The sequence below is a fragment of the Equus przewalskii genome, chromosome 20, assembly GCF_037783145.1.
Source record: "Equus przewalskii isolate Varuska chromosome 20, EquPr2, whole genome shotgun sequence".
Lineage (NCBI taxonomy): Eukaryota > Metazoa > Chordata > Mammalia > Perissodactyla > Equidae > Equus > Equus przewalskii.
Window position 1 is genome coordinate 54664764 of NC_091850.1, and position 70639 is coordinate 54735402.

The 70639-nt window shown below is 51.0% G+C and overlaps 1 protein-coding gene and 3 long non-coding RNA genes across 4 annotated transcripts; 3 read left to right on the plus strand and 1 right to left on the minus strand.

Moving 5' to 3' along the window:
- Positions 1–14690: 14690 nt before the first annotated feature.
- Positions 14691–15614, plus strand: LOC139077881 (uncharacterized). Its single transcript, XR_011530485.1, has 2 exons — positions 14691–14867; positions 15458–15614. It is a non-coding gene; the product is annotated as an uncharacterized lncRNA (long non-coding RNA).
- A 4534-nt stretch (positions 15615–20148) lies between these two features.
- Positions 20149–25481, minus strand: IRX1 (iroquois homeobox 1). The gene is made up of 4 exons (XM_070587241.1): positions 25139–25481; positions 21299–22337; positions 20866–20938; positions 20149–20588 (listed from the first exon to the last, which is right to left on the minus strand). The coding sequence occupies exons 1-4, from the start codon at positions 25415–25417 to the stop codon at positions 20531–20533; spliced, it is 1449 nt and encodes a 482-aa protein (XP_070443342.1). The 5' UTR covers positions 25418–25481; the 3' UTR covers positions 20149–20530.
- Positions 25482–27603: 2122 nt separating this feature from the next.
- Positions 27604–30301, plus strand: LOC139077882 (uncharacterized). Its single transcript, XR_011530486.1, has 2 exons — positions 27604–27843; positions 29346–30301. It is a non-coding gene; the product is annotated as an uncharacterized lncRNA (long non-coding RNA).
- Positions 30302–50630: 20329 nt separating this feature from the next.
- On the plus strand, positions 50631–54207 carry LOC139077883 (uncharacterized). The gene is made up of 2 exons (XR_011530487.1): positions 50631–52322; positions 52619–54207. It is a non-coding gene; the product is annotated as an uncharacterized lncRNA (long non-coding RNA).
- The last annotated feature ends 16432 nt before the right edge of the window (positions 54208–70639 follow it).

Below are 70639 nucleotides of genomic sequence, written 5' to 3' on the forward strand. Positions count from 1 at the left end.
GGATTCCTGGTGTTTGTGCATAAAGGAAGACACCTGTTATATACATACATGGGCAAGAAGACTTTCCCCAAGCTGCCTTTTTGCTGGAACTTATTCTTAACCCTTATTCTTTTGCTAGACCTCTTTTTAAAAATTCATTTCATAGCCAAAACTTCAATGTCTTAAGTTTATTTTTAGAAACTGAGCAATGCCATTGGGGCTTTTATCTGAGACATAAGCCTGTTTACTGGCGTTTTGGGGTTGGGGACAGTAAGGACCTGGCCATCATTACTAGAAAGATCTCACTGCAGATGGACAAGAGCATGAAGGTGCTCATGTGGTTCACCTACAGGACATGCCTCTGGTGGGGTCCATGTATACTGGTCCCCAGAATGCACATATTGAGGTCCAAGTGTGTCTATACAAGATGGATTTTCATCTCCAAGCAGCACTTGGAATGTGAAGTTCTTCATTTTCACTTTCCCACAAGCTATTCTTGATGCACACCAGCACACGGTGTGCGAGCGGATCTATACGTGATCGCCTTGCATTCATTCTGCACCTGCCTTCATGGGCTGGGACACACACACAAGGATCACAAGTGATTTTAAAAGACATTCTAGTACAAGCCCCTATCTCATAAAGAGAGAACTTAATTAATGTTATAACTTGAAGTGGAATTTATTCCAAAAATATTTGCATTATTACATTTTTTTCTGACTACAAAACTTTTCTTTCTCATTAAAAAATGTCAGAGGGGCTGGCCCAGTGGCACAGTGGTTATGTTCGTGTGCTTTGCTTTGGCAGCCCCAGGTTCACAGGTTCAGATCCAGGGCATGGACCTACATACCACTCATCAAGCCATGCTGTGGCAGTATCCCACTTACAAAATAGAGGAAGACTGGCACAGATGATAGCTCAGAGCCAATCTTAAACACACACACAAGTCAGAAATTCACATGAGTAAAGAAGAAATATAAATTAACAATATCCCACTATTTAGCAGGGAAAGCACAGTTAATATTTTTTGCAAATTTCTCTATAGGCTCTTTTCAGTGATACATTAAGAAACAAATGGCTACACGTGTATTTATTCAGGATTGGGGTCAAATCACAAATAAGCTCGGTAGCCATCTTTTGTCATTTAGCATTAAGACATAAATATGTTCATACCATTAAATTCTTTTGAAACTTGCTTTTTAGTGCCTACACATGCTTCCACTGGGTGGATTAAAACCGATTTAAGGCATCTTTTCCTTTGAGACCTTTCAGTTGCTCCCACGTCTCACTCTCATGAACAGTGTGGGGAGCACAGATCATTCCCTGAAACTCTCCAGAATTCCCTTGTCCTATTCTCATCACTCCTCACACTTCCATACACTCTTCTTCCTTATACTTCTTACTCTTTTCTCATTTTCTTTTTCTTTTTGAAAAAAATATAAAGAGGAAAAATGCCCCTGGATTGCTCTGGGGTTAAAAGTCAAAATTGCCTTGGAGAAAGGCCACTTCTGCAGAATTAAGAACAGAGGCCACACGCAGAGCCTGGGGCAAGGGGCTGGGTCAAACATGGAGATACCTTGGTGGACACCTGGGAGGCCACCAGGATTTAGAAAGGCCTGTTACTTGGAGACAATGGAGCTGCCTCTTCAGACTCCGCTCGCTTCCCAGGTCTCAGTGGGGATGAAACGCAGGATCCACTGTGCAGAACCTGTCCCGGGGACACCCATGGCCTCAGCTACCACACAGGGTTCGGTGCTTCCCTTCTCTGAGGGCGAGTGAGCATTTCAGCTCCATCCTGTTAACTCCACGGTTATGATCACCAATCTACTGGATTAGGCATCTATAAATTAGGCATTTTGCTTTTAAAACAACCCAACAAATTTAGTATTTTTTTTCCTGAAATGCAAAAAGCAAAAATGACCCTATGTTCCCGGGAGCCTGTCATTTGGGCTATTATGAAAAACATCCCCACCAAGTAATGTGCATTCTGTCAATCCACCACATAAGACTAATATCCAGAGCGTGCACAATCCATCGACCTATGGGGCTGAGCACAAACGGATGGTGGAGATTAGGTCTTTTACATGACCCCATCCTGGGCTTGCTTTACCTGCATAGATGGAAACCAATAAGTGATGCTGTTCTGTTTCAGAAGTGCTGGCTGTGCCTCTCTGAAGCCGTGCTTCCATGGGCTCATGTCCCTGAATGGTGGGGCGCCAGGTTGCTCCTATAAGTGGGGTCATCCAATTCTCCAGGTTCCCTGAGGTTCAGGGTCTCATGACACAGGACTCCACGTATTCTGGCGCCCCATTTCAAACAAATAGGTCCCAGTGAGCTCCCCAAGATGCACGTGGCTCAGGCAGCTTGCCAATGACCCCAGACACCCTGAGGCTGGTCCAGGTCAATGTACCAATCCCACATCACTTCCCTAAGAGATGAACTTCCTTGCTCTCTGAATGTTTTAGACTTTCATTTGTTGCCACTTGCTTCCTCTCTTGATGGGTTGCTCATTGTAGACATTTTTTTACCTTCCTGTGATTGCAATGTAGCAGTTTGCATTTAGTGAAGCTGGGGCAGGTGGTAGGCCCACCAGCCCAGCTGGGAAATCGGATTTTCTCCCTGTATTTTACACGGCTTGGGGACCAAAGCCTTCTCAACGGGCCTCCTAGGGAGGGAAACGCAAGCCACCCACCTCTGCCGTCTTAGACACGCAGATGATTTTGTGAGAAGTCTCTGACCTTGATGATAACTGAACCACAGTGCTCAGCGGCCCCTTGGCCTGACCGTGCTCTCGGCTCTGAGTGCGGACCCTTGCTCCGCGTGCTGGGAGGGGCTGGCGCTACCCCCTGCTCTCTGACTCCTGTCACGCACACTCTCAGCTTGCTGATTTTCTTCTCCCTAAATTTTTCCTCCAAAGATATGAAAACCCAGTTCTACCTGTAACAACATCAGAGTTGGTTCTAATTCACATTAAAATAAATATGGCAGCCAACATCCTCCCAGTGGAGGGAGGGGGTGCTGAGAGCTGGCTCTCTACAGAGGGGCTCCTAGGACCCCTGCGACGCACACACTGAAGGCACTGAGTGTGCCGTTGATCAGAAGACTCAGTCTACTAAACTTTAATTTAGGAGGTCTTCTGCTTTTTGACTGCTAACATCTGGGTGTCATCCTGTATTCAGATCTCACACTTTACTTAGGATTAACGTCTTTCTCTTTCAAACGACAACAACAGTGGTGTCTGGCTCAGTCTCTCTCACCAGAGCCACAAAGCACACAACAGTCACCAACACTTTCGTAAATGCAAACACCACCTCGGCTGAGCCAGGAAGAGAGTAGTGGCTCCTCTCCAGGTAAACTGAGGCCCAGATGTGATGTAACCAAGGGCACACACTGAGTCTGTAGAGGGCTAGGTATTGTGTCTGGGATACAAAGAAATTCATGTTTAATATCAACGAGACAGGTGCACCTCAAGTTCAAACTATTCCTTGCTGAGGTTTCTCCAGAAATGCACCTTAAGATACAAGTTGTGCTATTCAGACACAACATAAATTGACGTCAGGTTGACTTCCTGACTTTCCTCTGTCACCTGGAGGGCATGCGTCCCTCTTGGGAGCCCTTACCACGCTTTATTCTCAGGGCGTCTGTGCGCCCCGCCGGTTCCTCTCGTGCCACAGTGGACAGCGGCCCACTTAGTACCTCTTTATGGCCCCAGGGTAAAGGCTATACCAGCCCTGACTTGATTCACCACATTGACCCCATATTTTCTTGCAGCTGATTCAAAAGACACCAGCTACAGCCAGCTCCTCAGTGGCAAATTAGGCAAAAATTTGTTTGAGAAGAAAACGTGAGGGAAAGAATTATGCCAAGAGAGACCTGAAAAGGAAAGCAGACCCCAAAAGGCAGCTTTTTTTAAGCAAAATCAACAGTCCTTTTGATTCTTTGCTTCACAGTGCCTGACATGTCACCCGCTTAAGTGACGTCCGTGGGTTGACACAAGGCCAGTGAGAGGCCTCAGTGTTGGTGTGCCCTGCTCACAATGTGTCTGCTGGCCTGTGGCACATCACGAGTGGGGGGGGTGGTTGTGGCTTCCTTGTCCCCTCCTCACCTGGGCCGACCACGCAGCCCCTTGCCACAGAGCAGTGGCCACCGTGGTCTACGTCCCTGCCTCTGCCGGTGCCTCAGGCTTTCAAAAAACCTACGGTGGGTGGAGTCGCTCTCTCCCATCCTGGGCGGTGATCAGACACACACACATGATTTATGCATGAGCTTTGTTATCTGCTTTCCTTCTCCTGCTCAGAGATTGTTGAACATGACAAAACTTCATCAAGTGTTATTACAGTGTGAGGCAGGAGCTGCTCTCTGAACAGCCAGGTCCCCACAAGAGCCCGAGAGGGTTCCAGAAGCTACCTCTCACCCTGGTCCCCTTCTCCTGAACTGCCCCATTTCACTCCTTGCAGGCCCTGTCCAGAAAACACGACGTCAGGATAAATTCACGTTAATTTGGTTACGTTTCTGTCTGACCGACATCCCAGTTGTAAGGGAATTCGGATCACCACCTCTTTATGATGACTGGATTTGGCAACAGTAATAGGAAGGGGACAGAGTAATAAGGGACCAAGTGGAAGTCAGGGGCATCGGATGCCCTGTGAGCTGAACATCATCACCGGAGATGATCCCAGGGGTAATGTTCAGATACCACCTCACTCCTGCCACTAAGTGAAGCCAACGCAGACGGCTGCAGGCACTGCACTGCCATCGATGGGCACTGCTAGTGCCAAGAGGGCCTGTTCCTTCTATCTTTGTTATACCTCAAAATGCCCACCAGCCGTCACCAAAGGGGTTGGTCCTCAGAATCAAAAGGACAGTAGCCTAGGGGACACGAATCTGGCTTATCATGGAGCACACATTCTCCAATAATGACATTTCAAAGCTCTGTAGTGAACTGATATCTAGACTACAGACAGTGATGAAGAAAGGAAATTCAGAGACTGGGAAGCCATCAAACCTGGACACCCACATGGAGTCTGGGGAATGACTAGCTGTGTGCAGTTAAAGGCTGGTGCGGACCAAGCTTGTAGAGTTAGGGACCATAGGAAAAACTAGCTTGCAGGGCACAGAAGATAACAGCAAGATGCATTCTTGAAAGGCCCAGATGGAACTTTGGAGGAAATATCATGGTTTACTTTGTGGTTTGATGTTATTTGTCACCGACAAGAGCTGACACTGGAATCAGGTAACCCTTAGCCACCCAAGGCTTAGGGCCTTTGGGGAATCCTCCTGTGGCAGAAGGTTGGTGACTGACATGCTCCCCATGGTAATAAGTTGCATTTTTGATCACTAGATTATATATTCTTAGGCATCACCCCTATGGTCAAAGACACATAGTCATGATAGATAGGCGCTGGACTGCCCCCAAATAAAATTACATAAGCAGCATCATATGATTGACAACTCACTCTCATTTATGGGAAGGATAAACTATCCAAACTGGGGAATGGCTGATTTTCCATTTGCTTATGGTGTATTATTAAAAATACACTCATAAAACTTTAATATTTATTTCATGTTCTGCTGTTAGGACACACATCTTGGACATATCATGAAAGACAAGAAAGAAATAAAGAGTTGCACTTATTTTGTAGTGACCTGAATTTAGCATCAGATATGAAAATCAGGACACGAAATTTTGGTGGAGAGATAAAAGTCGGACCACATGCCGAATGAGATTAGTGGCAGATGTGAGCTTCAGAGGGCGACGACATTTCCTCTGGATGGTGCATGTGCTCCTCCAACTTGGATGTTGACATGATGAGCAATGAAAGTATGCTTTGTTCCCTGGCCTTCACATGGTCTCAATATTGGCAGTTATCGTTAACTTGTATTTTTTAAATCAAGAGTCATCTGCCCGTGTACAGATGCTGCCTCAGTGCCTCTTAGAGCTCGGCCATACAGGCAGCCGTTCATAAATATCCAGACCCAGGTGCTAAAAATAAGTGCGGGGGGTAGGTGCTTTTCCTTTTTCCTTAATCCCACTATATACATATACATCCATACATTCCTGCATATGCATAAGTTACTGATTTTCTCTGTTGGGTCCCATGCTTTTCAGCCCTAGGATGATTTTTCTTAGCGCCAATGCCCCCTGTGCATAGCTGTCAGCCCCCAGACACCCATTAATTGACTGCTAACACAACTTTATTGCAAAACAACTGCAGCTTTATTAAGTGACTGAATTTACAGGCAATAACATAATCAATATAACATTAATATAGCACACAATTAAGTAAGATCCCTACAAGGTCCTGCCTGTATCCTGAAATATACAGAAGCTAATTGTTCCACCAATGGCATTAACCAGAGGGATCTGAAACCAAACTTGGAAGAACAGAATCCCCAGTTGTTCCTATTTTTAAAGTTTCTCATCTGATACAAGGAGGGACCAAGCCAACAACCAACAGGAATGCTGTGTCACCGTGGGCTCCCCCGAGACCCCTTGTCCCAGGCCCTGGGGGTCGCAGGCACTCAGCCAGCTAATGCTCTCATGATGGACAGAGTAAGGGCCAAGGGCTGGTAACAAATCATATTTCAGGGGTTTCCCCACAGGTGGAAGAAGGACTGGCCACCACAGGCTCTTGGAAAGTTATCATAGAATGTGCCCCATCTGTTGAAAACTGGGAGGACTCGGCCCTGCTGGAAGGAAACCAGGCTGCCTTGTCTCCAGAGTCATGTGTTTGTAGTTAAAATTAGGAGAAAACCCCTTAGAGTGCCTTTGCAATGGGCCCAGAAAGCAAAGCACTGCGATAAGGAAGCACGCGAAGTGGGAGCCCCACGCACGCGCATGGTCCACGGGATGTTTGAAAGATAAACACTGCAGATGGGGAAACGTCCTGAGGAAGGAGGTCCTTACCCCGCCGGCTCCACAGGCTCCTCCTTCGGCTCTGCCTCTCAGTCACGCTGGGCACCCATGGGAGTGACTTGCCGGCTATAATTTCAGTAATGGGGAACCAGCTGCTTTAACATTCCATTGGCCGTCATGACCGCCTACCCTTGCCACCAGAATTAAGTGTTTAAGTAAAATAGCTAAAGTCGTTGTAGCTCTTGAACACAGGAGTATACAAAACCATCTCTGAGTCACTCAGTGTAACGTACACTGTGTGATGAGGAAGATACAGGTGTCATCACCAGCTACTCTTCACTCAGGATCCGCCTTTTAAAGGACACTGACTGCCTGATTTGCAAAAGGGCCCCACCCTTGAGAAGGTCTCAGTCTCAGAGGGAAAGCAGAGCAGCTGAGGGCCAGGGCACAGGACTTCTCTTGCAGAAGGGAGCACTTTAAATCTATTTAGATATTTGGCCCAGTATTGATCCAGAAATGAATTGCTAGTAGCTGAATGAATTTCAGCAGGTCCTAGTAAAGTCTTTCTGAGTGACAGTCCTTGAGTCTCAGTATTTCAGGAAAGTGGAGCTGTTCATATGCAGAGGGCACAGAGATCCCGTTGCCTGGATCGGGACCGCGGCGATGGTGGAGTCAGCATCGTAACAACAAACATCATGGCCAGGCCAGGAGGTGCCGGGAGGCTAGGGGATGAGGATGACACACGTGGCAGCTGCTCTGGCCCAATTCTAACTACAATGAAGACCACCTGCCGGGTCATGCCAGAGTCACGGGGGATGAAGGCCGACCCCAGGAAAGGAGGAGTAGACGGGTCCCTTTGGGGCAGAAGTTGCACCTGGCCTGAGTGTGCGAAGCCCAGTCAACCCAAAGGCACTGTACCCAGTTCACTGACTGTCTGTCCCTGCTCCCTGCCTCTCTGTATCCATGCAGGTTTCTTCACCCTCTTAAAGTCCCACGAGGTGTGCTAACACAGGGCCTCACACTTCCTCACACCTGCTCATCGTGTGCTCACACTGGCCACTGTAGTTCCATGATGGGATTTTGGTCCTCCTCCCCATCTGTGGACAGAGACTGGCGGGTCCTTAGAAAGCTCACTTTACCACATGGGATTCTTTCTTCTACCTGTACACTGAGGCTTTGCATGCCTCACAGAGATCATGAGTCTATGAAAATGAGATAAAGAAAGTTTGGGAAATGAAACCTTCTCCAGGTAAATACAGCTCCACCCAGGATGAAGGAGGGAAAAGGAGGGCCCATGGTCTGGAAGCTACACTGCCCACACTAGCAACACTGACCTGTCTCTCCTAATCTGCACCTTCCCACACCACCCCTCAACGCATGCACACACACACCCCCACACACAAACACTGCACACACACTTCATTTACTGAACTGGAAGCACCTGATATTGAGGTACCATTTAGAGAGTTCACTAGACCCCTCATATCTTAGACCAACATTACAGTCACAAGAGTGGATGACGTCCCAGGATGGGCAGACCATCACCTCCTCCCAGCAAAAGGCGGCTCTCACTCCTCCAGCCTTTCTCTACCTCCCTGGCTCCCAGAAAGCCCTGTAACTGATCAGTGGCACTTTCAGGGACATCCTCAGTGGTGTGTGAGGAGCCACAGGAAGTTTGAGGGGACAGGTGAAGCCGCAAGGAGTGAGGAGCCCGGAGGAGAAGAGGATCTTTGCCTTGGTGGAAGGCAGACCTGGAGAACTGGGAAGATAGAACAGACTGCAAGTTTTAGAACTGTGGACACCCTGGTTTAGGACAAATGATTGTGTCCATGGAAAACAAATGGATTCTTCCCACAGAATGTGGGAAATGACATGCCAGCTTATCCTAGTTGGGCATAAAAAGACATCAAGAAAAAAGAATAGCATTGCCTACTGATGACATAAAAATTACAACCAGAATTTTAAGACATTGCCTTTGGGATGGGCCAGCTCTGTCCCCAGGGGTTAGTGGAGGGTCTGAGGCTGACAGAGGTCCATCATGGAACTGGGAAGTTTTACTGGAGGGTGGAGCACATCATGTGACAGTTTCCAAAGCAAAGGAGCTCCCACAACCCTAAAACCTCTGAAAGACAATTTGTGCAAGGGGAACATGCAGCAGGAGCGCCTCCCCTTCTCCCATTCTCCCTGAGGGGTGGTATCCAGGCAGCACAGAGGAGCCATTAGAGCTCTGGGCTTCCAAGGGGATTCCGCATCCCAGCCCCTCCACCCCTAAAATTAAGCAAATACTAGCCCCAACCTCACCACCTGGTTGGAGGATGGAATCCAGCCACACATAAAATACAAATAGTGCCAGGCACTCAGCAACTGCTCATCAAATGTCAGGAACTATGATGATCATAATTAAGGTCCAAGATAATAATGTTTCTATTCCTTATTCTAATATCAAATTCACCACGTTCTCCTTGGTCTGCCTACATAGGTGCATACGTGTGGTTAACATGCTCCCGCAGGAAGGCAATTTGAAGGCATCTCCTCAAGGCTTCATAATGGTAGGATAGGTTTTAACTACCCATAAAATGAATTGCTTTTACCATAACACATGGCCCCAGCACTGATCTCTGGCTCACCAAAATGAAAATTACATTAGCGAAATTCCATCCCCCCACGGAATTTTCAGAGTGTTTTCGCCTAGCTGAGCGATGGATGCTCGTCACCTGCTACACAGAGGTCAGCAGGGATGACCATCTGCCCGATGTTTTCTCGCCTCTCCTTCCAAGATTAGCAAGTTATTAACACAGAAAAGGCATTTTTACAAGTTTGGTTCTCCCTGAAACGCACAAGTTAAAGCCTTGAAGCCATATGCCGCGTTGGGGAAGGAGGTTGTGGGACACTGGGAAACAAACCCCCCTTCTGCTGCCAGAGAGAAAAGAGGCTGCAGAATGACTTTTAAAGCCTCAGAGGGATTCTTGCACATCAAAAGCTGTTCAAAATGAACAGTTGACTCTGATAATTGTAAATATATCAGAAACATGTGCATTGAGTTCATCCCCTTAAAATTATGGCTGGGTGTACCCAACTGTGCAGCGTTTAAACACCTCAAACTTTCTAAAAATATTTGGGGTTCAAAGTAAGCCTTCTAGGGAACATCAAAGCCATATGTTTCTGATTCATTTATACTTAGCTTATCAAAATGTTGTTTGTTTTTAACAGACATTTCATGTCCAAGAAGGCTTGGGGTCTTTCTTATAGTTAAAAAAACAAAAAAAACAAAAAAAAAAACCTTCCTTCTTGGAAACAATAAGACATATTTCCCAAGAGAAAATGAACTTCAGTCCCTAAAGATTAGCCTGGTTTCAAACTTGGCTAAGAAATTCTTTTCCATCTTTATTTTTAAATTCAAGTGCAGTGGGGAGAGAAAGTGAAGAGGAAAGTGGGTGCAGGCGCTTTAATGCTCTTCTGCGTCTCTGCTCTCCCTGGAAGGCTGTCCTTCAGTGAGCTTCCCCCATCCCTCTCGTGGAGACCAGCTGTGGTCAGCGACCCAGCTCTCCTGTTGGACTCAGATGATGCTGCCGACAGGAGTTTATCACCCCTGTAACCGGAGGTGCCCCACACAACATCTTTCCATCAGACATCCTCGACTTGGTTGTTCACAGGATAAAAAACTGTCACTCATGCACTCATTTAGCTATGTCTTGGGTAATTGCCATCTACCTTTTGAATTCTCAACAGCATGAATAGTAAAAAAGGAAAATGTTATGCATGAGTAAAGATTAACTATATGAGCAAACAGTCAGCTACCCTCAGATGGAGGGGAGATCCTCGGGGTGGACCATCTGGAGACCCGAGAGGCCAGAAGTCTTGCTGCTGCGTGACAAATGTAGGAACCGCCGCACACTTAAGTTCCTGCCATTCGTGGGGGGCAGGTCACATTGTAGTATTTCCTTTTTCACTGCCAGGAGTTGATAAATGGGCCTGCTGGCCACGGACACAGTTGGATGCCACTGAAGATGTGCTGTCCTCGTGCAGCTCCACATGGCTGTGGACATGTTTGCAGTGACCAGTGTGGCCCCAGAGGGCCTGGGTGGAGGCTGTGCAGTGCAGGGTGCCCCAGAGGGTCTCTTCCCTCTGGTGAGCACGAATAATTGTCATCATTAAAGATGAATTTGTCTGGTTCTGCAGTGCTTTAGAACCTTCCAGTTCTGGGCCCAGCTGAGGGTTAATGAACCAGGAAGCGGGACGCCAGAGCATTTTAACAGCTGATTCTTCAGCGGGAAGTTGTCTAATGCATCTTTGGAGCCACGTGGTGTTTCTCCAAGTGAGGGTCCACCATCAACTTCAGAATTAGCCTGATTGAAAATGCAGATTACTGGGCCCCACCCCACACCTGCTGAAACAGGAATTGGGGAGGGGGTTCTGGGGAATATGCATTTCCCACAGGATTCCCTACGGGTCCCGCTGTACCTTCTCATAGTGAGCGGGGGAAGAGGTGTCTGGGAGGGAGGACAGAGGGAGAGTAGAGCACCGCACAGGAGACACACAGCTCTGGGCCTCGTTCTCTCCCTCTCCCTTTCTCTCTTTCTCATGTAAGCACACACACACGTGTGTGCACACGCACCAACTTGGGCAGCTCCCTGAGCTCATCCATCAGAGCAGGAAGGTCACCTGAGGCTTTCTGTGTGGACACAGGGAGGGGGTGCCCACCCCACCTCGCCCTCTGTGTTCTCAGCAGAACAAGCAAGGGACCCACGTGCCTCTCCTCCTGGGAGCCCACGCCCACCTGTAAGCTCGGGTACCGGCATTCACTGGCCATGAGACCTTTGTAATGTGGTGCGTTATGGGGTTCCGAGAGGGACGACTAGAATTCCCCCATACTGCACCCAATAGGTCCCAGCCTCTGATTATTCTCACTGCTGCTGCAAAAACACCTATAGGAGCACTTAAAGTCAGAGCGACACTCCTCTGTGTAGGAAATGCATTTATTTTCTTGCACCATTCTAAATGCTTCACTGTGCTTATCATGACATTGCATTTAGCATTTGCTGTTGTTGCTGTTTGGATAAATGAGGTGTTGTCCGCTGAGGCATCTGAGGATAAACTCACAGTCTCCATCCCAGCACACTGCTGAGCCAGGAAACCAGGCTGCTGACCTCAGATGGCCTCACAAAGAAGGATCAGGAGAGCGAAGCTCATGAAACCCCTCTAGGAAAACAAACGACAAGGGGACTTGGGGCCCAGAGGTAAACTGTGGATGGTGAGCCCTATAGAAGCGCCAGCAGTGGGCTGTCCATGCCAGGATAGAACATACAAGTGACAGTTCTAATTCAGGGACTACTCAGTCTGAAAACATCCTTAAAATATTCTATGTTGAAGGAGTAATCACAACCTAATCAGAATTTCTTAGGGATCAAATGGTCTGATGAAGGAGGGAAGAGAAGGAAGGGCACCTCCTGCACTCATCTACATCTGAACCCGGGGAGCAACACAGACAGCATATGACAAAGATCTGTCACACGGCTTAGTTACACGTGAAACACACACACGTGCAGACACAGAGCACACACAAGGCCTACCCACCCAGCGCCGCCTGAGGCACCTTTGGGGTGGAGCCTGGATAAGCCACTGAGATTCGCCCTCCTCTTGGTGAACTTGCGTGGTTGTGAGTCTCAAACCACTGAACTCAACCAGGGGCCTGGCGTCAGGCTGGGGTGCGGGGGGGCAGGGGGATCAGCCACCCCCTTAGGGTGCGTGTTATTACAAGGGGATCCTTCAGCCAGAAACCAACTGAAATTCCAGCCACGTGCCTGCCATGAGATGGTTCCACTTTGAAGCAATAAATAAATACATACATACATAAACAAATAAATAAGAACTGCATGAAAGAGGACAGGAAGGAAAACGTCTTACCAGAAACTTGAACTTTCCCTGCCCATCCTCCTCTGAACCCCGTGTTTTCAATTATGCCATACTGAATCTATAGTGATGCTAATATGTTTGCATTGCTGGCTTTCATTCTATTTTTTTACAACTCACCGCAGGATAGCAAAGTCAAAAATATACCATTCTGATCAACAGGACACATCTGCGGTGAATCCACACAGAAGCAATTAATTTCCTGGTGGTATTTTTACACTGGGGGCCTGATGCAGGTCCCCATTATACAAACAACAACTCCAGCCAGCTTCTGCTGCCTGATAAAAAATAAATCAGATTGCGGGGGACGGTTTGGCCTAGGACTGCTACAGGCTATGACTTGTAATGAGGCCTCCCAACACTAATTATGAAGCTTATTAAAGAGAATTGTCCAACTTGTACTAAAGCGCGCGCTGTAATCACGTTAAAGACGGCAGGCCTCCAGAACACGCAGCCGGCAGTCGCCTCGCTCGGCAGAGGGGACCACGCAGGCTCAGCCAGGGCGTGGATCAAATCACAGAAAGAGTGACTGCGTTTGGCAAATTGGTCAGGATAAATTTATGGTGGGGCAGGTGAGAATCGCAACCCCGTGGTGATAATTCACACACCAGAGCCTTCCCTCCTCACCAGCATCTGCCAGGATGGGGTCCATGAGACCCTCCCAAAGCAAACATCGCCAGCACACGGTATTTTATTGTGACCCTCCTCCGGAATCTTCTCTAAGGTTTCAAAAGCAATATTTCAATGTACTCTTTCAGGAGGGTAGGGGGAAAAAAAAGATTAATAAAGATGTTAGGAGACTGCACTGCTGTGAGATTTGTGTAATTATCCCCCACAGGACTGCCCCAGCAATCTGCTGACATTTAGCCCCGACCTTGCAAATCCTCAGTAAATATTAATATATCAACTCAAACAGGGACCGTTGTCTTATTGGCTCACGGAGCTCAGAGAAATTCGCCACAGCGGTGAAAACTAATGTGTAGAACTGAGGAAGGGCACTCCTTTGATTTCACCTTCTGCTGCACACATGAGCTGGGAGCATCACAAAATGGCAACGCTGTTCCTTTGCCACAGCCGTAGAATGACACTTCAGATGCCTTCGCTTCCCTTTGTACAGCCTGCTGGAATAATCCCAAAACCACAGCGGCAAGAGATTAGAAGGGAGGGAGGGGGGAGGCCAGGAGAGGAGAAATCGTACTTTATTATCTGGAAGACTGGAAATTTTAATAATGCGGAAGTTCTGCCCTCCAATCTGATCTGGGGTTGCCAGAGCAGTGGGCCCAGGATGAGGGCCCCGCCTGGGCCTCTGTCGGCCTGCCACATTGCCTCCTGATGCCCTCCTTGACCCGCTCCACAGAAGCCCATGTGCATATCTGAGAATGGAAATGGCCCCTCGGATTGAGAGTTTGCTGAAGGGGAAAAAAAGGATGGTTGCGTTTTAATTTTGCCCTATGTGTGTTGACGGTGGTGGTATTTTTGGAGGTTTTATTTTCCTGGCCTCAGATTTAGATATCTTTTAGTGACTAATCCTCTCATAAATATTCTGAAATTCCTAATGGCTGGCTGTTTGCTCTGGGCCAAGGGGCCTCCGAAGTTCTTGGGTGTCAGAAGGGGGGCTGCGCGGCCACATTTGGCTTTCAGATGTAGTGTGCTGAAGAGTTAATGCGTGATTAATTTTATTCATAAAAATGTTAATCACTTCATTGTGCGATCTTTTTAGCATTCAGTGCAGCGAGCACCTTTTTAATTTCTCTTGCCCACCGTCTCGCAGATGTATTTAATATTTTCAGACGTTGCTGCAGCTATCCGAGGACCTGGCAATTAAGCATACGTTTAAAATTCAATAACAAAGCGACAGCAGCGACAAACAAGCAAACAGGAAAAGACACAGAGGGAAGACGCGCCGAGACTGCAAGTGACCAGCTCGGATTGTCGTCCGGGTGTCAGGGGCGCCAGCCGCCTGCGTGACCTTCCCAGCGCGCGGGAGCCCCTCCCGGAGCGCCTGCGCTCAGACCTGAATACGCAGCGGAGAATGGCGGCGAGTTCTTCCCCAGGCGAAAGGGCAGTCTGAAGTAGGGGGAATTAAGGAAAACAGCCCTTCGGTTCAGACGACTTCAACTCGGTTAGTCCCACCACTTCGTTCTGCCACCGAGCCCAGGGCGCAGCGGCGGTGCGGGCCGCGGGGGCAGTGGGCCGATGAGGTCGGCGACCAGACGCGGAGGCGGGGGACTAGCTGGGTGCGCCGGCTTCCCCCAACCGGGCCCCCGGTGCCGCCTCGCCATTGTGTCCCCGCATTCAGCCAGGGCGCTCGGGACGCTGGGTAAATGGATTAGGGGATCAGAGACCCCCGCGGCGTCTTCAGAAGCCAAACAGCAGCGCGCAGAAAGGGCTGCCACCGGCGCCCCGCCGCAGGGGATGGGGGCCGCGCGGCCTCTGCCCACTCCGGGGCCACTGCCCCCTCGCCGCCTTTCCTTCCCGGGGCGCCTGGCGCAGTGGGGGCTGCGCGGTGCTTTCTGCGCTGACTCGGAGTGCGGACACCTTTGCGGTTACGGGCCTGGGCGCCCCCAACCCCTCGCCCCAGAACCCATGCCTGAGTGCCCCTGGGTCCCTGCTTCCGGGCATGTGAGATGGAGAGGCCACCGAGGCGTGCGGCTCCATCCCTTGCTCCTCTCTCGGGTTTAGGCCACCTCAATTCTCTGCTTTCTCTTTTAGGACATGCCAGAATTTGAGGCCGCTCCAGGGCGTCCTCCGCCGGGGCAGCATAGTGACTTTCCTGCGCAGTGAGCCTCTGGCTCCACTGAAAACAAGCGTCCAAGCAGGTTCCAACGGCGTTGGTATAAAGATGAATACACTGATATCTATGAACACACTCTCTTCGACCTAAAAGTTACTATTTTTTTTTCACTTGAAAAGACATTAAAACATTTTCGTGGGCCTCTCAAAGTATTGTGGGCCCCAGGCCTCGTGCTGGCTGTGCTGAGAGGTCAGTGGGCTCCTTCTGTCCCCCTCTGTGGCCGCCCTAAGCGGGCCCATTTCCAGAAGTCCTTATGAGGAGGCGGAAGGGGGTCGGCATCCAGCTTCAGTAGCTGGGGCACAAAAGGCCTCCAGCAGTCCCCAAGGGATGACGTTCGAGGCCTTTCAGCTCTGGAGCTATAATTAGAGCCGCTGGCGCAGTGGGGCGCTGGAAAAGAGCAGGGCGGGCAGTTGCTGGTTGCTGTGCCACTTTTACTGGGAGACACTCGTCCCACGCCCCAGGGAGGGCTGCTAGAGCCCAGGAAAGAAAGGTTTCTGGGGGGCCTGGCTTTCTCCACACAGGCTCAGGGGACCCCTCCGGCTATTGGGCTCTGCCACCACCCCCAGAGGACACCGCAGACCTCCCAGCTACACTCCAGGCCACCCACCCTGGATTTCTATTCTGGGACCACACCCTCCCCCACTTGCCCTCCCCACGTGGAGCCACCACCTGCAGTTGGGGCCAGCAAGATGCTAGCAGGTCTCTCCCCACATCCCTTAGCTGCCCCCTGCCACCTCCCTGGGACTTGGCAAGACACACGGCCAGAAGGTACACTCAGTGTCAGGTACCCCAAAGCCTCCCCTTCTTGGGTCCCGGGAGGCCTGAGAGCCGGGCTGCCTCACGGCACACTGTTTGGTCCTATGATGTGGCCCATGCAGCACAGGCGGTGGGCAGAGACCAGTGGAAGCTGGCTGGGCCTTCCAAGTCTCTACCTCCTTGCACCCCAAACTTACAAGGAGCCAACCCCCAGCTTCCCACCCAGTAACCCTCCGTGGGTTTGGCTTCTTTCCCTCTTTTCCCACCTTTAACTTGGGTGCCCCAGGGTCAAAACCTCATTCCCACTGGTAAACTGGGCCCTGTCACACTCTCTGGAGAGCTTTCCAGCATCCAATCTCCCCAAATCAGTGTCCATACATCCACAGTCTCCATCAGGCAGCCCCAGCCCTACCCTAACTCTGCCTCCTCAAGGCAGCCAGGCAGCTTCAGGGCTCCTCGTGCCATCCAGAAGGCTGGAGAAGACTGGAACACAGTCCTGGGCTCAGGAGAGGGGCTTGGGCAGAGGGGGCAGGGCCGGGCGAGCCCTCCACGTCAGGGCCCAGGCCACTGCCAGCCCTAGGGCACCCCGGCGCCATGGCTCACCCTGCCCTCTTTCTCAGTCCTCCTCCCTCCTTCCCTCCCTCTCCTGCTTCCTCACTCTCTGGCAGAGTCCCATCTACAAGGACAACTGAAACTTTATAGGGCATGATTCATCGGGTGGCGCGCCCCTCCGAGCCACGGCAAGTATTACATTAATCAGTGTCAGACCGCTAAAACCAAGATATGAATATGAATTCTCCATATTGCAAAAGAGATAAATGTGCTGGTGGATATAATTGATCAGAGGAGGGAGGGAAGGATGGTGGTGGCAGAAGAGATGTCAGAGACTCCAGCAGGTCGACGACTGGGATGGGGCCTGCGCCCACTCCCCAAGTCCTCATGCCAGGCATGGGGGGCCTGATCCAGACAGCCTGCACCTCCCACCATCTCCCTGTCACCTTGGCGCCGAAATGGACTGCAGCAGAGAGAACAGAGTCTCTGCACCAGATTTCTTACCCTTCCCCCTAAAAAGATCTGATAGAGGAGGAGATACTGTCTGGGACACGGGGTGTCCTTTCTATAGGGAACCTGTCACCTGCGGAGCAGGGGGTGCCAAAGTGAAAACATTAATTCTGTGGACACCTCTCACCCCTACAGCTTTTCGACTTCTGTCTCTTCCCTGCTGGTCACTGAACTACTGCCACTCCCTGAAACTGTCCTAGGTAGGGGGAGGGTGGGAGACCACCTTTGCACGTGCAGAAAATTCCAGAGAACTTCCCCTTTGGCTTTAGAAGAAAAGGGGGTTCCTAGTCTACTCCCAGATATTTTAGGAGCTGAAATGCTGTGCAAAGCAGGCGTTCCCCATGGGTGCCGCTCATCCCTGGGTGTGACTGCCCTTGTTGGGAAAGATGTAAAAAATAGTGCACAAAGAACAGAAATGCTTTCCAACATTCCATTAAAAATTCATTTCTAGCTTTTCATTCGAGAAAAATAGCTATGAGGCTGGTGATCCTATTTCTTTGAATGGAAAGCTTTGGTCTCCAGGAGGGCACACAGATCGACCCTTCACGACTTCTAGGCCACTGGGGTCTGAGGCCTGGAACCCCGCTGGTGACAAAAAGTGCTGACCCCGACACCTGGGCAGCAGCTTCCAGGGGTCCCAAATCTACTGGATAAAAAAGAAAAAAGAATGGAAATAGGGGGTGTGCCAGCAGCGATGCCTACTGGACCATCCGATTTGATTCTGGGAAATAAAAGAGTGGGTGCGGCAAGGCAGAAAACTCTACCGCCCACCTGGATCACACCTGCCGCCTCCAGCAGGCACCCAGAAGGCTCTCCCAGCACATTTTGGATGCCAGAGCAGCATGTCTATGGGCCGAGAACGTGATTCCTTATCCGAGGAGCAGGACACCACGGGTCAAAGCTCTCGAGATGAGCTCTCGCCACACACGGAATCCATCTGGCCCCAGACGTGAGGATGGAGGCTTGAGACTCGATTCCAGGAACTCCTGAATGAGGGGTTCCAGGGCTGTGGTAACCCCTGAAGCCCCAGCGTGAAGCATAGACGAGGAACTCCTCTCTGAATTCGCCCCGCATGGAGCCTGGCCCCCACCCCTTCCTCCAAAATGCCCACTCTAGAGGCCCGGCACTCCCTGCCCCAAGTTCAAACGAGTGGGTGGCACCCAAGAACACAGAGAAGGGTTCACCACCACCAATCGAGGCTCGTGCCAACGGCACCCCCAAGGCTCAGCCGCCCCAGATTTTGCGCCACGCCCCAAGAGCGAGATCCGCGCCGCCATCAGGACCCCATTCCGTTCTCGGCCCATAGAGGGCGCCTCCAGCACGTCCATTCGGAAGACGGACGCGGCTCCAGCGCGGCCCCAGCCGCCGGCCAGCCGGCCCTGCGCTCGGCTCCGCGCCTCGCTCCTCCCGCGGCTCCCGCAGCCCCGCCGCGCCCCCCACGTGCCGTCTGTCCACGCGCGCCCTCCGCCGCGCCCTTCGCGCCTCCTTCCCGCCGCTTTTCCTCCAGCCTCGGGGAGGGGACTCTCTCCGCTAAACCGACAGACAAGGGGGTGGTGGCTAGAGAAGGACGTGGCGCCCCGCCCGCAGGGAGGAAGGTAGCCGCCTTGGGGTGGCGCCCCCTCGTCCTCTGCGAAAGCCGCCCCCTTTCCCCGCCGCAGAGGAGACCCAGGGAAAAGACAGCCGCGCCCCTCGCCAGAACTAGCAGCCCCGGGACCAGGGGTCCCTAAAGGGCTCGAGGGCGACTGTCTGGCTTGGGTAGGGCGTGTGGCGGAGGTCCTGTTCGGCATCGGGGGCCCTGCTGCTTCCCCGGTGGGCTGGTTCCCCTGCAGCCCACGGCTTCACTATCAGTTTCGGAAATGTTTGCTTTCTCTGTTTTCACGAATTCAACATAAAGTTGTCGTCGGCGCCCTGGTGGAAGTGCAGGCTGCTGCGGTGCATCCCGCTCCGAAAGGCCCCGCAGCCCCGACCGCCGCGATTCCCGGGGCTCGTGGGCCCTTTCCCACCCGCGCGCCCCCGAGGCTGGCTCCGTCCCGCATTGTTTCCTGCAGTCGCTCCCAGCTGCCTCCCAGGCCCGGCGGCGGCCATCTAGGGGTTTATACGCTCCTGGGCTCACTCGGTGCGCCCAGTGCTTAGCGCGTGAGGTTAAAGACGACCCGGGGGACCAAAGCCCCTCCCCTCTCTGTCACCCCACACTGCTACCGCAGCCCCCTGGCTCTCACGCACAGAGAACTCACGCGCTGCATCCCTGCCCTGCCCGCCCAGCAGGACAATTTGAAAGATCTTTCCAATTTCTCCACGTTTGACTTAACCAAATAACTAAAACTACACTCAAAGCAAAACTGCATACTCCATTATGTTCTCACTGTAGCTCCGAGACGACCCGACACGACAGACACACTGCTGAGACTAGTTATAAAGGGACTTCAAATCCTAACTTCTCTTTTAGGGGACACGATTGAAAATTCTTTTCCTTTTTTTTCCCCCATTGTTGCCCACCTTAAGAAATCGTTTCATAAACTGCCGAAAATCGAACTCATTTTTGTCCTGAAGAAAGGCGTGCCCCAGATAAACGCCTGAGAGTTGGAAAGAATTAAAATGCTAACAAGAAACTGCCCTCCTGACGACGTTAACAAATTCAGCAGCAACCAAAAGACGGTGAGAAACACCAGCCTGCTGGTTGGAAACTCCCCCAGGAGCCTCTCTCCCCAAGCCGCAGCACGTGGGCCCGGCCAGGATTCCAGGATTCGGGACACCCCAGCGGACGCCCAGCCACACACAGCGGCAAGAGCAGTGGGCATCATTTCATTTAGTTTATTAGACAAAAATATATGATTTAGACAAGTTCGCTGACGCGCTATTTACAATCTGAAATCACTCTATATACAGAAAGAAAAAAAAAAAGACACAAGCACGTGGGGGCATTTACCGAACCGATAATCAACCGGAGCACGGTGACAGCCACCTGCGCTGAGCCGCGGGCTGAGGCCAGGCTGCTGGGACTCGAGCTCGGGCCGGGATGAGCCCCTTTCTGCAGAAAGCGATGGATGGGAGTCGTTGATGTCGTTGCCGTATTTGTCCTTTACACCAGTCTGAATTTGTCTTAATTTCTCCCTCATCCCCTCCCTCCCGAACTCCTCCCCCCTCCCCCCGCAAAAGTAAAAGATGACCCTGGATCAGGCGGAAGGGAGGGCTGCTAGGATCCGCGGCGTTCCCTCCTGCGGGGCCAGCGAGCTGCAGGGGAAACACAGCGAGACAAGAAGGCACAAGCACCGTCAGTGGATGGACGCTGGGACCCGGCGTCTCCGCTTCTGCCGGCCGAGCGTCCTGGGGGCGGGGTCGCCTGCCCCGGGCGGCTCCCCGGCTCCGGAGAAACCGTGTGGACACAGCAGGGCTGGTGGATAGCGCCCCTTCAAAACTGACTGCGAGACCCCACCGCCGCCCGGGCCTGCTCAGCCTCCGACCCGAAAATCCTACCCCCAACCCCAGGGTAAAAGCAAATGGCACTCACTTGTCGCGCACCGGCTGGAAGGGCGACTTTAACTGCTGTGCCGGCGAGTCTGGCCTGGGGACGAGGTCTCTCTCTGCGAGGGAGGGGAAGAGGCAGAGCGTCAGGACTGGGAGACAGGCTGGTGGGGGGAGGGCGGAGGTGCGCAGCCTCCTCCCCACGCCCACCGCATTCCCTCCCACCCCTGGCGCAGGGTCTCCAGGAGAAACAACCCCCTTTCCAGGGGCTGGCCACCCATAGAGCAAAGCTCTCCCGGGAGAGTCCAAGAGCCCTGGCCTCACTCCCTGAATTCAGGCAGGAACTACTGTTCAGCCCTTGGCTCAGTGGTGGCCACAGTATTTTCACCCTCCCGGGCCGGTGCCCTCCCCACCCCACTCTACGCCCGGGCTCCGGATTCCTTGGCCCAGGGCGGGGCAGATGTCCCTGGGCGCGGTACCTGGGAGCGCGGGGCTGCTGCGGGCCGAGGCCTTGTCGCCGTGGAGCACCCCCGTGGCTACGGTGACGGGCGGCTGCGGCGGTGGAGGCGCGGGCAGGTGCGGGCCATGGGGCGCGGCGTGGGGCGCGCCAACGCCCAGGAAGGAGCGCATGTTGAGCAGCGAGCCCTGCGCCAGGAACGCGCCGTTGGTCCAGTTGGAGAACTTGCCGATGTGGCAGGTGTACAGTCCGTGGCTGGGCAGGAAGGCGGGGTGTTGCAGCGGCGCGCCCGCTGGGGGCCCGTGCGCGCCGGGATGGCTGGAGGGCGGTGGCGGCGGCGAGGTCTTAGGCGCGCCGTCGGGGCTCGTGGCCGTCTCGGCCAGTGACCAGATCTTGGGCTTGCTGTGCGGCGCGCCCTGCAGGCCGCCGGCCGCGGCGCTGGGACTCAGCAGACGCGTGCTACCAGGCTCCGGGACCTCCTTGGCCAGGCCCAGGGGTGAGTCTTGGGGCTTGAGCGCGTCGGCGGCCGCCAGCGGTGAGCCTTGGTCCAGGGCGAGGGCTGTGGGCGCCGCAGGCGCGCGCGGCGCCTCCGCCTTGTCCTCGTCGTCCTCGTTGCTCTGGTCGCCATCGTGCTCGTCGATCTTGTCGATGTCGATGCTCTCCAGATCGATCTCCTCGTCGTCCTCCGTCTTCTCGGGGTCGCCCTCGGTGTCGCTTCCGAAGAGGGCGCCGTCCTCCTGGTCTTTGCTGCGCGCGCCCCACGTCACCTTGTTCTCCTTCTTGAGGCGCCGGCGCGCGTTGGCGAACCAGGTGGAGACCTGCGTGAGGGTCATCTTGGTGATGATGGCCAGCATGATCTTCTCGCCCTTGGTGGGGTAGGGGTTCTTGCGGTGCTCGTTGAGCCAGGCCTTGAGCGTGCTGGTGCTCTCGCGCGTGGCGTTCTTGGGCCGCCCGGGATCCCCGTACTGGAACTGGCCGTAAGGATAGTAGGCTGGCGCCGTGTGGGCTGCGAAGGTGGCAGGGTGCACCCCGGGGTTGTCCTTGAGTTCATACTGTGAGCCCTGCAGCCACACGGCCCAGCAAGGCAGGAGAGCGAGAGTAGGGGGAGGGAAAGAGACAGAGAGAAAGAGAAAGAGAGAGAGAGATGAGTCCCCAAAACTGGGAATGTCGGGGGCAGCCACTCCCGTTCGCTCCAGAGCAGAAAGGCCCCCAGTGCACCACTGTTGGGGGTTCAGAACCGGCAGCCGCCTCTAGGAACTGTGCTTCTACCGATCACGGAGAGCTTTCTTGTTACTCGAGAAAAGTTCCAGAATCTGTACAACCCTAGAAGACCACAGCGGGAGCCGCGGCTCCCTAGCATTTCCCTAGGCCGCCTTCAGTCCCCCTACTCCACCACCGACGACAACTCCAGAAGCCCGGATTTCCAGGTTTATCTCACACTAGCTGGAGGGGAAAGCTTTCTAACTAGGCTGATAAAACAGTTTCTCCAAACGTGAAGAACCCAGAGCCGCACGCCCCCTCCCTTCGACCCTGAGGGGGTCAAACAAAATAAACCATCCCGGGTTTTCCTTAGCCCAAATCCTCCAGCAATTTAAAATGAAAGCACACTTCTTTTAGCTCCCAAATCTGCATATAATGGGTTGCCCACACTTAAAGGTCTGTAGTGGTGACAGATAATTTAAAATTTTAATCCTGGCCATCATCGGCAACAATAACAAAACACCATTTTTTTTTAATACAAAAGGAAGGCTTATCCGGTAAAATATTAACGCGAGGGCCTGGAGCGGCTGGCCCTGAGGAGCAGAACCGGTTTCCTAGGCCTCTTCTCCTTACTTTATCACTTAAGTTTGACTTTGATCTGGAGCGAACAAGCACAAACTGTTTGCAGGCATTCAGAGCCTCTGATTTATTTGCAATCAATATTCTTTTTATCATGGGTAGTAAAACACAGCAAGTCAAATTATCCCATCAGGTTTTTTGGTAAATAACATTTTATCTTTCTAACAACCTCATTAGGCCTCATTATTATCATAAATTGCCCAGATAGACAGTCACTCACAATTTTATCTTTTGATTTCCAAATCCCCAATCATAACGGCTTGAAAACCTTAGGCCTAGAATCTGAGTTTGGGTTCAGACTTATTTGTCACAAGCCGACAGGAGACCACGAGAAAACACACACACTTTTTGGGGGGATTTCCATACTGTATAGTTTCCCCTTAGTAAAAAATAAAACATCTGCCCTCCCCACCTCACTACAATGAGGGCAGACCCTTACCATATAGCTCCTTTCCTCCCCCTGCAAACACACACCGGTTTCCCCAATGGCACACATCTGTATTCTAAATTTCTGTAAAAAATTGTAATCCTCCATATAAAAATTGTCGAATTGTCGTGTTAGCTGAGGGTGACTCCCGACTCTGAGAAAGTTGGTAAAGAGCAGATTTCTTGGACTAATTAGTTCGGTGGTCGAGGCCACAGAGAAAAGGATTTCCTGGCCAGATTTCGTTTTGCAAAATGTACTTTGCACTTTTCCAATTATTTTGGTTGTAATCGCAGGGCAGACATTTCGGCCTCGTCTCTTCTGGGAATTCTTTTTGAAAGGATACCTTGTAAATCTCTCATCGCTTCCTCGGCATTCCGGCCGCCGGAACAAAATGGGAGCCGATCTTTTTCGATAGCGAGCGATCTGAAAGGCAGCTGCGGCCGCTTTCAGAGAAATAGGCTTTCTTTTCAAAACTACAAGAAAAGTTACAGGAAAATGCACCGGCTGCTTTGCTGGTGTACAGCTGGTGGGTATTTATTTCCTGTCTCTTCTTCGGGAAGTGGGGGTGCCTGCAAATTGCGTTATCCCGCCGGCAGCAGCACAGGAGGGGGCTGCCTCCCCGACCCCCGCGCCGGGCGCGCAATTCACCAGCAGCCCGAAGTTTAAGCCCGAACTTGTGATCAGACCAAGGAAAATGCATCCTTTAGACCGACAGACTGGCCAATGTCCCGTGGGGAATTAAATTTGCAGCCCCCTCCCCCCATCTGGCATCCACCGGGACGGGAGACCAAGAGGACACCATTTATTTTAAGCCCAGGGACAGTTTTCCTTAATCCTCCATTATGTAACGCGGGACGAAGAGTGCTTTTCTTTAGGTGCAAATGAAATGAAAACTTTGGTAACTTAGAAAAGTCAAAGCAAACATCGTTTCAGACGCCAAAAATTATTTGACTTAATTTTTTTTTAATCTCAAATTTGCATACACGCCATTAAGAGACCCCGCCAGCCCGTCCGATCTCCATTGTTAGGTTTATTTTAACCGACTCTACCAGGGTTTCAAGGGTTCCCTCTGGCAAACTCGGAGACAACTATCTGCGCTCTATCAAGGCGGGAGGAAATCGAGCGTTCCCGGCCCAGCCCAAAAGCTGAAGAGGTCGCGCAAGCAGGGCCCGCGGGCCGGGAAGGGGAGTCCTGGTCAACTGGGCCCAGCTGCCTGAACCCCACCCGCCTGCCCAGCCGCCCCGACCGAGCTGGGGGCGCCGGGAGAGTTTGGCCCCGACCTCCAGTGCGAGCCGCGCGCCCCGGGCCTGCTCCTGCGGCCTCCTTACTCTCGCCGAGACCCCATACGGGGCCGGGCCTCCCGCCTCCCCGGGTCGAGACGGCAGGGCCATTCCCGGCCGGCCTCTTCGCGCTGCTGCCGCCCCCGCCGCCTCGAACCCGCCAGCACGGCCGCTCCCGCTCCTCGCCCCGCCGGCTCCGCCGCCCGCTCTCCCAGCCGCGCGCCGCGCCGCCCGGCCACCCTCGCCCAGGGCGCCGGCCGGACGCGGGAGAGGCCGCCCGAGGCGCCGAGGGCGCGGGGCGGCCGGGCGCACTCACCATCTGCGAGAAGAGGCTGAGGTCGGCGGCGTAGGGCAGGAAGGCGCTGTAGTTGGGCGCGCCCGCGTACGGGCCGGCCGCCGCGTACATGCCCAGGACAGAGGTGACGGCGGCCGCGCCCGCGCCCGCGCCCAGCTCCGCCGCCCCAGGCCGGCCCGACGAGGCGGCGGCGGCGGCGGCAGCGGCGGCCGCGGCCAGCACTCCCGGGCGCTCGCCGCCGTAGGCGCCGGGCCCCGCGGCGCTCAGGTACTGCGGGTAGCCCAGCTGCGGGAAGGACATGTCCGCGGACTCCGCGGCGGCGGCGGCGGGCAAGTATTAAAGGGGCGGCGGAGGGAGGCGGAGGCGGGGGTGGGGAGGCGCGGGGGGCGGGCGGCGGGCCGGGCGCGCTCGGGCCGGCCCGGAGGCGGGGGCCGGTGGCTGCTCCGCGGCCCGGTGCTCGCTGGCGCCCGGCTCCCGGCTGCGCCCGGACCCGCGATCGCGCGCCGACTGCGGCGGCCGCTCTCCGCTCGGCGGCGCGGCTTTCAGACACAATTTGAAGTTGATGCTTTGATTGGCATCCCCTTGAGCGCTGGCCCCGCCCCCGGCTCCCCTTCCGCCCCCTCCCTGCCTCCCGCCCGCCCTCGCCGGCCGCTCCCGCCCCTCCCGGTGAGCACGTGGTGCCCCGCGCCGGCCGGGCCACCTCCGCCCGCTATGGGCGCGCGAGCGGGCGGGCGGCGAGTGCGGGCCCGGCGGCCAAAGGCTCCTTCCCGACTGGCCCCCGCGGCTGTGTGACAACCTGTCGACACCGGTTTACAGCTGTCCGACACCGAGGTTTGCTGTTTCGCAGCTGAGGTGTATCTGCTTTTTCACAAAAACATCTTGGCGCCTGCTTTTCCACCGTCGGGGCTGCGGGGCAGGGGCTGGCCCGGGCTCGGTGACAGCCGGCGGGGAGCGGCCTCCCCTCCGAGGCCGGAGCTGCCTTTGCCTCCACCGGACGTCTTTGGCAGAAGTGCACCCCGGTGCCCTGGGTGCGCCACTAAGCTGCCGTGGCGTGACACCCCAACGCGGTCGTGGCGTCCCCGTGGCCCACACTAGGTATTAACAGGTCGTCTGGCAATGACCGACCTCGCTGCACTTGGAGAAGCGGGAAGCGGCTGAACGCTGCATGTTTTTCCAACTGTGAAAACTTTGGGAAAGGGCAAACCAGCTGAGAGGCCACTGGCTGGGAAGAAGCAGATGCAGTCTCCGCTGGCGGGTTCTTGGGGGTGGAGTGACCTTTTCTTTGCGCAGAAAGCAGCGTTGCAGCGGGAGAGAAACATCCCTCCGCCGTCCTGGAGTTGGGAGAAGCCAACGTGGCCTGGGCGCCCCTCGTTGGTTCACTAGGTGTTCAGAGGCAGGAGGTAAACTTGTGTGGAGCACGCCGGCCCGAGGCGGCGCCGCGACCAGGCTAGGGGCCAGGCGTCCCTCTTCTCCTTCCATCTCCTGTCTCCATCCTCGCCCGGCCAGAAGAGCGAGCAGACGCAGCCTGGCGCGGTGTGCTCCAGAGCGGCTGCGGGTCGCTGGGGACCTGGCTGCGGCAGGGCGCAGAGGCCGGGTGCACGGTCCTCGTCGCCTCCCTGTGCCAGGGACAGCTCAGGCAGGCTGCTTCTGCGCTGTGCTCGCCGGCTTAGTCCTGGGGACACGGGTGCGGAGCGCGCTCAAGGTTATCCGCTCGGGCTCCTGGGGCTACTTTGCGCCCCATCCCCTACAGGGCAGGCAGAGCTCGGCGCGCACTCCTGCTCTCGCGTTCTGGAACTCTGGACCCCGCAGGAGTTTCATCCGACGACGCTGGTGTTGGCCTCGGTTCGGGCCCGTTCTGGGCCGCAGGATTAAGGCTGACCTTTGGGTCAGGTCCCCACCTTTACCTTGGACATCGACCGTGTCCCCATCCCCTCGGTCCCCCTCCAGTCCCCCGGACCATGGAGGCCCAAGAACTCCTGCAAGCTCAGGAAGGCTCCCATTTCCTCATTTTGGGGCCTGAGGACAGACACGGAGCCACTGCCTATAATTAGCAACAATAACGCCCATAACAGTAATTACTAATTACCAGCTCCGTAATCAGGCTTTAATTTCTCTGCTCAGAGTCAGGGTTTCTTCCTGTTCATGCTGTCCTCCCCCTTCAGACCCCCTCCCCCAAGCAGCCCCTGCTCACTCCAGAACTCCCCAGCAAGCCTGGATTCCCTCCATGCTTTGACAGATTCTGGGGGCTGGAGGTGGGCCCTTGGCACTCCCGCTCCTGCTAAGTCCCTAACCGCAGCTTCCTCCTGCTCCCAGCCCACCACCCCGTACCCCCAACCCCCTCTCCCCTACACCCAAAACAAACCAATGGGCCAGCCCCACCACTGTTCTGTTCAGCAAACTCCAGTGTCACATTTCAGGGTGACAGGTAAACACCGGTGAGATAAGCACTCTCATGTGACCTGGAGAGAGAAGTGGAATGTAAGCCCAGAGAAACTTAGTGTCAGGATTCAGCCACACGGATTGATGGCCTCCTTCTCACTCCCTACCTGCAACAGTCTGCCTTGACTTCCCTCACACTGTAGCTATCAGAAAGGGGGAGTGGAATAGGGGCAGCAGGCTTTGTCCTGATCCTCATTCAGCCCCGCAATGCCACCCCACTGCGCCCTGCCTGGATCACCTCCATTCGCGTCATGAAATGATTGTAGGTTCCAGAAGCCACCAAGGAGGTGAGTGGGAAGGGCCTGCCTGGAAAGATGCCTGAGGATCAGGCAGTTATGAGGGATGGGCACCAGAAAGGCCTGGGGACTGGCCCCCAGGGAGCCATGGAAAGGTGCAGAGCAGCAGCTGTGGCCGACCTCTGCCCAGAGCAGGGGCTGGGATCCTGATGGAGCCTGGCCAACCCCTGGCGCCCCCCCCAACCCCCCCAACCCCCCAACCCCCCGTCTCCATGGCTCTTTACCCAAAAACTTGTACACAGAAGACTAGGAAGCAATGTAGACAAAATGAGAAAAGTGCCTCCAGAGCATCCCCAATGGGGGGGCGCGGGGCAGAGAAGGATCCAGAACTCCGTGGCTCAGTGTGCCTGTGGAGGGTGTCCTTCCACCAGCCCACTACTCATGTTTAGCATCAAACGGTTAAGCATGGCTGAGGAAGACACAAAGCGCCTGAGCTCTGCTCCCGGGTCCTTGGGACTGACTTGGATGGCGCTTAATGCGGGTCCGGAAGTTTACCCAAAGAGGCCGGCCCAGCTAACTAGCTGAGCCCTTCTGGGGCCCGGGACTGTCCTCTGGTGGCAAGTAGGAGGGACAAGCCGGGTCCTGCGCGGGCCCACAGACACCATAGGGGCACGGACTGTGGGTCTTCACCGGCTCTGACGTCGAAAACCGACGGCCCCCGCTGTGTTGCCCCCAATTGGAGAGCCCAGAGACATCCGCTTCCTGCACACGCAGCCACCGTCCGCGCCTCGAGAGGAGGTGGTTCAGGCAGGCCCTACCCCTGGTCTAGAGACCGCGCCTGGCTACAGCGGTCCGCTCCCTGTCACCGCCCGGGCGTCGCTGAGCCAGAGGCAGGGCCGCGGAGCCCTGCGATGCCAGACCTAGGGGTCGCTGCGCGGCCGAACCGCAGCTCCGCCTGTTCGGCGACCTGGCTCGGGTCTGGGAGCCCCGGTGCTCCGTAAGGACCCCCACTCATGGCCCCGCAGCAGTTGGCCCAGGTCGCCTGCGCGACTCCGCGGAGCTCCCGCGGGCAGTTGGCAGGGGCCCTCCGGCTGGAAAGCTCGGATCCTCAGCGCGTCCCGCCTGCGACCCGGGCCTCTGGGGACACCGTGGGCGTGCAGGGCACACGGGTTCGGACGCTGCTCGGAGGGATGGAGGGGACGGTAGTGAGGAGGGAGAAAGGCCCCAGGCTCTGCTGGAGGGGGGGGTGAACATTGCGCATTTGAACCAATTTACTTTTAAACAGGTTTCCAGGCCTGACGGAAAGTTTACTCGCTCCTTATCATTATTGCATGGGGGGGAGTAGTTTTGTAAATACGAGGGAATTGCTCTCACCGCTCTGAAAAAGATCTTGTCCTTTTTCTCTAACCAGCCCCTCGGTAACGGTTGGTCCCGCTTCCCTCCCTAGCCCCCTCCTCCCAGCATATTTACATAAGGATGATATTAAACAAACCAAACACCACCCTCATTTACAATTTTATTTCTTCTGAAATAATTCTCCGCTGATTTTGAAGCTCGCTACCTACGTCTCTGAAGAGGAGGAAGCTCATGGCAGACCCGCCCCCCAACGTGGAGCCTTCCCGGGGACCTGCTTTGGCGCCAAGGACCAGATCCTTCTCGGGGATGCTGCGGGCGGCGCCCCGAGGCCTGGTCGCCGGCCTTTCAAAATGGCCATTATTTGCTATGCAGATGACGGAGCTGCTGCGCGGGGCCGCAGCTCGGGGGCTGGACTGGGCGGCCTGACCCATGCGCCCCCCGACCTCGGCCGGGCCCTCCAGTCCGACGTGCGCCTTGATTCTGGGTCTTGTTAAATACTCATTAGGACCTTGCGCCTTTCTCCAGCAGGCCCGCTCGGCGACAGCGAGGCGGGAGTCAAACACTCCCTGGCGGCCGGCCGAGACCCGCGCCGGGGAGCGCCCAGCTGTAACGTGGACGCCCATGGGCGCCAGGCCAGGGCCCTCTCCTGCCTCGCCAAGTCCGGGTCCACGTGGGGACGCCCCTAGTGCCTCCCGGCCGAGAGTGAGGACCAGGGAGCGCCCTGAGAGCACACGACTGCGTGGCCCCCGCAGCGAGATGGGCGCGCCTTGGCGGAAGGAGCCGCGTTGAGCCTGCCGAGGGAGAAGGCACGGAGAGACTCCAGGAAAACCCGGGGAGGAAAAGGCCAGGAGCGAGGGAGGCGGGCGGTCAGATGCTCAGGGCAGTGCCCTCATGGCGGACAATGCAAAGCGAGTGCCCCGGACGGAGGGCGGGCTTGGCTTCCCGGAACGCGGCCTGGGGGCGAAGTGCGGGGCCGCCCAGAGCTTTCCTAACCGGCCTGAGTTTCCCAAGATCGAGGGGTCGAGAAATAGACCGCAGTGACCCGGCGTGGAGTGCAGCGATGTGGCCATCCGTTTCCCCGGGGTCGGAGGAAGTGAATTACATGCGTGTGCACACACGTAAATATTTTATAAACCTCCCTTAATTAACCAGATCATTTCCATTATGCCTCCAATATGATCAACAGCAACGTTGTGAGGGTTTTCAGGGTTTATAATTTGATGTCACTAGACGGTTGCTCGGGGGCAGAGGTACAATCGCCGCGCCAGCTGCACTTGTACTTATTTGTTTTTCTACCGTGTTCCTGTAGGGTTCCATTATGCAATTTTTAATTAGTTTGTGTTTGTATTTCACCCGTCCCAAATCAACCCCATCCCGGAGCAAGGCGATGTAAATTCTCGCAGTACAGGTGTCGCTGCCTGCTCCGGAACACTGGGAAACGCGTGTCTGACAAATGAAAGCCGGGCGCCACGCAGCTGACTGTCAGCTCTCCGCAGCCGAGAGGCGCAGATCAAAGCCAGCGGGGACTCCTGCGCCCCCTGAGCGCTGTCGGGGCGGAGGCTCCTAATGCCATTAGAGGGAGCCGGCCGAGCGCGGCGCGGGGGGACAAAGTGAGTTTTTATTTTTCTCAAGTCCTGTGGTCCTTGGACCAGTGCTTACCTCCCCAGCGCCTTGGGCTTGGGGCCTAGTGGACTCGGGGTGACACTGCGCGAGCCTCAGCCCTGACGCCTGGCTGTGCACCCGTGGGTGCCCAGAACCTAGGGTCTGAGAAAGATCATTGGGACTTCCTGCCGGGTTCCGCAAAGTCTTTCAGTAGAACCCAGAGCAGACAGCCAGAACTTCTGGAATCTCCAGACAGGAGAACCCTCCCAGCCCCACTCCCCGCTCCCGCCCACCCCTGTGTTGTGTTGGCTGCCTCTTCCTTCTTGAAATGACCTCTGTGGAGTGCCTGTAAATCTATCCTTCCAGCCACCAAGGAATTCTTTTAAAGCTTTCCTTTTTTGTCAGGAATAAGAGAGTGTTCATTTTCAACTAGACCACATAGAAATTATGATTCAACAGCAGTGTGTATTTAATTAGAGCAATCTCACTTGAATTTAATTACCTAATGAATTATTTGTTTAGAAGGTAGAATGTCTTGTTTGCAGAGTACAGTGTAGACCTCTGATAAGAACTTCTGTTATAAGGACATTATGGTTGAAAAGCAGTCCCGTATTAAGGTTTACATTTTAACTCTTTGTGTCGGTAACTGTTACTGTACTAATCAAACAGAAACCCCGTGCTCATCTGAAGGATGTTGGAGGGCGCCCGCATCATTCTAGCCAGGCAGAGGTCTGTTCTGTTATGTGCGCATGTCCCTTTGGGAATTAATGTTCCTTAACTTTTTGTCATATAGGTCTATTTTTAAACTTACTTCATTTCTGTTTCAGTAACAGGTCTTTTTTTGCTAGTGTGAGATGACAGCTGTCTATTAGAGGACTCATTTTATGATTTGTATTTGCAATGAAGTGGCACATCCTTCAGGAACACTCCAGCCCAGCCCCTCCGGGGCCCTGAGGCATCCACACCAGCAGCAGGACGACTTTCCCAGGTGGGCGCCATCAACCTTTGTGGGAATGGAAGCTATCACAGCCCAGACTTTGACCTTAACCCTTAACTCCTAAACTATGGAAGAATTTCATTTCCCCTTTTTTTCCAAAGGCAGGAGTGAATAATCCCAACCTTTCTGAGGGGCTCTGAAGTTGACTTGTGTCTAGGTAACGCTGACAATTGGTGCCACTAATGCAAAGTTCATCCCTGGGCTCATTAAGGGAGGAGTGGGACCTGCAGGAAATCTAACATGATTTCTGTATTTTCTGTGGTCAAGTTGCTGCAGAGGCAGACTGCCTCCTTTCCTCCTCTATCATGTGTGATAGAATTTTCTATCCCTGCCTGATGGAATTTAGCAGAGAAATGCATGTATACGGTGAGGGAGGGGGCAGAGAGTGGCTCATCCTCTCACTGAAGAGAGAATAGGAAATAAGAACACCTCAGATCCAGTTGGTTGGATTCCACTGTCATTTTCATTAATATTTTATTAATCAAATAATTTACATTAATTGCAAGTTTGGGCACTATTGTCACATAAATATTAAATATTCTTAATACAGTGTTCAACTAAATAGGAACAGTCATACAAGAAAAATACACTTTGTGAGAATTATTATTTTTAGTTTCTTTTTAGAATCCCTGATTTTTATCATAGCTGTGCTTTTTGAAATTGATGCTCTAATAACCAATAGTGGTTAAATTATAATATAAACTTAATCACATTCAATTATGGTTACAGTGGCATCTTTCTTCCAAAGAAACAGATCTTCATGAATAATATTTTAAACTTATTTATGAATTTACTTCACATACTCTTCCAAATAACAGCTGACAGTAACAACCAGAAAGAACATGAGATAATAGCTTAGGAATGATAATACATTTCTCAGATCTGAGCAAATCCAAAGACGATTTGCTAGTAAAACCCTCAAAGGAAATGATATGTGTGGGATAGAAGAAGGTGAAAATACTTAATAGCATATTTATGTTTGACTCTTCCAAAAATGTTTGAAATTTAGACGAAACAGTATTCTATCTCCCATGACTTCCTACCAGCCTTCCAATGCTTATATTATTAAAGATAAAACCTCCCTACTAGAAATACCTTTAAAAATATTAATTACATATATCATCCCACATGACCTCCTAGGTAGGAAGTTTCATGCATTCAGGGTTTCTAATAACGTGGACACTGGAAGTCACTGGTGGATAGGTTAAAAGCTGGTCATTTAAGGGACATCATCTCAACAAAAATGCCCAAGAGAGGACACTTGGGGAGTTCAGGGGAAAGTTTCTCAAAGTTATGAAGATATTTAGGGTCCACCAGCATTTTCCAGGACGATTCTTATAGAAAAACAAAATTTGGGGTATGAAATGGGTCAAAGGGGGAAACTTAAAATGTTCCTGGACCAAGCGGGCCTGGTCTTCTCTGGCTCGGAGGTTGGCTGGCACTTTATTGTCCCCCAGGTTGTCTCCAGAGCTGCTTCAGAGTGTGCGCTTCATGGCTGGGGCTCCACCAGCTCCATCCTTCCTTTTCTTGTGCAAGAAAGACTGCACAGAGGGGCCTCAGGCCTCCTGGCCCCCCAGTTGTATACCATCTTTTGGTGGTGTGAGTGTTCATGCTTGGGGGGGGGGTAGGTGGGAAGGGCTTGGGAAAGAAGAAAAGAGAAAGAGGAGAGGATGTCTGCTTCCCCGAGACACACTTGCAGAGGATACTTTGACACAAAGAACGGGACACACCTATGAGCAAGAAGGAGGCCAATCTGGGCAAAACCCCCACGTGTGGAGCTTCCCTTCCTGAACCTCTGTTCCTAGGTACCATTCCCTAGCCACCCCCCCCCCCCATTTCAGAGCACCTCCCGATGCCCTCATGCTGATGAAGGCTTCCAAGAGGTATCTTCCATGCCACCTAGTCCATGTTCTGGGGCTCCCTCTGTGTCCAGGTCCAGTGGGAACCCACATGGCCTGTGGGCCACTCTCGGGAATAACTGAGTGACTGCTGGGCTAATCATAGCTCCTAATTTGACCTAGGATGGTTGCTAATTGACAGGATAGGTGAACTTAATCTGTTCCATAGGGAGTATTTACTCTTAATAAGGGACCATCAGTGCATTAACCCAAAGCTCCTAGGAGAGCTCCACACTCGGTAGAGGATGGGGTGTGGAAGTTGTCCAGGGGAAGCTTCCATCTCAATCACTTTGAAGGAAAGTAGGTTCAACATCCCTGCTCCTTGTCAGATGCAGCCAGTGGCAGAACTAAGTTTAGCAAGGCCTTCAGCATCCTTCCATCGGTGTTAGGCTTCTCGGGCTGCCATCCCCAAACATTACACACTGGGTGGTTTCAACACGGGAAATTTATTTCTCACTGTGCTGGAGGCTGGAAGTCCAAGATCCAGGTATCCAAAGATTTGGTTTCTCCTGAGGCCTCTCTCCTTGCCTCACAGATGGCCTTGGCTCTGTGCGTGTACATCCCTGGTATCTCTGTATTGAAAATTTCCTCTTAAAAGTATATCAGTCAGATTGCATTAAGGGCCACCCTAATATCTGATCTCACATTAGCTTAATCACATCTTTAATGGCCCTGTCTCCAAATGGAGTCACATTTTGATGTACTGAGGGTAAGACCTTCAACATATGCATTTTAGAGGGGCTCAATTCAGCCCATAACGCCATCCATGGCCATCTGCGCCCATCCCACCTTGAGTAGCACTAGGGTTCATTAGCTGGAGCCACATTCGTTTCTGACACTGCAATATATCCTTTAGTTTGGGGACAGAAGATCTTGGAAGAAACTCTAGATTTTCCCTCAATGTTAACAAAAATGAGGGCAGCTTCATTCAAGCCAAAAAAAAAAATACCTAATGTTTAGTAGGGCATTATATTCCCTCCGTTAACACTTTTCAGTGTTGGTTATGATCAAAGGTTCAATTTGGCCACCCTGATACGGTTGATTCAACTGTAAAAGGACTTTCAACCTGGCCTGGTCTGTAAGCTCTCTAGGCAAAAAGACCCTTAGATATGAAGCAAGCACATTTGAGAAAAGGAATGTTGTCCTGAGCCCCAAGTGACTTCTTCCACTCCATTCCCGCTGCCTCCCAGGCCATCAGCAGGCCCAGAGGACGTCTTCCTCCAAGGAGGCAGGTGTGTTGCTCCCGCTCCACGCAATAGATGCACCATGGCACCCTCGACGTCGTTTATCGCAGGAAAGTTTCACAGGTGTCAGTTAAGCCCCATTTCCCTGGTTTCACAGAAGAGAAAAGCTGCAGTGGTCATGTCTATGAGGCAGATGTGCCTGGGCCCCAAGGTGGAGGTTTAGTATATGTGCATTCGGCTTTGGCCACAGGAGAATTACCATAAAAATGGAAAATTTGAGTCTGATCTTGTCTTTCATCAGCGACTGCGCCACACGGCCAGCAAAAGCATCATCACCACGGCAGTGAGGGAGTAGGAAAGCACCCATGGTCATTGTGCAAGCTGAAGACAGGGTGACATTATCTCTAATGCTGAGTTAAGCGGTTTGTCTAAGGTCACTTAGCAAGTGTGTAGTAAATCCAGGATTAGAACCTTGGCACCTAGTCGGCAGTCTGTATGCTGGGCTGGGGACAGACAGACTTGCTGATCTCGTGACGTAACCTCCTTCTCACCCTCTCCTCCTTAACCCTGTGCAGCCTCTGCCCTGAGCCCCTGTGTCCAGCTCATCCTGTTACAGGGCTGGCACCTCCTGCCTGACCTGCAGCTGTTAGGAGCTCCCCAGTCCTGCCCCGCCTCCCTCCTGCCTTTTCTTTTTTCCTCTCTTTTCACTTATTCTCTAAGCAAACATTTGTGGAGGACCATTGTAAGAAATGGGCAATGTCTTGTGCCATGGGGGAAGCTAAGATAAATTTGAAAGGTGTCTACATAAATATCTAAGATCTAAGTGTCTAAGGTAAATTAGACAGTTAGGTGAAACGTACACAAACACCTGATTATTCTGCAGTACAGACAGGGACATGCCCGAGATTCAGCTGTTCTTTCTCAGCTTCGAATCCCCCCTCCTTCCTCGGGCTGTGTGAGGCTTTGCCCTGCAAACCCCGAGTCTGCATTGCCACTTCTGTTCCTTAGACTCCACCAAAAGTGGGTACCAGGGGGAGCCTGCCAGGCGGGAGGAGGGAGGTGGCCCTGCCCACCCTGTCGGGATCGCTCCCTGTGACTCATGATCTGCCCAGCGCACACTTCACCCGGTGCCTCCCAGGATGCCTCTGAGGTGCCTTCTGATTCTCTTTTTGCCTTTTCAGTTAACTAGTTGAAAATTCTTTAAACTGTACTTATTTGCTAGGGCGACTGTTACAGAGCACCCAGAAATTTATTGTCTCACAGTTCTGGAGGATGGAAGTCCAAGATCGAGGTGTCCAGGTGTTAGCAGGGCCAGTTCCCACTGAGGCTATGAAGAGAGTCAGCTCTGTGCCTCTCTTCTACCTTCCAGAGGTTTCTGGCCATTTTTGGCTTTCTTTGTCTTATACGCGCATCACCTTCATCTCTGCCTTCACCTTCCTGCGGTGTTCTCTCAGTGCGTGTTTCTGTGTCCACGTTTCCCCTTTTTTACAAGGACGCTAGCCATATTGGATTGGCATCTACCTACTCTAGTAGGACCTCATCTTAATAAGCATACGAATCTTGTGGGGGACACAATTCAATCCATAACAATATCTTATTAAGACTTCTGCATATTAATTTTTATCTGTTCACATAACTGTGTAGTTTCTACCCTCACACTTGACCTGGACTGATACCAGGGACCCCGCCTTTAGGAACCAAAGGAGGAAGCCATTCCTTCTATCAATGAGGAAAGGGTGACCTATCACTGGGACCAGGCTTGGAAAGATGACTTGAGTTGGGGTAGATAGAGAACATGAGCAAAGGGCGCTCTGAAATCAACCGTGAGCACGCTGGCGAGCATTCATGAGGGACACAGCGGGATGCTGGGGCTCAATCAGAGTGGATTTCAGTAGCAGGAGATGAGTTTGGGCTTTATTCTCTGGGCAATGAGGAGATATGTAGGCATGTGAGGAGGAGCAGACAAGACGAGATGTGTCTATAGACTGTCAAAAACTGATTGAGGTCAGAGCTGTGGGACCAGAATCATCTCAACAAAGGTGACTTTGAGGGTGTGCTCAAGTCCTGGTGTGGTGGGAGTGATGAGCCTCTGCACGCCGGGACTTCTCCTGGCACTTGAGTGATTCTGTGGGTAGATGAGGAGGATTGTCAGCCTCCTGCCACCTTCCTGTTCCTTGGGGTCCTGCTCGGGAGCACCAGGAGCATAAGGGTAGCCCAACTCGGGAGGACCCTGGGGCCCTTCTCCTTGTCCTTTAGGCAGAATAGTTCAACTTCCCTCATTTTACATCTTGAATTTCCAGACAAGGTTTTGTTTCAACAAAGGGTTTTGTGCCTAAATATGAACTTGAAGCATCATTGACGTCCGTGATTGTCAGGATTCTGCTTCTGTCATCTTCAAGTGATTTGATGATGCGTAAACCTCCAATCGTTTGTGAAATGGGGCATATTAACACATCCCCTTTCTCTGGTCAGATGAGATGGGTTTTTATACATGTCCAGAATATACAGTCATATCTCTTATGACAGAAAATTTCAGTATTTGGTTGATTCTTTATGAGGTGTAAAATGTTAAACAGAAATCTGGAATGACAGAAATGTAGGGAAGAATAATGCTATCAAATAAAAGCAATTAATATTATTAATATGGATAAAATAATTTACTTGCAAGGCTTCCCTTGGCATCAAAACATTCAGGTCATAACACAAAGACCAAGTTAATAGTTTCATCACGAGGGAAGACAAAGCCAGTGGTTATAAAGTAGAATAACAATCCTTCTGTGTTATATCACAGAATTCCTGATTGACATGTGAAGGAGAAATAGTTCAATATCACAGGGAAAAGATGATGCTTCTATCTAGATAGTTTCCTCACTAATTCCATAATGCATAATATATGCAAAACATGTCATCGATTCTCATCTACCACACAGCAGACTCAATGTCAATTAATACATTTTATCAGCACCCTTTGGTACCTTCACTTGGGAATAAACTCTGTCATGCTTCCAGTAGTCAGCTCGGTTTTCTCTGTGCACGGGAAGGAGAGAAATATGCTTGTGCTGTAGTTTTGTTACCAGTTGGGTGGTTGAAAGGCTCATCAAGTCTGTAGTCAATTTCTGGGCAGCTCGCACCTAACTTGATTATATCACTCCATAACCAGGTTATAGGAAGTTAAACAAAGCCCCATTAAAACCCTGGCATTAACTCTTATCCCTTCAGGAAGATTTAGACTCTTATCAGAAGAGACGGGATTTTGTAGAGCAGTGCCCATGTGTAAATCTATCTGTCCATGCATGGAGATCTCTGTCATGGCACAGGACAAGAACCTCGACTTTCCAGGTGAGTTCTGTGGTTTGCTGGAACACTTGCAAGGCCAGGGCACGTAATTATTTCAAGAATTTGACTGTTGTTGACTTTCTGTAAATTCTTTGCTGCCCCTTGAATTCCCTGTTTCCTTTTATCGTCAAGTCAAACCGTCTGAGGAGGAGCTGCCTCTCCAAGCCTTACTACCTCCCACCTGAAATGCAAATCTGTGAAATTTCCCAAAGCCTTGTTAAAGTAGATATTGAATTTCCTGCCCAGAAGGGTCATCCTTTACTCCTCCCCTTCCCGCACCATCTGAACATGTTTCCTTCTCTGGTACCCAAGTTGTCATTCACCCAGGCATTTATTTTTAATCCCTCCTTTACATGGCTGCCTACATCCATTTACTGTGACCTGTCACTTCTGTCTCAAAAAATCTTTCAGATCTAGCCCGATCCCTCCCCAGTTAAAGCCCTTGGTTGCATGTCTGGATTGTTACAAGGGCCTCCTGAGTCATCTGTCCATCAGCCTTTGTTCTCTGGTGCATGGAGTCGTTTTGCCACAGAGGTACATTCGCTGTATTTCCCTGCTGAAACCTACTTGGTTCTATCTTGCCTACAGAGTGAGGAGTTCCGCCTCCTTAGCACGTGATCCATCAGCCTTCGTGGTTGAAATGTATCTGCTGAAGCTGGAGAGAATTGAGAGAGCTGGGAGTCTATCTTCTCATCTCCTAGAAAGTCTCTTTTAATGCAATTTAGTGTCTTCTTTAGAAGAGAGACTGTTCTTGGTGAAATGATGCATTTGGCGTTTGTCTGGGTTGGTCATTAATTGCTCCATATTGCTTCTACTTTCCAACCACAGTCTCAGCCCAAAACTGTCTACTCCTTTCCAAGCCCATCTTTTATTCCTTGGTCTTCCAAATCCAGTTGGAACGCCCATATGTTAATTTAGAATTCTGAGACTTTAGAATCCCTTGGAAAGCGTCTTGAAATTCATGGACCTTGCCTAGAGATCTTCTGAATCGTTAGGTGTGGGATTGGGTCCAACATTTGAATTTTAAATAAGCACAGAGGTGATTGAGACTTGGTTGAAAAAACACATTTCATGAAAAAAAGTCCTAGACACACAGGTTGATCCTTCAACCCCAGTGAACTTCACTGCATTCTGCCACAGACCCCACACTTGAAATTTAATGCCTGGCCCTGTACACCCACCTCCACTGATACCGCCGTCTACAAGTTCATTCTCTCTGTTTGCTCCTTCTCTGTCTACCTGTTTTTTACTTTCTTCTTTTGTCCACTTGTTAACCTCAGAGTTCTGTTCTGCCCCTCCTCTCAATCGAGGCACCTGCCCTGGCAAACCTGAGCCATGCCCTGGGCTTTTACCCATGGACTCCCAAATCTCTGTCTCCACCCAAATCTCCGTCTCCACCCAAATCTCCTCCGAGAGCACAGACCCAAATATTCAGCGGCGTTTAACTCGTCTCCAGCTGACAACCTGCAGATGCCCATGCACCTCTTCCTGTCTCTGTGATCCCAGTAAAGGGTGCCATCACGCACGAAGCAGCAAAAATCCTGGCAGCCAGCCTGACACCTCCTTCAGTTGTCCATCTTCAATTCTGTCTCATCCAACATCCATTTATTCAAGGATTATATATTAAGCACCCAGGATGTTCCCAGCAGTGGGCCAGCTCTGGGGATACAATGGTAAATGGAGAACAGGAAGGGTAGATATGGCCCTGCCCTCTTGGAGATATTGGTAATATTTGACTTTGCAGAAATGTCTCCAACACATCTCTTCTTCGTCACTTCTGTGAGTGAGGAGTCCATACATTCCAGTGTTCCTGGGACAATCCCAATGTCTCTCTGGCTACCATATTCGTTTTCTAGAGGGCCCCAGGTTGGACAATAAATCATATGATCACCTTACCTATCAACATTCTTTTACTTCGACTAACATCATCAACAGACTGTATTATTGTCATAGTTTCCTAAAAGATCTGCCTACATTCAGTCTGGTTCCATTCTGCTTCAAGAGTAGTCTTGCTCCATCCCAAACCAACCCAGTTATTCTCATCTAGTTAACAATGGTCGAGCTTTCCCCATTGCTTAGAGAGTAAAGTCCCACATCCTGTGCAAGGCATAGAGGGTTCCATCTACATCCTTTGGTTCTAGTCCACCTTCCTGACCCATCTCCAGTCTATCTCAGGCAAGCCCTTCCTTTTCCAGCTGTGTTGTCATCATGCGAGCTTCCAACACCTCGTTCTATCCAGAGCTCGCCTTCTCCTCTTGTCCAGGGTCATTTCCCCTCCCAGGCGGAGGAGCTTGCCCATTGGTCTCATCCATCACCAGGACTTCCTCCTTTAGCGCCTCCCCTGAGTGTCTGGGGGGAGTTCATCATGCCACTGCAGAGAGCACAGCAAGACACACCACACTCTATGACTATTATGCATCTTAATGGGTTTTTAATTTTTAATGATAGAAGTAACACAAATATACTTTTGTCATTAAAAACTTCATATAAAATAAAAATACTCCTTGACATCCTTATCCCCTTCCTTCCTCTGTCAAACCGCGATTCCATTCCCGAAAGTAACCATTATTCAACTGTGTAGGCATTCTTTCTGCTCCTTTTCCATGCATTAGCATACACTGCTCTGCACACTCACAAATAGATGCGTGTGCACACGTGTGTGTGTGTAGCTTTGCGCATGTTTGCACACGTGACATCACCCCACTTTGCAGTTTGTTTGCAACTCAGTGTTTCCCCTTAACGTTGTCCTGCCTATTTTTTCATGTCAGCACATATAGATCCTCACCGTGTTTTAAAGGTGTTGTCCGGAATCCAGAGTGTGACTGTGCTGTAGTTTATTTAATTAGTGCCCAATTACAGTGCATTTCAATGGCTTCTAATTAGTTTTTAGTCCACGTGGTGCTGTGGGGGCAATCTCGCCCTTGCATCTATGTGTCCCCGGCTAAGGGTTTCTCCAGGGCAGACGCACTTGCACATCTGTCTGCAAAGGCTTCTGCTGAGGACAGTGTCAGTGTCTCCTCCTAGACTGTGACAGGGAGCCTGCCTGAGAATTGGTGGGTGAGCCCCCTGGGGGCGACTCCTTGTATGGGAGCCAGGGGCTCTGTTGAGACGGGAACCTCAGCCACATCCTTGGCTGGGGTTTGATCACCCCTGGTGGTGTCTGTCACACTCGTGGGTCAGGCGAGGCAGAAATGTGAAGGATTCCAGGGACAGGGGCACCTCTGGGCAGCCACTCCCTCCAGGGCAAGAAGGGGACAGGCAGAATGTGCTTGCAGATGGGGGTGTACCTGGGGATGGCGGGATGCCTGCGGTGGCATTGGTCTCCTGGGCCAGTGCCCGTGGGGTCAGGGCTGAACACAGAGGAGCACAGGACTGACTGTACATGGTGGGCACCCTGCAAGGCATTGAAGGGCTGCCCCACAGGCCCCTCTGCTTTGGGGCCCTCTGGGGGAGGCGGAGGCAGTGAGGAGGAAAGAGTTGAAGAGAGTGACTCCTGTGCCTCAGGGCCACCTGAGGATGGGCAAAGGGCTGAGCCCGTGGAGTTCAGAAGGATGGAGGTAGGGAAGGGGCTATGCATAGCACAGAGGGACAGTGGCCCGTGACCAGCACCCACCACGGCGTGCTCAGCCTGGAGGATCCAGGGAGGGGCATCACCCAGGACTCTGAGAGCAGAGGAGGCCAGGAAGAGCCAGGGTCCCCATCTCCACATCCCTGTGGCCAGCACCGCATCTGCCACCGGATGGGTGCTCTGGGAGCCTGTGTGCACAGAAAGAACAAATAAGTCACTTTTTAGAGTGGGTCCATTACCAGCACGTTGTTTTAGAAAAGCTCCTTTTTTATGATTATTATTCACTTCCAAAGTGGCTAATGTATTTTAAAGTCTAATTCCAACTTTAAAATTCTTCGTAGATTTTTGCTGGAGTCGTTGTCTAAAATACAAATGGCATGATTTGCATTGAGCTTCTGCCTCACGATTTCTTTGTTCCAATTTCTCAGAGTTGTTATAATTCCTTCTGCCCTGGTGTTTATTCTCAAATGAGCAGATCTACTTTTCTCTCAGAAATGGACCTGGGTATCTGTGGGTGAGGGGTGTATTCTGATGATAAATTCACAAAAGCCGTTCGGCAAGAATCCTGCTCTTGTTCTCAGGACAGCGTCCTCTGCGGCCTGTCTTTCTGCACCTGCCGAGCGACCAGCATGTGCGGGGAAGGCTTGGGGGAGGTCTAATTGCCTTAATGACACACCTTTAAAGGGTCAATTTTGGGGCAAAACATTATTACACCAATGCAACTGACTTTAGAAAATGTAGTTATGTCTATATGGCATGTAGACATCATGGGAAATACACCTTAATAGTAAAGCCCTGAAGAAGCAGAAATACTTAGTACTTTAATCCAAGTTTCTTTGTGGTTGGCACATTGTCCTCTTGAATCCTATCTGGAGATTCATGGTATATTCTAGAATTCTTCTTTGAGAATTTTAGCTACCTATTATTTTTATTTTCTCTGTTTACTGAACGCCATCAATATATGGCAAAGCAAGAGGGTGAAATGGTTTCTGTTCAGCGTTCTTACACTTGCTGTGAGCTCAGTGTTTGGAACAGGTGATGATAGAGTAAGGAAGTGTCCCATCCAGGCCAGAGGGACAGCTTCCTCCAGCCTCGAATTCAGAAAGTTAGGTGGCAGGACCCGCACACAGCTTGTCCTGACCCTGTTGGAAACTGGAACAGAAACCTTGTTGTCAGCAGATCACTAAAAAAACTAGCCAGATGCTTCATAAAACACTCAAAATAATGTGAAGAATGTTTTTTTTTTTTTAAATTACCTTTATGTGTGTTGAAAACTTAAAACTTCAATGACTTACCACTTGGAATTTTGGCCCCAGTTTTATGTGTAAGGTGCCAGGGCACACACAGTTTTTCTTAGGTAGATTACATAACAGATGAAAAGACTGCTGTTGCACAAATATTTATTGAGTCACGACCAGGCGTGGGGCTGGGCCATGGATTCAGCGTCTGGGAGATTCATAGGCTTGGATGGGAGGCTGGAACAGCCTGTTTTCCAACACTGAGGCCTCCTGAATGTCCTGAGGTGAGATGCTGCATGGCCGGTGCCTCTTATACAGCACTCATTCAACAGGAGATTCTCAGAGAAATGACTGGGTCTCAGAGAGCCAGTGAAGCTGGCCTTCCCCAGCATCCTGGGCAGCCCCAGTGTGGACGGCCAGTGCCCGGTCCCAGCTCTGCCTCTGCCAGAGGCCCAGGAAGGTGGGGCATCTGCACCCGAGGGGCCTGGGAGGCGCCCTGTCCTCCCCACACTCCGTGTCACCCTCAGAGGAGGCGGTGCCCTGACAACAGCTCAGCAGGTGCTTCTGCGCAGTTGGGGCTCCCAGGGCCCTGGGTGTGGGGGGCTCTTGTTGATGTCCTGGTCTGCCCTAACACAGCACCGCAAACCAGGAGGCTCAACAGAACAGAAGTTTATTCCCTCGCAGCTCTGGAGGCCAGAAGTCTGACATCAAGGTGTCCTCGGGCCACGCTCCCTCCAGGGGCTCTAGGGAAGAACCCTTCTTGCCTCTTCCGGCTCCAAGGGCTCCAGGTGCTCCTGGACTTGTGGCTGCATCACTCCAGCCTCTGCCTCCGTCTTCACTCTTCACGTGGACTCCTCTTCTGCGTCTGGGTCTCTCTTCTGTCTCCCATAAGGACATCTGTCATTGGATTTAGGGGCCATCTGGATAATGCAGAATGATCTCTTCATATGCAGATGCTTAAATTAGTTACATCTGAAAAGACCCTTTTTCCAGAAGAAGTCATCTTCTCAGGTTCTGGGGGTTAGGACGGGACGTATCTTTTGGTGAGCACCATTCAATCCATGACAGGGCTGAAGACCTGGTTCTTCTAGCTCCTGGTGGACGGAGTGTTGGACAAACTCACAGTGACTGGACCCACATGGACAGGAAGGTTTGCTGTGACCCAGGGAGACCACACTCTGGGGTCATCTTGGGGGGTGGTGTGGGGAGAACACCCCGCAGCCGCTGGGTTTCTGCATGACGACACGAACACAGTCTGAGAGACGCCTTAGGAAGATGACAATAGCCTCGGTCATTCCCGACAAGAACAGTGGGACAGGCCCACTGGCACGCTGAGCTCCCCTCCGTCTGTCCCCTTCCGTCACTTCCCCCTAAGTTACCACCTGCTCTCGTTTTCCCTAATATTCCAGTCCTGCTGAGGATGTGGATGGAAGTTTTCTCTTGACTCTTTACACACCTTTCGTGATCTCACAGAGTTTAACCATATTTCCTCTTTTCCTTCCAAACTAAAAACCAACGTGTTTTCCTCTTTGCATATCATCCTAGACTGCAGTGCTCAGGCTGGCGGACTAAAAAGACACCTTCTGAGAACTGGCGTCCATGCCGTCTGAATCACAATGGCTCAAATTAAGAGGATGAAACTGCCAGATCCTGACGTCGTTTAATTAAAGCTACCCTCATTAGGGACACGAGAGGAAAGTGGAGCCCTTTTAAAGCGACTTCAATGATGGCTGCCAAGTAGAGATTTATCCTGACTTTTCTAAGTTAATCACACTCTGGGTTTCTCGACCCGCTTTCATCCAGGATTCTGCACTTGAGTTACTTGCAACCTCCCCCTGAGTCAGGTGCTATCGACTGTGCTAGAGCAAAGAAGGAGACAAAGCCTGGGGGACAGAACTCTGTATTGAAAGGGCACACGTCGGGGTAGATTTTGATACAGGAACTAAGTCCGGAGGGGAAGTGCTCTGCTACCTTCTGCAAGCCAAAGGCAGCGCTGGATCTGGTGGTGGTGATCCTGCTGGTAACCACCCTCCTCCCACCTCTCAGCTCCGCCTTTGCTCATGCCCTGTTGTCAGGAGGGCCCTGAACATGTGTGGCCCAGAGACCTGGCCTCTCTGTGCTTTCAATGGACCAGTGTCCCAGCTGGAGAAGTGAGAGCGTTCTCCTATCACATTGGCAACAGACAACCTACCTCCGTCAGCCGCCTCTCCACCACCGGGGACCCGGCACAGAGACTGGTGCTGAGTCAGTGCGATTGTCAAACGAAAGGTGAATGGAAGGGCCTTCTTGCCCCTGCACTGGGAGGCTGCAGCCCATCTCCTTATGCCAGACTCTTACCCTTTTGTCAGCTTCTTTAGTGGTCAAGAGAGTGTCTCCAACTGCTCCAGTGGAATTAATTCCCCTTCAGGGACCCTTCATTAAATACTAAGATCTCTGTTGCAATGTTGATGATAGTCTACTTTCCAGCTAGCTATTTGCAGAAGTGTGAATGTATCAGTTTGGGTTCGTTCAGCTGTAAACAAAATAATATCTGACTAGTCCTGGCTTAAGCAATAAAATCTCTGACTAGTCCTGGCTTAAGCAGAAAAGTTGCTCTGTTGTCCCACATAAGAAGCTGGAGGGGTGCAGTTCACAGTTTGGGGCAGCAGCTCCCTCGTATCCACAATGCCCAGGCTCTGTCTTTTTTCCTGCTCTGATAGGCATAGCTTGTTGATGTTGTCTCATGGCTTCAATAAGGCTGCCACAGCTCCAAGCGTCACATCCCTACACAGACACATTAAAATAGGGAGAAAGGTAGGCAGAAGAAAAGGGATTTACTCATATCTGAAAGAATGACTATTCTCAGGAGGCCCCCAGCAGAGCTGTTCGTATGTCCCAAGGGCAGAACTTGGTCGATGGTCATGCCAGGTGCAAATTAAGTTGGGGCATTGAACAATTTGGCAAAGGAAATGGGTTGTCCTGAGCAACTTGGTGTTCCCAGCCTTGGCCCAGGCTGCGCACATTCCTGCCTGTGGTGGTCCGTAGGTCTGCTCACACATTCTCAACCTGTCCTTCCAGGCAGATGGTGGGTGGCTCTTCCTCACTCGCTTGAGCCTGGATGTGGCTGTGGGACTTCGGGAGCAGTGGCCCGTGAGCAGAGGAACACATATCACTCCCTAGAGCAGCTTTAAGGGCTGGTGCTTGATCCAGATGCTGAGATGAAGCCTCCACCGACCTGGGGACCTCAGTGAGGAAGGAGAGTGGAGGCCCCGTGTCCTCTTGATGGGCATGTTGTACAAACGAGAAAGAAACCTCTGCTGTGAGAGGTCACTGTGAGTCTGGGGCTTTCGGTTACCCCTCGATTCTCCACCGTCCTTGACTGGCTACATGAGTGTGCCTTTAGCAAGAGGAAGGAATGCAGAGGATGTCCGTGGGCATCTCAGGGGTCTGCCAGTGTCCTCTCTACCATCATGCCACCAGGCAGAGAGCGTGCCCCACAGCTGTCTTGCCTTATCTTATGTAACTCCTCGTGCACCGCAGCTGCCCCGTACGTTGTTTTTGCATTTAAAGTCAGCTCTTTTCCTCACCCATCACTGTGTTTTAAGTGCATAAGGAGAAGGTGTGGAAACAGAGGAGAAAGAAAAGTGCAAAAGAGCTGGCATGACTGATGCAGCGTCTGCACTGATTTAAGTACGGGGGAATGGATTCCATTCTCCAAACAAGACAGAGAGTTTCCTATCTACCCCTCCCCACCTTGATCCATTTATTCCATCCACAGAGGGTACCATATTATGGGTGTGCCTACCCCTCTGGTACAGAGGTTTCAATTTGAAAAGAAAACGTACACATGCATGTGTAATGTAAATGAATTAACTAAAATAGATTGGGGAGCTTAGTATTTAAATGAATGCAATCACAAATATATTTGAAAAATAAATTATTACCCACAACTTATCCTTAAAACTGCAATACATTTACTTAAAGCAGGACATGGTGTCATCAGCATTGGTACCAGGGGAAGACACCACAGTCCCCCAAACCCCGGCGTTCACGGTCTGGGCTGCCTGTCGTCTGGGACCGCTCTGCTCACAGTCAGTATGTCAGAACATGAAAGCCCACTCGCTGTAGCCCGTTTTTGTTGCCCTTTTGGTTTCTTTTGGAATTATCCTCTTGGTGTTAAGAAGTGTATTTTTGAGATTGGAATTTTAAAAAAAGGAAAATCCCAAGGAAATGTTCTTTGGGCCAACTTCACTGCTTTCCACATATGTGGTATTTTTTATTCTTTTTCTTCCAGCTTAAGATAGAGGATGTCAATGAAACTCATTACTGTTCTGGGAGGATCTTACATTTGGGGGCACAACAGACTTTTTGGATGTTTGGCTTTTCAAGCTGAACTTTGCAGTAACGCGGTTGTATGAATTCTGGCGTGAAATCCATTTCCAAATACGGACTAGCAGCACTGAGCTTGCCGTCCGCGTGTGGACGGTGTGTCAGCAGAAACGCCTCCTGGCTCAGGGCAGCCAAGGGTTCATTGCTGACTGACAGCAGAACTTCGTCCATCAGTAGAATGTACTGGATGATTCATCATTCATTTATTTATTTTGAAAATTGGCACCTTCCTCCAAAGGTAGTTACATAGGGAAAAAAATGTCATCTGTGATTTAAACCTTGTTTTGCTTCTAATTTAGACTTTATTGGCTTTCTTAAAATAACAGGTGATGGTTTGGCAAATGTTGTGTGTCCAAACAAGGATCTCTACGTGAGATTTGAGGGTCTCTGCTTCTCTTAAACATTCGTTTTCATCAGTTGCTGATTTGAGGATGTTTACTTTCTCTTGGAAGGAGAGGCTGACGGAGCAGAGAGCACAGTCTGACAGCAGGAGGGTGCTGGGAAGTTTTGACAGGGTGGAGGGTACCACTTCTGTGCGAAGCCACACTCCTTCTTGACACCTGTCTTGGGAGGCAAGGCTGTGGCAAGACAGGCTGACGCCTGGGGCGGGATGTCAATTGGGCATCTTCTCCCCTTCAATTATCCAGCAGCTGATAAAAAATAAAATAAAAAAGTTTAAAATTTGACATGATTCACTAAGTTAGTCATCACAGGTTTGCATAGAATTCGGTTTCCAAGCCACGGCCCGGCCCCCCCGGGGGGAAGGCATGAGGCTGTGCACTCCGGGAAGCACAGCATTGCTCCCAGCCACGGCTCATTGCAAACTGCAGGAGGAATCAGACCCCAGGGCTGAAAGGACAGGGACCCACGAGGAGGGAGCTTCTCCCTCCACTTCCCAGAGCTTCCAAATGTGTGCCTGGCTGCAAGGGGGAAGGTAGTTACTTCTCAAAGTCCGTCAACTCCTGTCATTGCCTTGTGCATTTGATTATTTTGGAGCAACCATTATTTTAAATAGATGAGTGTTCCACAGTGTCAGGGTCTAGTCCTTTCTCTCTTGGAACCAAGGAGTTTCCATGGGACACACTCCAGAGCCGTACACAGCAAAGAAAGGGACAGAATATCCGAAGGGATGCTCACTGGTAAGCCAATAGCCAATTAATTTATTCAGCTAAGAATGCACCTCAGTGGTACCCTAATGGTTTGGGAGAGTGAGTGCCCAGAGCTGTCTCCCCAACTCCCTGGGTTCCATTTAAATTCTAAATGCCCATTTGCTGAACACTGGTGGACTAAGTGAATTGATGCCATTGATTGTTTTCTTTTGGTAAGAATAATTTAGGCACATTTAAGAAAATATAGAAGATTATAAAAGAGAAATCATCCTTCCACTCAGCTATGACCATAGGCAATATTTTTATGTATTTCCTTTCCATCTTTTTGCACATAAATGCAAGCATAAATAAACCAAGGATCATATTTTATATACTATTTTGTATCCAGACTTTTTCAATTAAAATTATATCATAAACATTACCCACTGTCATTTAATATTCTTATAAATATGCAGTCCTTTTGGAAAAACTGAATCCATTTAACCATTCCTCTATTCTTGGGCACTGAGTTGGTTGAGGGTTTTTTTAATAATTCTAAATAGCAACATTACTGATAATCTTGTACCGTAATCTTTGTCTGGGACCTCAGTTAGTTCTTTAGGATAGATCTCTAGAAATGAAATTCCTGGAACAATGAATATACTCTTTTTTAAAAGGCTCTTTGATAAATATTGCCAATTCTATTCCCCCAAACTTATGTCAATATATACTTGCTCTATTGGTTTATGAGAGTTCTAGTTCTCATATTCTCATGAACATCGAGTATTTTAATGGAAAAAAAGGAAAAGAAATATTGCAAACATATACTAGATAGGTTAAAAAATAGTTACTGGTTTCATTGTCATTTCTTTAACTACAAAGTGTCGTTTCTTACTTTTGCTCCAACTGCTTATTCAAAATTCAGAAACTGCGCTGTCTAAAATGGCATCCACTTGCCATAGGTGTCGTTAAATCTAAAAGTAAATACAGTAAAATAAAAGTTTAAATGTAGTTCCTCAGTTTCACTGGGCACATTTTAAGTGCCCTACAGCCACATGAGATTAGTGGCTGGTGTAGTGGGCAGTGTAGTTATAGGACATTGTCACCATTACAGAAAGTTCTACTGGGCAGTGTTCTAGAATCACCCCAGGAGGTGGGCTTGGAAGGACTGCCTGGAGTAAACAGACATGGCACTGGCTCTTTCAGGACACCGGGCAGCAATTGGTAATGCTCTTCTCTAACTGGCTTGTCAGCGGCCCTAAATATTCACCTTGCAGCCTTCCCTTCCTCCAGGGACTATCTCACAAGCTGCGCTTCTTCATGGTGAGAACCACGTCGCGTCTGCAATCTAAGGAAGCAGACGTCACTCAGTGGGCCTGGCTCCCATCTGCCTTAACTAGGTTTGTCCTGCATCTTGATAACTTGAAGAAATGCTCAGATCTCTTTTTTAAATTAAGCCACAGGCCATGTTAACAGGAGAATATTTAACGGAACATACCATTTTTGAAGGGTCCTCCCACTTAGTTTCACTGAAAACACTTCTGGTGATTCTGTTTTCTCTAGACATTGAGACACAGCGAAAATAACAATGGGAAAAGCTGCTATTTATTATGATGATATAATATTATTAGTGCTTTACTCTTTTTGAAATTTTCTGCCTCATTTGGTTAGTCCCAGCCACAGTGGGAGGGGCACAGAACAGTGTCAGCTGAACAGGTGAGGACAGCGACGTTCTCTCTGAACTGCAAAGTCGCTCTGCAGATGGACAGTGGGTAAACGGTTAGGTAGAGGCTCGTGTTCAGGTTGTTTTGCTTTTAGTTTTAATTTTTTTATTACAACTTAGATTTGAGAAGTTTCATAAACTGTAATGTGAAGTCTCTCTCAAAAATTAACCATCAGATTTGGCTTGCGATGAGAAAATGCTTCGTTTAAGCTTTTGGAGAGCTGATGATTTGATATTGCAATCAACCATTATAAAAACGTCGAGTAGAATTCATAATCCCGTCCCTAAGTTTGCAGTGTGTGTCCTCAGCCCTTGGTAAGCGCTCACTCTTGTGTGCCTCCCCCTTATCCACAGTGCCCAGTGCCCTTTGCCGTGAGTGTTCTCACTGTCCCGAAGGAGACCTCCCTGGGTTGTTCCTTAGAGGGGCAAGGGCAGGTTCCCCTCAGAGATGGGTGGCCGTATGGCTCAGAGACAACACATAAAGAATAGTAATTGATGTCCTGGGCTGGAGTGACTGTTGGGACTGGGCAGAATGTGGGGGCAGCGCCCTTGTGCATCCTGACCTCCCATTGCACAAGGCAGAGCAAGGCAGCAGTCATCCACTGGGCTCTCTTCCTGCCTCATCGGAAACCCCAAATGCTGCCGTAAGGGGTATTTAGGGAAATAGATTTCTTAGAAATGTGGGCTCAGTGGACAGATTAGTTTCTCTCCTCTGCCAGTTGGAGAATTGTCTAATAATGCCTCTTCAGCGAAATTTGACACCGGAGTTGGTGATGAAGAGGCTAACAAGGAAAATCCTATTAATTTATTTATAAAGTGCTGTGTGGCGCACGCAGGCGTATTCGGGGGCTCTTTTCCAAGATGTGGCCTCGTTTGTAGGAGGGCTCAAGCCCAGGGTCAGATTGGTGGAGTGGACTACTTCAATCTGTGCACAAACGATGTTGGGCCAGGGTTTTGGGGAAACTGCCATTGGTGCAGGAGTTATGGTTTGAGGGGCACATGCCCCCTCGGGTCCCTGTCAAACACACTCACATGGACAACTGGGCCATGACGGATGTGAGGGGTAGCAGCTTGTCCTATCTGTCCGGGACTGTCCCCTTTTTTACACTGGAAGTCTCGAGTCCCCAGAACCTTCTGCATCCTGGGAAAATCTGGGCTGTTGGTCGTCCGTTGTATCCTGGCAAGCGTGGACCACATTCTGCAAATTTTCCAAGAGAAATCTCCCTTTCTTTTGTTCGTTTGGTTGCAAACTAATCTTCATGAGATAAATGATGTCTTATCTCCATAAATTAATGTCACTTACACAGAACTCTAGCTTTGGGTGTGGGAGCGGGGACTCAGCCCAGTGGGAGGTTTTGCAGGTTCCAGGACAAGTGCCTGCCAAAAGAAGGGTCTCCATGGATCGGGCCCGAGGAAATGTTTAAGTGTCTACTCCTGGGATCTTTGCCAGCACTGGGGGCGGCTGCAGGGTTGACTCTGATCGGAGGCATAAATGCAGATTCAGCAGCAGCCTGTGAGAGGACAACTCGAAAGCAGGTAAAGAAAGCCATGCAGTGTGGCCCTGAGTGGAACTGCCTAATCCCCACCCCAGGTATCTGAGTCATGCGCCCGAGTGGAGGGCAGGCGGGGAGAAACCTCCTCAGCATGTTTACAAAGAGCCCTAGAACATTCTGTCTTCAAGGAAATACTCTTCAGATTCTTTTGTAGTTCATTAAAGAGCGGGAGAGTATTAAATAATTTCATCTGAAATCTAAAGTACCCAGTGAGTGGGATGAAGGTTTGGCTTTATTTGTGCAATGTTGAGAGATGTCTTTGATTTCTAGTGCTTGCTAATCTCTGCGTTTTCCTGAGCACAGGTATTCTATTATAAATTAACAAGAGAAAGTAAACGAACAGTGGGGTTTTAATTGCATATAATTACTTGGTATGCCGAAGCATTTTACAATTGAGATAATTTGCCTCAAAGTGTTGGTATTTAGTGAATAGAATTTATGATAATTCCCTGATTTTCCCCAACTGCCTAGTAATCTTTATAACAAGGAAGGAGGGCGCAGTAAGAATTCTGAACTGAAACAAAGCTATACATGAAAGTGCTTAAAGTGTATCTGTTTGTCTTTGTTTCAATAGGAATCCAAAACAAAGTTAATCTGATCAACAAGGATCAATAGAAAAGTGAGTGAAGATTCTCATTTCTTTGAAGCTGGTAGAGGCAAGGAAATAATCCTTCCAAACAATGCAGCCCTTTAATTCACAGGCTCCAGCGCTGAAAGCCATTGTAAAGTGGGATTTGCTGGGTTTCAGGTTTTAATTTGAACTGTACAAGCAGGTGCCGGGGCAGAGGCAGAGCTTCTGCTGTTACACTGTTGCCACGACTGGCAAATGAAATTCGCTCTTAATCCAGCTTTCTGCATCTGATAACAGAGGTTCTGCAGCCGCCGTCCAGGTTTTCACTAGATTTTCTTCCACAGGTACTTCTCCTCTCTTGGGATGTGGTGTCCTAAGAGGGAAAGACGAAACAGGCGAAGGCAAGTTCAGTTTCAAGTCTGACAAACAAGGCTTCACTGAAAAAATTCTCATCTAACCGTAAAACTATGTGAACAGAAACATTCTAGGAGCAACTGGGACATAAAATGCCTGTTTCTAAAGCAAAGGGCGCCACCTGCATCAGTGGCTGCTACCAAGGTGACACCAGCCTTGGGAGTGGAGCCCCTGCCCACAACGTTGTGTCTGTGTTTTCCCTCCCAGACTCAGACACACTCGCCCTCCTCGTTCCTGACTCAAGATGACAGATCACTAGCAGGGACCAGGGGCCTACACTGGCACTTGTTCAACGGGTAAGCGAGGATCTCCCCATTGCTATGTCCCGGACAGTCCCTCCATCAGGAAGGCGCGGTAGGGCATGGACAATCTCTGTGCTGCCGTCAGTAGGGGTATAAGAGTCGAAGTGGCCGTGCAGGCTTTCCCCAGCTCCGGACATGGTTTCCCTTCCATCATTCACGATTAGCACTCGCTGATGCCCACCAGCAGTCAGCCGTGGTTAGGTTCTGGGGATGCGGAAGGAGGCGGGAGCCCGCTCTCAGGAGGTCAGAGCACAGATTACAAGGACCGTACCCTGTAGAGATGTGGGGATGGAGGGGTGCCGCTGCTGTGGGCAGCTCCTGGGCTCAGCTGACTCACTTCATCTGGGGCCTCTCAGGAGCTGGGCTGATAAACTGGTCTGGTGGGACTGTGAGTGGCCAGCCATGCCCGTGACCAGGAAGGACTTTCCGGTTGGAAAGCCATGTGCAGAGGCTCAGAGGACCTTGGAAGTGGAGACAATGTGAGGATTGGGGCTGGGAGGGAAGACCCGGTGTGCTGGGGGGGAAGGCTCTCCTTCATATGGGGCACATGTCCCAGGCTGAGGAGTTCACCTCAGCCTTGTAGAGCCAAGAAAATAATCCTTCCAAACAATGCAGCCCTTTAATTCATCCTGAGGGCTGTCAGGAGCTCCCAAGTCTGTCTCAGGTGGGGAGTGAAGTGATGAAGTGTCCAGCAATCATGGCCACAGTGACGTGGAGCATGGTTCAGGAGAGGCAGGGCTGAGGCCAGGGCTGTTCTTTTTTTTGGGGGGGAAGGGAAGATTAGCTTTGAGCTAACATCTGCTGCCAATCCTCCCCTTTTTGCTGAGGAAGACTGGCCCTGAGCTAACATCTGCATCCATCTTCCACCACTTTATGTGTGGGATGCCTGCCACAGCATGGCTTGCTAACAGTGCCATGTCCACACCCGGGATCCGAACTGGCGAATCCTGGGCCGTGGAAGCAGAACATGCGAACTTAACTGCTGTGCCACCGGGCCGGCCCCAACGGCTGTTCTAATGGGAGATTCCAGAGGGGACCAGACCCAAAGTCTTCTTTGTCATTTTGTACCTCTGTGAACTTGAGAAGGTTACTTACATCTCTTTCGAATCATGCCTTCAATTTTAAAATGGAAATAAAAAATAACTGCTTCTTTCCAGTTCTACCAAATAAGTGAGATGCCATAAATAAACTGGTTAATGGGTGTACCTTAGGATGTTCACTCAGCCAGCAGTGTCTTTTCTTCTCCTCTTACTTGCTCTACCAGGCGGGAGGACTCAGCTCTGGGGCACACCAGCAGGTGCTTAAGTCTGAACGAACAAGGATCAATGAAATAGGATACTGCCAACCACTAAGGTTGTTTTCTGTTTATTTTTTCTCAATATAACCTAGGAGGGTGTTTTTTTTGTTTTGTTTTGTTTTTATTTTTTTTATTTTTTCCTTTTTCTCCCCAAAGCCCCCCCGGTACATAGTTGTGTATTCTTCTTTGTGGGTTCTTCTAGTTGTGGCATGTGGGACGCTGCCTCAGCGTGGTCTGATGAGCAGTGCCATGTCCGCGCCCAGGATTCGAACCAACGAAACACTGGGCTGCCTGCAGCGGAGCGCGCGAACTTAACCACTCGGCCACGGGGCCAGCCCCCCTAGGAGGGTGTTTTTTTCTGATCATGGACTAGCGTTGCGCCGTGAATCTGGTTTGGAGGATGACCAGCATGCCATCTAAAGAGAGCTGGGAAGAGTAATGTGCTCAAAATGGAACTGTGGGACACAGTTGCTCGAAGGACTTTGCTGCAGCGGCTACAGCTGAGCTCTGCTGGGATGGCCACTGTGAGCAGCTCCAGGTCCTTCCGCTTGTACATCAGGGAGTCGATCCTTAAACAGTCTTGCTTCCCACTGCGTGTCTTCTCTCCTGCAGTCTCTGTGTGTGCCATTCTGGCGTCCTCAGCCTGTTTTTCCCGGGTGACACCACGTGGGAGTCACCTCTGAGGTTTGGGGGTAGTTCAAAGAGAGTATCTTGTCAGTAGATGTAAAACCTGCTCTTAAAATAATACTAAATCTATGTCTTTACTGAACTCTTCCTTTCCCCAGAAACTTCCAAGTACATCTCCTGGTTTTATCTTTGTGTTGTACACAGCACCTTATGAGAGTTTTTATCATCTCCAGTTTAAAATCCAAGGGTCGCGTGGCTGACAAGTGGACAAGCCAGGAGTGAAGTCCAGGAGAATTGACTTCAGAGTCCTCACTTAAATATCCTGTCGACAGGGGCGTAGGGGACAGGGGAGGGGAGCGGGGGGCATTGAGATTATATGGTGAGTAGCTGTAAATGGTCCGTCTTCCTGAAAATGGCCAATATATCTATATTTCCAAAGAGAAATGCAGGTCACCTCACACAGGTTCTGATAATTCAATACTTTATCTCAAGCCTAATAGTTATTGCCAGACCTTTCTCTTAACCTGCCCTTTGCTGCAGTGTCATGGCTTTGAGGTCATTTCGAACTTCTTGGAGGAGCACCACTGAGTGTGCTGTTGAGACGATCTCCACGTCCTTTGACTCTGCTGCAGTGGAGGCGTCTGCCTCCCGGGTCTCGGCTCAGCAGCTGAGCGGGGCTCCTGAGAGGACCACTGCCCACAGTCCTGTGGGACTTTTGTTTGGCCCGTGTGATTGTGCACTGTGGCCATTGACAACCAGCGCTTCATCCTTTAAGGACGATGCTTGTGCTGGACAGGACCAGCTATGTCATTTGCAGGCTCAGTGCAAAATGAAATTCCAGGGACCTTTGTTCAAAAAGTATGAAGAATTTCAAGATAGCAACAGATTAGCATTAAACCAAGCCTGAGGCCCTCTGAGGCCGCCATCATGTACAAGGACAGAGTTGTACATCCGTGAAGCTGGCCCTGGGGGTGGACATCTCCATTCAGGGCAAAGTCGACGGATCACTCCCGGCCAGCATCTCCTGTCAGCTCCCCAGTCCTAACGCCAGTGTGTGTTGGTTGTTTCCTGCAGTACAAGCCGCGTCCTTACCCAGGGGTCTCCCTGCTCTCTCCTCGACCCGAGTTCTGAAGCCCAGCCTGCTGCCCTCACCCCCATGGCTACAAGTAGAATAAATGCCAAATTAGGACACACATTCCCAGTATTTTTAACACCCCAAGGGACGCCGTGCTTTTTGTCTTCATAATTTCAGACAACTTCTTCAGTTATAATAGCTGTCTGTATACCCAAGGAAATGAGGCACTAGGGCCCAAACGTGCAGACAAGGAAGAATTTGGGACAAGTCCATACCAGGGTTTGGTTGGACAAGTCAATATCTCCACGAGCACTTTGTTGGCAAAACCTTTAGCTCTTTCATCCACAGAGGGCCTGTTTGTCCTCGCACAGATGCTAGAATTTGATGAGTTTCTGAATAAGGGATGGAGACAGGGAGCAAATCCTGGTGAAGGTGCATGAGGCTGCAGGCTGTGCACTGGACACATGCATGGTGGCCCTGTTTCAGCCCAAGCCCAGCCCATTTTACAGATGGTGCAGGACCCCAGAGGGGCTGAGCGAGCTGCCCAGTGCACCACAGCCTCCAGGAACGAAGGAGGGCTGGCCTCGGAACTTGCTCTTTTCCCTCAAGGTAACGCGGCCTTTATTACCCTGGAGGGAAGACTCGGCATCATTATTTCCTTGTTTGGTGAGATACCTCTGAGGGCGTTGCTATTGTATAGGGGGGATGCAGGGAGGATGAGCAGGTGTCCCGTGCTACTGAAACCCCAGGTCTGGTAGGGGCGACTGAACTACACTGACAATTCCTGCAGAGGTACCCTGCAGCAGACCTGCTGGGTCAGCGACCCGCATACACACAGCCCCTCCGAGCTCTGCAATGGGCTCCAGCAGTGTGATCACATGGTTGCCCATTCTTAAAAATTAGCAAAAGCCAGATCTTTAACCACAGTCGGTTAGGTCGACAGTGTGCCCGCCGTAGCATCCCTCTGACCCTGTCCCCTCATGCGAGCTGGTGTTAGGGTGACCCTGGGCATTTTGGGGCCCAGGTAAGGGAAGGCTTGTTTGGAGCTACACTCTGCTCCTCTCTGGTGGGATGCATCTATGTGATTGGCATCCTTTCCGTGTTTAGTTAGGTCTGCATGTGACTCAGACACCCAGGACCCCCAAATCCTCTCGTAAAGTCTGATACGCAGAGAGTGAGCAGGTGGCAGACTGTAGAGTTGCAGGAGAGAAAGACAGAGACGGAAAACACCAGACAGCCAGGGCTGGGCAGTGTGGTCTGGGGTGGGTTGGAGCATGTTCCAGGCAGAGGGACAGACACTGAGAAAAGGCAGCTGTGATGGGGCAGGAGTCCAGCGTGGACAGGGTGAGGTGGGAGGTCATGTGCTGGTCCCAGTGGCTCTGCGTGGTGACCTGAAGCCTTCATGGTCTATTTAGGAGTAACTTGGGGATTTGTAAGGCCTTTGAACACTTGGGGGAAAATTGCTTGCAGCAGTAGGGAGGGTGGTCTAGAATGGAGATGCGGGGGGATGGTGACAGGGAGGGGACGAGGAGCCCGAGGACCGTCGGGACACGGGAGCTGATGGGAGCTCCAGATGAAGCTGCTCGAGGGTGCTGTGAGCCCTGAGCAGGAAGAAGGAAGGCGAGTGCTGTGGGCTGGAGGTCTGCGTCCCCCCAGAGTTCACGTGAATTAGTTGAAGCCACAGTGAACTCCCTCTGAATTCACAGAAGCCCTAAAGCCGGTGTCAGGGTGTCTGGAGGGAGGCCTTTGGGAGAAAATTAGGTCATGGGGGTGGAGCCCCCATGATGAAACTAGTGCTCTTCTAAGAGGGGGATGGGACAGAGCCCCTCTACCCACCCTGTGAGGACACGGCCAGGGCCGCTGTCTGGAGGAAGGCTCTGAGCGGGAACCGAATCCGCCAACACCTTGATCTTACACTCCCAGCCGCAGAGCCGTGAGGAATAGATGTCTGCTGCTTCAGCCGTCCAGTCTGTGGCGTGTTGTGACAGCAGCCCAGCTGACTGAGACGGCAGAGAGAGGCAGGCGTAGGCCCAGGGCCAGGTGGCTGCGGTGAGTTTCAGAGGCCACGGATGCTTCTAGAGATGGAGACCAGAGGGAGCTGCGTGTTCAGGAGGAGAGCACAGCGCTGGAGACGTGGAGTGGAGGGCTGGGTGTGGAGAGGTGACGAGAAGTCCACAAGAAGATCCTAGACCCCATCCCTGTCCTGCTTCCTCCCCGGGCGCATGTGCCACCTCAGGAGGGATTTGCCTGCCCCTGGCAAATAACCCAGGCACCCAGAGGAGCTGCAGGATTTGCCCAGCATCCCTGAAAGAGTCAACAGTCCCCTCAAGTCTGAAACCTGATGTCCCAACCCCTCACTCTGACCACTTGCTGGCACCCAAAGGGAACGCTGCCCAGTGGTGAGTGGACGGCCTCTGGAGCCAGCCCCGCCTGGCTCTGCTCCATGTGAACTGTGGTCTCTGCTGGGTCATCCCAGTCTCCCTGCCTCAGCTGCCCCACCTGGGGAACGGGCTCCCTGCAGAGTCCTGCTCTGTTGGGTTGGCGTGAGAAGTGGCTGTGACCGTGCTAACCAGCAGAGCACTCAGAACAAGGCCTGCCCACGGCGAGGGCCGAGGAGGTTGTCGGTTTTGTTATGATGACCCAGTGGATGCCATGTGTTCCGAGACCTGGTGGGGGGTATCTGTAAGTGTTGGTGCAAATGGAAAGGCGAGACTTCTTGTAGGAAGACTAAAATCGGAGCTGTTCAAATCAGGATGTGACGACGAACAGCAAGCCTCCTTTGGAAATGAGAGAGGTGGGAGGAAATGCAGATTCCACAAGACAATCCAGATGGACGCTTTCAGAGAAAGGAAGGGACCACAGGTGTTAGACGCTGGGGGCGCCCGGCCCCTGCATCACCCACTGCCTGTGGCTGAGCCAGGGCAGGCTGGCCCTGCTCTGGGGCCTGTAATTCAATTTTGCAGGTTTTCTACCCAAACCACACAGGTCCCTGTCCTTGGGCCCTCAAGGACTTGGGCGGATGAAGATAATGGAGTCCCCCATAGGACCTTTCCTAACACCTTCTCATGTCTTGGGTCCTTTTGATTTGTTTTCAGAAATATCATTCTACTCCGATAGCCAGATAAATATAAACTATGGGAATTTATAGGCATATTTGTTTAACTCAACTCACTCGTCTTTGGCTATGCAAGTTTAATAAGCTGTCATCCGATTGTGCCCACCAAGACTTCTGTGAGAGCCTCAAAGCTTATCAAATCGCTCCTGTATCCTTCTCGTGGGCCTTTCAGCTCAAGTTTGGCCAACTCTTGGTCTTCAGGCTTGGCTCTCTGGAAATTAAGTAGGTGAGAGCGTGGATGCAGTCATCCAGGGTTCCCGTCCAGTGCACTGGGGAGAAAGGCGGGGCTGTGGTTGCTGTGAGGTTGGAACTTTAGGGGCTCCTGTGCTCTGCCTGTTTTGTGCACTGTCTGTGATTTCAGATGACGTCTGACTCTACACTTTCTGAATTCCTGAGGACAGACTCCCGGGATGTCCTTCTCCCCCAGCCGGCCCAGAGTCCCCGGCTAGGTTTACAGAGAGACAGTCTATCAGCAGCTAGGCGGGAGGAAAGAGATAATAATGACACGGCAAAATAAAAAACGTTATTTATCATGGCTCCAGTGTCACCAACCTGTTATTTTTATTGTTCTTCAAAATAATGGGATTTATTAAGGCCATTTATCCTCAAGTCACACGGAAAATGCTAGACGTGAACGATGAAGAGCATGCCTAAAGATCCAAAAAGTGCAAGAACCTGAAAATGAGTTACAGAACTCCTTTTCAAGTAAAGCTGTCTTTCAAAACTCTAAAACACTGCCCTTTTAAGAGAGCTCAAACTATTCCTGTGATGTCGCGGTAAAGCAGGAGTAGAAAATAAAACAGCTCAATTTGGGAAAATGTGAAAATTACATGACATTGGTGAAATCTCAGACACAAAATAAAATGAAAACAGCTGTGGATACAAAACCCCGTTTGGACAGTGGAAGGCCATTTATCTTGGAAAGTCAAGGAAGGAATTACCTGCCATATTGACTCGTGTGCGTTTGGGAAGGGTACAAACCCTTCTCCAGTCACTGAATTGTTGGTCACTTGAAATGCCATGGATTACTGAAGGGTGAGGTCGGGTGATCCCAGAAAGTAGAAATCAAATGTGAGCATTTGGGGACTTTGCAGGAAAGCTTTGCCACAGTAGAAGAAATGGGGGACCCAAACATCACATATCACGTGACTGAAGTGCCTCGCTTGGACTTCTGTGCGGTCCCAGTGCATATGACGAGCTCTGACGGCTGGCAGCTCCAATAACTTCACAGCCTCTGAAACGTTTAGTTAGAATGATGAATTTATCAGCACAAGTCCCTCCTGCCTCTAAAATAAACTGTGATCAGACAGAAATTCCAAAACCTCCATTTCCCCTGCGTCTTCCAGGAACCACGGGCTCCTCATTTGGGCAGGCCTGTCTTTCTCATCCGACCCAGTTTTGGGTTCACCAGTGGACAAGTTGGTAGAGTTTTGCTGGGGGATGCCAGATGGCCAGTGATGCGGTCCTAAAGAGTTTTGCAAGACTGGGTGCACGTAGACCCCCCCTTCCCAGAGCTGCGGCCGTTGGGGTGTTTGAAAATGTCAGAGTCCTTCTGCAGATAAACCTCAAGCTGAAGATTATCTCCTAGGCTGGGATGGAAATGATTTAGTGGAGCTCCTTTGGATGAACCCGCGGGCGGGCCTGCGTCTCCTCCCGGGAGAGCCAGCCGCCTGTCAGGAAGCCCGGAGCGGCCACTCTCTGTAGCCCAAGGCGCCTCGGCTGGGGGGTGCCCTCAAGTCCCAATTAGAAGAAAAACACTGCCTGAGAGAAAACGCAAGATAAATACGACTGGTCTTACTTTAATTAAGTTTGATCGAAAGTTATTCTGCATCCAGGCCAAGCCAATTTTCACAGTGTGGTTTGCAAACCAAAGGCAGGTCTTCTAAGAGGCGGGAGAAGACAGTCTCCTAAATTTCCCACAGGCAGTTCACACAGAGAGCAGACACTCTGTGCTTCCTAAGGGTCCAGACTCCAAGTCATCTTCTTCTTGGGCTCCTGGTGACTCAACTCTCCTTCCTTCCATAGAGGATGCTCCTGGAAATGACTGCCCTTATGCAGGGGAGCCCTCTAGGGTGCGGCATAGAAAGATCCGGGTTCAGGTCTGACCACTGCCTCCTGCCATCTGTCGTCTATTAGCCTAGAATGTGGGTGTCAGAGGAGCCTAGAGTTTGGGCCAGAGAAGGGAGGGATGGTGATGGATTTGAAGGAGGCACTTTGATAGCATCTACTCTTATGGAAAACAGCAGCTTTAGAGCAATGATTTATTTCTTTAAATTAATAAATTACATATGTACATATATATATATATGTATTTTTCCTGCTGGGTGGTGGAAGGGATGGTCATAGTTTCTTAAAGAAGTCCCAATGAAAGTTAAAGATTTTCCACAGAAAACTTACCCAGTTACACACTATCCATTTTGCATCCAATGCCAGGTGGTACCATGTGTCCTGACTTCACGTGGTGGAGGCGAAGATGCCTATGCCGTGAGACAGCGAGCGTCCAGCGTGGGCCAGGCTTGCTAGGGTCCACTCTGTGGGCACTTCCCCAGCAGCAGGCTCCCACCGTCCTCTCCAGTGGCTGGGTTTCGGGTCCTCTCCCTACAGGAGGTGAGGAGAGACTAGCCAGGGCAGCAGCATGCCTCTGGGGCAAGGCAGAGCTGGGAGGGGAGCGTGGGCGTGTCAGTGGCATATAACATGGAATTATTAGGAGGCTGCCTCAGGGAGGAGTGGGGCGGGCAGCGGGCGGGGGGCCTCGCCTCTGTTCCATGTGAGGCACCCATCTCGGGACAGCCTGCCCTGCCTGGGCCCCACCGCCTCCAACCACCCTTGTGAGTTCTCCAATCTTCTGCCTGACTGACACTGGTGTGCCATCAAAGTCCGCTCTGTAGGGGGGCTCTGGGGCAGCATGGCCATTCTCCCCTCCTCCTGTCTTCCACTTCATCATAGGACAGATCCTCCAGGCTACTTTCCAGCACCAGTCCTGGGTCAGCGAATCCAATCCAGGGAGTGGGGTCCATGATCCACTCTTTGTGTCCACAGGCTTGGAAGCGGGGAGGTTTTTGGGTGTGGCAGTTCCTTTGACACCTAGGTGAACAGCCCGGGGCATCCACTACAGACTCTGCATCCTGATGAGACACTTTTAAAACCCATGGTTGACTCCACTTTCTCTTTTTAATATACGTCATTTCTAAGATAACACAGTAATAATTGCATGATCTTTATTTATTTAGGAAATTATCCCCTTGTGTGTGTGGCAGGCAGAGTTCCCAGATGGCCCCCAAGACTTCCCACCACACTCCAAGATTTCTCTCCCTGCCCCTGCGGGATCCCCGGTACCACGCATTTGTTGGGTTTTCCTCCCAGGACTGCATTGTTTTATGGCACCACAGACTTGAAGAGAGGTGGATTGTCAGGGTGGGTCTGACCTCATGCCAGGAACCCTTTAAAATCTGAGAAATTTCTCCAGCTGGTCCCAGGCCAGGAAGTCAGAGATTCCCCATGCAAGAAGGATTTGGCCTCAGGAAGATTCTGCTGCTGAAATGGAGGGCCTGCGTGGAAAGGAGCTGAGAGTGGCCCCCAGGGACAACCAGTGAGGAAGTGGGGGCTTCAGTTGTGCAGCTGCAGGAATGGAACTCGGGAGTGTGGAGAGTGAGTTTGGAAGCCAGTTTCTCGCCTGAGCCTGCTTTGTCTCCGGATGCGATGCAACAGTTCGATGGGTTGAGGAGACAACATGGCTCAGGTGAGGTGACCCAGGGCTCAAACTATCTAAGCTGAGGCCGTAAATTTCAACCCATGGGCATTCTTAGGAATCGACTGTCCCATGTCTATGCAGGACTTTTCTGGAAGGTTGTTCAGAGCAGCGCCTGCTTCTGTGGTTTCTGAAGGAGCTGTGCACGAGGAGGGAAGCCCAGTTCACAGGCCGCTGTGGCCAACAATGTCACTTGTTTGGTACCCCCTCCTCCAGGTCTCCTCAGTGTACACATGATGAGGGTCACATGTGTTTCAGTAGCAAAGACATGGGACGTCTGCACAGGGGAGAAGGCCCATGCTTTAACTTCCGCTCTTGCAGGAGACCCCTCCCCACTTTTGTGGATGTGGAGCCAACCCAGGTGGGCATGGAAGCAAAGGCTTTCCTCCCAGCCGCCCTGCAGCACGGCCACTGTTACATCTAGCCTGGGTCCACGCTCAGCGTCCGGCCATCGCCCGAGCATCACTCCACGAAGTTAATCTCTGTCTAGCCGACACCCCCTGCCATGAGCCCTCGCGTCCTTAGCCTCCCTTCTTGCCCGTCGGTGGCCCTGGATGGGGAGCTCGCTCCGTCTCGGAGGCAGCGCACACCCCACCGCGCACCGTGGTTTCACCGTGCTCGTGCAGGCCGGCTCACTCCATCGGACTCTGTCTTCTCTGAGCACATGGGGGTTCTTGAGTGTTTTACTATTCCTAACCCTTAGCACAGTGCCTGGCGCTTGGCAGGATAACTCTGGACACACATTTAATCAGAGAGCAATAGCAGGGCCTGAGGTTCTGCCCAAGACAGCCCTGAGGAGTCCGCATAGGGAAGCAGATGAAGGTGATGCCAACAAACGTGCCACTCTTGGTCCGGTCTATCCTGCCTGCAGACCTCCCCGCCTGGCTCTGAGGGTGTGGGCGCAGCCAAATTACACCCCAGCGCTTCGATATCCAAAACCACCACGTTAGTGAACCTGGAAGTATACCCGAATCCCAATACCGTTCTGAGTATTATTTTTATTAACTACGAAATGGTTATATAAACTCATTTGCATCAACAGTTTATAAACTCCAAAGACATGGCAATGCTTTAGGGATGTCAGAAAAATGTTATTTACCAGTCACACTCCACTATAATTTATAGAGATTTACCCCCTGGGTTACTGGAATTGAGTTGGAAAGTAAGGAGATCATTTCAAGATTCATTATTTGCATATTTATTGGCATTTATCAGCAGACGTGAGGCTCATCACCTCGTTCCTGCGCCACCTCCCCCCACCCTCCTCCGGCACTGGCTCCACAGCAGCCATAACGGAGCCCCACTGTGTGCCATGGGCCCGACTAAGCCAGAGAGTGGAGCTAAAGGGACCCCAGGCCTGCCTTCGAGGCATCTGTCTTTTAGGACATGTGGTGCCAGGGCACGGTGTTGCGTGTGGTGAGCGCCCAGGGCCATGGCTTTCTTCACCTGTGCTCTGTGCCCTCCATCTCCATCCTCATCCTTACCCGGGGAAATGGAAGACGAGAGGAAACAGGGCCACTCTGGAGGAGGCACAGCAGTGGCCCAGCAGGGGCTCTCTGCTGTCCCCACACCCACACCATGGGTCAGACAGCCCCAGAGCCCCTGCCTTTGCCCCGCTGGCTTGTGCCCAGCCCTGGGCTGGACCTCCCTTTGAACAAGTGCAGGCTGCTCTTGGAGCTGGTCACACGGGTTGGGGAGCAGGGGGCCTCAGAGAGCTCAGGCATGACAAGCTTGCTCATGGCCACCCTCGGCTGGGTTTCTGAGGGTTGCCCAGAGAGGGTTCCTAGCATGGGAAGGACTGGCAGCGGTGTGGCGTCAGATTGCTCGGAGGGCTCAGCCACTGTCCTGTTGACTTCCTGCCCTCATGGCGAGTGGGGTGCTGGGCAAGGCCCCTCTCAGGTTCTTGAGCACTCTATCCTTGGAGCTGATGTCACATTGCTGAAGTGGCTACATGGCAAATTCTAGCAGAGAAATACTACCCAGCGCGGAGAGCAGAGATGCTTGAAGTCTGATGGCTGCCACAGAAAAATCAGGGTGAGGGAACTGGGCCTTGAGAGTTGGTGCCTGCGTGTGTCTGACCATGTGGAGGCCGTGGCCGCCCAGCATTGTGGGCACGGGATGGATGCAGGATACTGGGAAGGCTATGTCTGCAAGTAGCACCTTCATGTACTATGCACTTCAGGGCATTCATATGGACTATAAGGAATTTACAAGAATAGGCCAAAATATATGCAATGGGTTACCAGGGAATCATCTTTTCCCTTTAACCTCATAATCGCATAATGAGCCGTAGATGATGGGAAAGAGATGATGCAATTAGTCAGATTCCTATGAAATGCTCCCTCCATTTCCCCCACTGCCCCGTTGAACATGCATGAGCTCCTCCAGCATCTGATTTCATATCAAGTTAAGTGTGGTCCATTACTCGGAGCACTGCCCCACTATTAATAGCCAAACACTTTGATACATTAGAGAGATCGATGGATGTTGTCCGCTGTCCCTCGGGATGGGTATCATGTTGTAAAAGGAGAGAAAAAACCCACAGGGCCACAAATCAATAAGACCCGGTGGTGTTGACTGAGATCCAGGGTCGGGACAGTCACTGAAATTGTCCACATCCCATTTTAGTCACTTGTAGAAAGCGAGGTTTGGGTTCAATTGATATGAAGGCCCCTTCTGATCGTAACATTGCAGGACTCTTAGTAACACACCCAGTAACACCTCTGTCTTGCTCACTCAGTAGCTCTGAGCATTCACTGCATCTGAAGTCGCTCAGAAAGGTTGGGGAGGAGGCTTCCTGAGAAGCGGTGGGCTCATGCTGGTGGGGCAAGCATTCCACGGTGGGGTCCCGAGATGGAACTTCTGGAAGCAAAGGAAAAAGATGGGAAGGGAAGGGCTTGTCGAGTTGGGGATTTTCCCTTGAAATTCACACTGCTGAGCACAGTCAAATACAGTATGAAATGAAAGTTAAAAATATATTCATTTTAGAATGGATAAAGAAGATGTGGTCTATATACACGATGGAATACTACTCAGACATAAGAAATGATGAAATCCAGCCATTTGTGACAACATGAATTGTCCCTGAGGGTATTATGCTGAGTGAAATCAGTCAGAGGGAGAAAGTCAAATACCGTATGATCTCACTCATAAGTAGAAGATAAAAACAACAACAAACAAACACATAGCATTGGAGTTGGATTGGTGGTTACCATAGCGGAAGGGGGGAGGGCAAAAGGGGTGATGAGGCTCACATGTGAGGGGATAGACTATAATTAGTTTTTGGGTGGTGAACATGATGTCATCTACACAGAATTCGAAATGTATTACGATGTATATCTGAAAGCTCTATAAGGTTATAATCCAATGTTACTGCAATAAACCAAAAAAAATATATATTCATTTTATATCTGGTGAAGGTTTCTACTTTGCTTATCAGAGAAGCCACTTTCACTCTAACAAGCAGCTTGTCTGCTGAGGAGGCCCCCCACCACCCCGCCCCAGACCTCCAGCCCATCCCCTCCCTGGACACACACCCACTCTTGCCCAGATGTTACTTATTTTCCACACTTACTTTAAAAATTCCCAGTGGGGACAGAGTTGGTGTTTGGGTTTTGCAAGGAAAGATGAGTCCAGGTTGGGAGAAGCAATTTATTCCCACCTGGGAGCTCTTGTCCTACACAGCGTTCTGTTTTGAGAGTGCTCTCCAGTCACAAATGATCAAATCGCTAATTTTTTTTTTTCTTTTACATTTTTTCCTGCTATGTTAACCATGAATTTCTTGTCCAACAGTCAAACCCACAGAGAAGTGTAAATTGTGGCATCTTCTTCGTGGCCCAGGAAGATTTGTGCATGCATCTTCAGACCAGAACCAACAACAAAGGGCATTTTGCTTGAAATTCCCATAAAAATTCACCCCTAGTTCGACACGGGAATTTTAACACCTCAAGGCTAGTTCTTGGCAAAGACGCGAGCTCCTGAAGCGGAGGAGAATTTGGGGTGTCCTCAGTGATGATGCTGGCGACAGCCAACTGCGGGATAGCGAGTGGAGCTCTTGCAGGGTGGGCAGCCGTGGGACTGGAGGGCTGAAGCCGCTGGTGCTGGCAGCGGTTGACGCCACGCGAGTTCTCAGAGGGACGCCTGCACCTGCTGCCTTCTGCAGGGAGGCCCCCTCCACCCAACCCTGAAATACTCTGATGTTGGCGCTCCCGTGCTGCTTGCTTGCTGGCTGTGGACCACAGGAGGGGAGTCTGGGTCTGTGTTTCAGCTTGCCTCAAATCTACCCTCTCGTGCTTGACAGTATCTGCTTTCTGGGCAGCCAGCTGCAGAGATGGGCAGCACCAGACTCCAGAATCCACTTTTCCAAACTTCTCGTGCCATCTTTTTCTTTTTCTTTTTTTTTTTTTTTGAGGAAGATTAGCACTGGCCTAGCATCTGCTGCCAATCCTCCTCTTTTTGCTGAGGAAGACTGGCCCTGAGCTAACATCCATGCCCATCTTCCTCCACTTTCTATGTGGCCTGCCTACCACAGCATGGATTGCCAAGCAGTGCCATGTCTGCACCCGAGATCCGAACCAGCGAAAGCCAAGCTGTTGAAGCGGAACGTTGGCACTTAACCCCTGCACCACGGGCTTGCCCCTCCTCATGCCATCTTTCGCATTAGCAACATGTATTTAGTAGAAAGCGGTGGACTTATTAATGTAATGGGCCTGTAATAGGAACTCAATGAGGCAAGTTGAACGTATGAACAGAGGCCACTGCACACCAGTCAGTCTGCAGAACACTTGCTTCTTAAAGAATTTTGAAATATTTCTCTCTCAAGCCCACACTGAAAAGCAGGTCAGCAGGAGGAAGCCTGAGAAGTACAAGGCTGGGTTAGGAAAGGAATGCTCCGGATTTGGGCTTCTCATGGGGTACACACGCCTCTCTGTTACCCTCACCCTGCTCCAGTCCCACACGGAGATGCCTGTGTGAGCTGGACAGAAGCTTTCACTATGAGCTCAGACTCAGTGAGATCTCTGCTCCTGGACTAAAAGAGGAATACGTGTACATTTGTTTACTGCACATTTTTAAAAAAATCTCATTATATTCTCTACCTTAGTATTGTGGATAAAGTGTGTGGCAAAATGCACTCCACATCTGAACAAGATTTTTGTAGAAAGATCCAACCCAGAGATACTGTAACAGCATTTTCTGCCCTGTCACTTCTGGGGTAGAGTTAGTTTGCCCATCCTTCCTGGTTAGATCTGTGCGGATAGGGATGGGGACACTGGGTGCCCAGACCAGGAAGTGTCTGTTCTCTCAGTATCCTATTAAAAAAGGAAGAAGACAGTGCCTTCATGTTGTCTCGTCCAGATTCCTTCTCAGCCCAGGAATGTTCTTGAGTACATCCAGGAAGCTACTAGGAGGGGGACCGGTCGGATGAGACAGAAATTCATCATGTTCATGGAAGCATGCCACGTGTCTTCACGGAGCAGATCTGGTCTCCTGACAAACACAATGGGCTGTAGATACCAAGTTCCCACCAGGACCCAAACTCAGTCGTCACACCATCACACAGAAGATAAGGCTTCTACACGAGGGCTCAATTTCACTTAACCTCTCTGGTGCTAGGAAACCTGTGTTTTGAAAAACTTTACCACTGTTTTCTTTTAGACAGAACTTCTTTTGGTTAATTTTTGTCACATGCAGAATTTGACTCAGGCAGTCTACACCTAACTCAGTTCAGTTTTCTTTGGAACTGAGCTGGGCCACACTGTGTTATAATACTTTGATCTGGCTGGAGACAACGCAGATTTGCCAGGCGGAAGGCGAGCTGTTATTGATTTCAAGCTCTGGAGTGCCCAGCCTCGCTGAAAACTGTTGGTGAGTGGGATCGAGAGCAAACACATGAAGTAATCTTCGTGGAGAATCTTACATATAGCCTAGTGAGATAATTAGATGAGGGTTCATCCAACCCACCACCTCTCACTAGTTTTGTGAAGTATTTTTGGTTTCGTTTGGGGGAAACTGGTCAGAATTTTGTCTTACTGATCATGGAAACAGATATAAGTCTCTCTAAGACATCCATATTGCAGCAGACATGAGACAAATATTTTCAAATGAAATGCAAATTTGCTGTAGATCAGATACAATTCTAGTCCCAACTCAAAAGACCTAATTTGGAAGGAGTGTTATATCTGTTCCTGTTAAAAATAATAATGAATGGGGCTGGTCCAGTGGTGTAGTGATTGAGTTCCAGCATTCTGCTTTGGCGGCCTGGGGTTCACCAGTTTGGATCCCAGGCATGGACCTACGTCCCACTTATCAAGCCATGCTGTGGATGTTAAAGTAGAGGAAGATGGGCACAGATGTTAGCTCAGGGCCAGTCTTCCTCACACACACACACACAAAAGCAATGAAAAGCTGAGGGAGGAAGCAGAGTGGGCCTTTGAGTGCGTGGGCCCTCCTTAGTGTAGTGATTACCACATTTGTGATCCCAAAACAAGAGTAAATCCCCCTGGGGCTTCCTCTCCTCATTGGTAAAACGAGGAAGTTGGAGGAGAAGATCTAAGATTCATCCAGCTTCTAAAATCTTGACACAGTTTGGCTCCGAAGTTAATTAGTGACCACTCTCCTCGTGTACAACCTTCCCTGGAGTTGAGGATACCAATGTGCAGATCCCAAACACAAGACATTGAACGACCCACTGAGGAGGTGACACGCCCACTCTAGTGAGGGAGCTGTGAGCCTCTGGGAGTGACCTACCCCCCTGGGAAGACTTGGGTAGATTTCGTGGAGCATGCGTAGACTTGAGTCAGACCCTCCAGGCCTGGTTTCATGGGGCAGGGAGGATAATCTGCCTGGAATGGGACAGCAGAAGCTCAGGGAGTGGGCAGTGCAGGCCGTGTGGTGGACAGGGTAGGGCGGAGTGCCTCCTTCCGGCTCTCAGGGGATCCTGCCGCTGTGGAGGGCCTGCCCTTCCAGGTCCAGAGCTTTTGGATTTTAGTTCGTAGACAAGAGTTTCTCAACTTGAGCACTATCAACACGCTGAAACTTGTCATTCTTGGTGTGGAGTTATCCTGTGCACCGTGGAACATTCAACAGCTCCCTAGACTCGACCTGCTAGACGCCAGTAGCACTCTCTCAGTTTTGACAACCACTATGTCCCTAGACATTTGTTGTGAGGGCCCAAGTCATCTTCAATCAGGAACCACTGTGCTAGACTAATGATGTCCCCCAATTTTCTAATCCCTCCCCCCGTGAGTGAAAAAACATTGAGTCAATATATGTAAAATTATTCTTAAATTATACACAAACTACTCTCAATATAATCTTATTAAGGAAGCTTAATTTCTCTATGCTCTTATTTCTAACTCTTATCCTGTACCTTTGTGGATGATCTTGCTCACATCCTCAATTTTGGAGATGACCTTGAGGGGCCGTGACAAACTGCTAGAGGCTTTTCAACAAAATGTCAGGATGAAACAAACTATGGGGGAAAATTGTCAAGAAAGACGCACCTTAGACAAAATGCTATTGACACTGTTTCTAGAACAAAGGTGGGATTTGTAAAAAGTATCTGGACATGGCCTGAATTCGCATGCATTGAGGAAGCACTGCATCTTCCCCGAAACCCAGGCGAGCGTGGCCCTTGGAAATGTCTAGAAGCACTTCCAGCAGCCATGGTGAGCAGAGGGCACAGATGGGGCATAGTGGCTGGGAGCCAGGATGCTGACTATTAGAGAAGAGTTCACCCCAAATTCCAAGAGCTGTGCCCGGGAAGACTGGAAGGTCCTATGTCTGGA

Excerpts from the sequence above, each read along its gene's own strand:
- IRX1 (XM_070587241.1), bottom strand. The coding sequence starts at position 25,417 with ATGTCCTTCCCGCAGCTGGGCTACCCGCAGTACCTGAGCGCCGCGGGG. Across the intron at positions 22,338-25,138 it reads TCAGCCTCTTCTCGCAGATG|GGCTCACAGTATGAACTCAA; the intron begins GTGAGTGCGCCC and ends GTGTGGCTGCAG. Across the intron at positions 20,589-20,865 it reads TTCCAGCCGGTGCGCGACAA|CTCGCTGGCCCCGCAGGAGG; the intron begins GTGAGTGCCATT and ends TTTCCCCTGCAG.